The sequence below is a fragment of the Hibiscus syriacus genome, unplaced genomic scaffold (genome assembly GCF_006381635.1).
Source record: "Hibiscus syriacus cultivar Baekdansim isolate YM2019G1 unplaced genomic scaffold, ASM638163v2 tig00110551_pilon, whole genome shotgun sequence".
Taxonomy (NCBI): Eukaryota; Viridiplantae; Streptophyta; class Magnoliopsida; order Malvales; family Malvaceae; genus Hibiscus; species Hibiscus syriacus.
In genome coordinates this window covers 1,617,284-1,689,372 of record NW_024062778.1, presented here as the reverse complement: position 1 = coordinate 1,689,372, position 72,089 = coordinate 1,617,284, and the positions used below count along the sequence as shown (strand labels likewise).

At 34.6% G+C, this 72,089-nt stretch overlaps 1 protein-coding gene and 2 pseudogenes across 1 annotated transcript; 1 reads left to right on the top strand and 2 right to left on the bottom strand.

Moving 5' to 3' along the window:
- Positions 1–15,778: 15,778 nt before the first annotated feature.
- Positions 15,779–44,131, bottom strand: LOC120131264 (annotated as a pseudogene).
- A 1,064-nt stretch (positions 44,132–45,195) lies between these two features.
- LOC120131248 lies at positions 45,196–47,177 on the top strand (annotated as a pseudogene).
- A 165-nt stretch (positions 47,178–47,342) lies between these two features.
- LOC120131285 (F-box/kelch-repeat protein At2g44130-like) lies at positions 47,343–48,537 on the bottom strand. The gene has a single exon (XM_039148301.1). The coding sequence runs from the start codon at positions 48,483–48,485 to the stop codon at positions 47,433–47,435; it is 1,053 nt and encodes a 350-aa protein (XP_039004232.1). The 5' UTR covers positions 48,486–48,537; the 3' UTR covers positions 47,343–47,432.
- Positions 48,538–72,089: the final 23,552 nt, after the last annotated feature.

Below are 72,089 nucleotides of genomic sequence, written 5' to 3'. Positions count from 1 at the left end.
AGAGAAAGAAAGAGCCAAGCTTGCAAAGGTAAGATTCCTTGTTAGCTGATTATTTGTTAATTTTAAGAGTGGGTTTTGATCATTAGGTAATACTTAAGCTTATGGAAAAGCTTAAATTGTCCTAAAATCAAAAGATAAAGAAGTTATGAAAGATTAAAGAAAATGAGTTTCTTAAGGAAATTCTGGAAAAGAGTTAGCAAGTGAATTTTGAGAAGGAATTTAACTTGTCATCAATCTAATTAAGGGATATGGAGTGTTAGAATTAGATTTAAAACATGTTAAAAATCTGGTATGATTCTTGAAGTTAATAAAGAGGAGAGGATATTAAGGTTAAAGACGAGATAATTGATTATAAATGAGTTTAAACATGTATATGAAAGTTAGGAATATGAAAGGGGATGAAATATGAAGCATTTGAGTGAAGAGTTGATGATTTTCGGGTTCAAAAAGAGATTCTGGGCAGAGTGCATCGATGCACATTCATAGTGCATCGATGCATCAAGGTTAAAACCCAGATATTTGTTTGAAGGTGTATCGATGCACAGGTAGTGCATCGATGCACTCTTTTAAAATAGAAACATCGAATGCAATTAGTGCATCGATGCATAAGGCATGCATCGATGCATCCCAGTGATAATACAACATCGAATGCATTTTATGCACCGATGCATCAGTAGTGCATCGATGCATACTTTCATTGAAAGATGAAATTGGCATTTTTCTTAATCTAAAGAGTGAACCATTAGAGTATATTAGTTATAATACTAATATAGATATATGTATGATTATGTAGATATAGAACGTGATCCCGTTCTGAATCAATTGAAGGATTAGAATCGAATCAAAGCAAAGCTAAGGTGAGTGCACATTCTCTACTATATGAGGAAAATAAGACTTGTGATAAGTCTATTTGCAATAGTAAAATGCATGAATTCATAGAGGTATGTGTTTGTTATGATTTATATGTGTGCATGAGTATATGTGTTATTGATATGATTCTATGATCATAGGATGTAAACTATGTGATAAGTGATAAGTGATTATATGAAATTATATGAGAACGAGAGATGACAATGATTTACATGTCATATGAAAACCAGAGAAGTGTTATAAGCAAAGTGGCATATATGTGATAAATGAATGATATGAAAAGTGAGATAAACAAAGTATGGTTGATATAGAGTAATATAAGAATAGTTCATAGGTGATATGATAAAGATGGAACCATATAGGAACATTAATTGAGTACTTGTTAATAAGTCATAAGGTTATATGCATAGGTATACGTTATAAGATGAGATATATATGAATATCAAATTATGAGATAATATATGATTGATATATAGGCTAAATGAAAGTATACACATGAATACATATATAAGTTATATGTTATTATATGCTATGGGATGTACCCATGAACATATGTGATGTGATATATGTTATGAGAAATGATATAAGTCATATGAAATGATTTACGTGAATACATGCACTTGTGATACATGTGTTATGATATGAGATATATGGTTACACATACATGTGGTATGTGACAGAATAGAAATAACAAGTGATATGAAATGTTATAAATGATGCCCATGTTATGTGATATGAGCTAGGGGTATAGTTGGCATGCCAAGAGTCGAGGGTATACCTATGTTCTACGGAACATATGGACAGAATTACCTATGTCTTTTGAGACATATGGACAGTATACCTATGTTCTACGGAACATATGGACATAATTACCTATGTCTTTTGAGACATATGGACAGTATACCTATGTTCTAAGGAACATATGGATAGTTTAACTAGGTTCATCGGAACCTATAGACAGTTACCGAGGATCTTTATGACCTCTGGATAGGTCCTTCGGGACATTTATATGAGTTGTGGTGACAACATATATGTGCACAACCTCAATGTACTCACATACCTTAAGTTCTCACCAGTGTACATGGGCTAATAAAGAGATTAAAAAAACATACTGAATGTGATATGTATACTATGGGTTTATAAATGGTTATCAAAAGTAAGTGGTTTGAAATGTGTTACATGAACCATATGATGTTATATGTGTTTCTTAATGATGATATATGTTCATGTATGCTTTATGTTATATGAAATATTATATGTTTTATATGCCTCACTAAGTCATCGACTTAGCGTGTGATTGTTTCACACGTAGGTTTGGAAAGCGAAAAGAGAAGTAAAGAGGAACAAGACAGGTCAGTTCTCCTTACCGAAGGTCAGATCAGAATAGAGGTGAATAATATATATATTTTTGTATATAAAGTTCTAGTTGGCATGTAATCAAAAGAATATATTGTATAAGCTCTGAATAGTTCTGTAAATGTTTTGAATAAGTTAAATGTTACAAAAGTTTTTTTTAAATTACTCACTATTTTATACAAGTAAATGTTTTGAAAAGTCAATGTGACACCTCGGACTCGAATCCAGGTCGGGTACGGGTTGGGGGTGTTATATTTAATGGTATCAGAGCTACGGTTTAGCCGATTCTAGGCTTAAATCGAAGTCAGAAGTGTTTTAAAAAGTGTACATGCCAACTTAAAGTGAAAAATTCTGATATGATTGTGTAAGGAGTATGATGTCTTGCTAATAAAAAAAATAGATTATTATGTGATAATAGAAGTATGATAATAAGAGCTTCGAAAGAAGTGAAAGGTAATAAACCTGAAGGTAATAGCATTCACCTGCCCTGGCCAGGCAGAGAGAAGAGCGAACACCTCAGGAAACGCCTGTATAAAATTTGGAAAATTATTCTTCATGTTGAAGAATGTTCTGATGTGTTTTCAATTTATACTTCTTTAACTCATAGAATGAATGTATCAAATTAGTTGATAAAGTTGCGAGCACCCAAGTTCAAGGGTGGATTTGAGGAAGGTTCTATTGTTATAGACCTTTGGTTGAATGATATGATAGAAGGTTTTCATTTCTTCAAAGTGGAGATGTTGAATTGAGTAGTTTTGTTACTACTTTGGTAAGTTAGAGTATTGTGGACAATTGTCACCATAAGAACGTTAAAAGATTAAATGATGTGATTAGAATTGTATAAGAGTTCAAAAATAAGTGCATTGATGACCAGTTTATAAGACAGATGAAACTGGAATGCATGAGCTTGAAACAAGGGAATTACACCTTGTAGTATGATTATAAGTTTAATAGCTAAGCAGAATTGCTGCTGAGTTAATTCCGACTGAAAATGATACATGATTTGTTGTTTAGGACTTGCGCCTTTTAAAAGAGTGTTACTGGTTTTGAATTTGTTATCGTTTCAAGAAATGATTAATTGTGTTAAAGCTTTAAAGAGAAAGAGCTCAGAATGAAAAGTTTGGAGAATAAAAATCTCATATGATTAAGAGAATTGGTGCTTCATAGAGTTCATTACCATCAAAGAGAGGTAGATATTCTGGTTTTTAACTTCAGATAAGGTATGAATTAGTTGTATTCTCTGCCAGAGAATCAAATCTGATGAGAGTCGGACAGACTCAATTAGTATGGTCTGGTACTGAAAGATTAAATATGATAAAGGGTTTAAGGAAGTGCAGATTATAAGTTTGATTAGAAGTAAGAAAAATGTAAGGTTATATGAAGAGATTATGTGTATCGTAATACAGACAAGGATGAAAGAATGAGTAAAAGTTTGGATTGTGGTGAATTAATTAGAAATGAGGAAAGAAATCAATTGATTGATTTTTGATTTTGAGTAATAAGAATTGATGTTACTGTCTATAGGATAAGTAACATTATGAATGAAATCAGAGTTATGAAATTTGAAACAAAGGGATAGTATTGTGTATAAAAAGAGTGTGGAGATGATAAGGATTTGTACTTTAGAATGAAAGAGTTAGCGTTGACTAACAAGATTTTGTGATGAATTGTATTGGATATAGTTGTATATTTTGATTATGTAAATGTGATATAGTGAATGAAGTGAGGATTCATATGGAAGTGTAAATGATAAGTTCGATATAGAAACACGAAAAGTGTGCAAGGTGATGTGAAAATATTGTTTGACTCCTTAAAGTATATGTTTAATCACAATTGAAGAAGATTTAAAGTTGTGTTTTGGTCAAATGATGACGAAATACAAGTTTGGTATGGTTATAAGGTAATTAGAGAGTTATGAAGAAATAGATGGATTTATGATATAGAGTGATGAGATGGATTTTATCAACGTGATGAGTGACATTATATGGAATTTTAGAAAGGTCAAAGGAAAAATGCATAATCGAATGAGAGAAAACAACAATGGATTGGTATTACTGGTTATTGTTTATATGATAAGCAACAGAAGATGAATGTATAAACGAAAAAGATAGTTGGAAAACTAAAGGATTGAAAAGTAAGTTCTGATGATGACAAGAAAGAATAAGTCAGGAAGCAACATAAGAACATTAGAAGATATGTTCTTATTAAGATGTGCAGTGAAAATTCGAGGACGAATTTTCTTATAAGGAGGGAGAGTTGTAACATCCCAAACTATGGGTTAGTGACTAAATGGTAAAGTTTCAGAATTTGGTGATTAAAGTAGAAGAATGGATTAGTTCAATGATTTATCTGGAAATAAATCTTAAAAGTTGTTAGTGATTATCAAATGAAGTAGAGGACAAAATGGTCATTTAACTAATAAATGAATTAAAAATAAATATGATAAGTATATATATGTTAGAGGGGATAAGGATGAAGAGATATTCTCTTCATCTTCTTCTTCTTCTTCTTCTTGTACGAGAGAATTAAAGAGCCAAGCTTACAAAGGTAAGATTCCTTGTTAGCTGATTATTTGTTAATTTTAAGAGTGGGTTTTGATCATTAGGTAATACTTAAGCTTATGGAAAGCTTAAGTTGTCCTAAAATCAAAAGATAAAGAAGTTATGAAAGATTAAAGAAAATGAGTTTCTTAAGGAAATTCTGGAAAAGAGTTAGTAAGTGAATTTTGAGGAGTAATTTGACTTGTCATCAATCTAATTAAGGGATATGGAGTGTTAGAATTAGATTTAAAACATGTTAAAAATCTGGTATGATTCTTGAAGTTAATAAGAGGAGGGATTTAAGGTTAAGACGAGATAATTGATATAAATGAGTTTAAACAAGTATATGAAAGTTAGGAATATGAAAGGGGATGAAATATGAAGCATTTGAGTGAAGAGTTGATGATTTTCGGGTTCAAAAAGAGGTTCTGGGCAGAGTACATCGATGCATATTCATAGTGCATCGATGCATCAAGGTTAAAACCCATAAATTTGTTTGAAGGTGTATCGATGCACAGGTAGCGCATCGATGCACTCTTTTAAAATAGAAACATCGAATGCAATTAGTGCATCTATGCATAAGGCATGCATCGATGCATCCCAGTGATAATACAACATCGAATGCATTTTATGCACCGATGCATCAGTAGTGCATCGATGCATACTTTCATTGAAAGATGAAATTGGCATTTTTCTTAATCTAAAGAGTGAACCATTAGAGTATATTAGTTATAATACTAATATAGATCTATGTATGATTATGTAGATATAGAACGTGATCCCGTTCTGAATCAATTGAAGGATTAGAATCGAATCAAAGCAAAGCTAAGGTGAGTGCACATTATCTACTATATGAGGAAAATAAGACTTGTGATAAGTCTATTTCCAATAGCAAAATGCATGAATTCATAGAGGTATGTGTTTGTTATGATTTATAGGTGTGCATGAGTTATGTGTTATTGATAGATTCTATGATCGTAGGATGTAAACTATGTGATAAGTGACTATATGAAATTATGAGAACAAGAGATGACAATTTACATGTCATATGAAAACCAGAAGTGTTATAAGCAAAGTGGCATATATGTGATAAATGAATGATATGAAAAGTGAGATAAACAAAGTATGGTTGATATAGGGTAATATAAGAATAGTTCATAGGTGATATGATAAAGATGGAACCATATAGGAACATTAATTGAGTACTTGTTAATAAGTCATAAGGTTATATGCATAGGTAATATACGTTAAAGATGAAATATATATGAATATCAATAAGTTATGAGATAAGTTATATGATATTGATATATAGGCTAAATGAAAGTATACACATGAATACATATATAAGTTTATATGTTATTTTATATGCTATGGGATGTACCCATGAACATATGTGATGTGATATATGTTATGAGAAATGATATAAGTCATATGAAATGATTTACGTGAATACATGCACTTGTGATACATGTGATATGATATGAGATATATGGTTACACATACATGTGGTATGTGACAGAAGAGAAATAACAAGTGATATGAAATGTTATAAATAATAATGTCCATGTTATGTGATATGAGAGCTAGGGGTATAGTTGGCATGCCATGAGTCGAGGGTATACCTATGTTCTACGGAACATATGGACATAATTATCTATGTCTTTTGAGACATATGGACAGTATACCTATGTTCTAAGGAACATATGGATAGTTTACCTAGGTTCATCGGAACCTATAGACAGTTACCTAGGATCTTTATGACCTCTGGATAGGTCCTTCGGGACATTTATATGAGCTGTGGTGACAGCATATGTGTGCACAACCTCAATGTACTCACATACCTTAAGTTCTCACCAGTGTACATAGGCTAATAAAGAGATTAAACAAACATACTGAATGTGATATGTATACTATGGGTTTATAAAATGGTTATCAAAAGTAAGTGGTTTGAAATGTGTTACATGAACCATATGATGTTATATGTGTTTCTTAATGATGATATATGTTCATGTATGCTTTATGTTATATGAAATATTATATGTTTTATATGCCTCACTAAGTCATCTACTTAGCGTGTGATTGTTTCACACGTAGGATTAGAAAGCGAAAAGAGAAGTAAAGAGGAACAAGACAGGTCAGTTCTCCTTACCGATGGTCAGATCAGAAGAGAGGTGAATAATATATATATTTTTGTATATAAAGTTCTAGTTGGCATGTAATCAAAAGAATATATTGTATAAGCTCTGAATAGTTCTGTAAATGTTTTGAATAAGTTAAATGTTACAAAAGTTTTTTTTAAATTACTCACTATTTTATACAAGTAAATATTTTGAAAAGTCAATGTGACATCTCGGACTCGAATCCAGGTCGGGTATGGGTTGGGGGTGTTATATTTAATGGTATCAGAGCTACGGTTTAGCCGATTCTAGGCTTAAATCGAAGTTAGAAGTGTTTTAAAAAGTGTACATGCCAACTCAAAGTGAAAAATTCTGATATGATTGTGTAAGGTGTATGCTGTCTTGCTAATAAAAAAAATAGATTATTATTTGATAATAAAAGTATGATAATAAGAGCTTCAAAAGAAGTGTGAAAGGTAATAAACCTGAAGGTAATATCATTCACCTGCCCTGGCCAGGCAGGGAGAAGAGCGAACACCTCAGGAAACGCCTGTATAAAATTTGGAAAATTATTCTTCATGTTGAAGAATGTTCTGATGTGTTTTCAATTTATACTTCTTTAACTCATAGAATGAATGTATCAAATTAGTTGATAAAGTTGCGAGCACCCAAGTTCAAGGGTGGATTTGAGGAAGGTTCTATTGTTATAGACCTTTGGTTGAATGATATGATAGAAGGTTTTCATTTCTTCAAAATGGAGATGTTGAATTGAGTAGTTTTGTTACTACTTTGGTAAGTTAGAGTATTGTGGACAATTGTCACCATAAGAACGTTAAAAGATTAAATGATGTGATTAGAATTGTATAAGAGTTCAAAAATAAGTGCATTGATGACCAGTTTATAAGACAGATAAAACTGGAATGCACGAGCTTGAAACAAGGGAATTACACTTGTATGAGTATGATTATAAGTTTAATAAGCTAAGAAGAATTGCTGCTGAGTTAATTCCGACTAAAAATGATACATGTGATTTGTTGTTTAGGACTTGCGCCTTAAATTAAAGAGTGTTACTGGTTTTGAATTTGTTATCGTTTCAAGAAATGGTTAATTGTGTTAAAGCTTTAAAGAGAAAGAGCTCAGAATGAAAGTTTGGAGAATAAAATCTCATATGATTAAGAGAATTGGTGCTTCATATAGAGTTCATTACCATCAAAGAGAGGTAGAGATTCTGGTTTCTAACTTTAGATAAGGTATGAATTAGTTGTATCTCTGCCAGAGAATCAAATCTGATGAAGTCGGAAAGACTCAATTAGTATGGTCTGGTACTGAAAGATTAAATATGATAAAGGGTTATAAGGAAGTGCAGATTATAAGTTTGATTAGAAGTAAGAAAAAATATGTAAGGTTATATGAAGAGATTATGTGTATCGTAATACACAAGGATGAAAGAATGAGTAAAAGTTGGATTTTGGTGAATTAATTAGAAAAGGAAAGAAATCAATTGATTGATTTTTGATTTTGAGTAATAAGAATTGATGTTACTGTCTACAGGATAAGTAACATTATATGAATGAAATCAGAGTTATGAATTTGAAACAAAGGGATAGTATTGTGTATAAGAAAGAGTGTGGAGATGATAAGGATTTGTACTTTAGAATGAAAGAGTTAGCGTTGACTAACAAGATTTGTGATGAAATTGTATTGGATATAGTTGTATATTTGATTATGTAAATGTGATATAGTGAATGAAGTGAGATTCATATGAAGTGTAAATGATAAGTTCGATATAGAAACCGAAAAGTGTGCAAGGTGATGTGAAAATATTGTTTGACTCCTTAAAGTATATGTTTAATCACAATTGAAGAAGATTTAAAGTTGTGTTTTGGTCAAATGATGACGAATACAAGTTTGGTATGGTTATAAGGTAATTAGAGAGTTATGAGAAATAGATGGATTTATGATATAGAGTGATGAGATGGATGTTACTGTCAACGTGATGAGTGACATTATATGGAATTTTAGAAAGGTCAAAGGAAAAATGCATAATCGAATGAGAGAAAAGACAACAATGGATTGGTATTACTGGTCATTGTTTTATATGATAAGCAAAGAATGAATGTATAAACGAAAAGATAGTTGGAAAACTAAAGGATTGAAAAGTAAGTTTCTGATGATGACAAGAAAGAATAAGTCAGGGAAGCAACATAAGAACATTAGAAGATATGTTCTTATTAAGATGTGCAGTGAAAATTCGAGGACGAATTTTCTTATAAGGAGGGGAGAGTTGTAACATCCCAAACTATGGGTTAGTGACTAAATGGTAAAGTTTCAGAATTTGGTGATTAAAGTAGAAGAATGGATTAGTTCAATGATTTATCTGGAAATAAATCTTAAAAGTTGTTAGTAATTATCAAATGAAGTAGAGGACAAAATGGTCAAGAGATGACAATGATTTACATGTCATATGAAAACCAGAGAAGTGTTATAAGCAAAGTGGCATATATGTGATAAATGAATGATATGAAAAGTGAGATAAACAAAGTATGGTTGATATAGGGTAATATAAGAATAGTTCATAGGTGATATGATAAAGATGGAACCATATAGGAACATTAATTGAGTACTTGTTAATAAGTCATTAGGTTATATGCATAGGTAATATACGTTATAAGATGAGAATATATATGAATATCAAATAAGTTATGAGATAAGTTATATGATATTGATATATAGGCTAAATGAAAGTATACACATGAATACATATATAAGTTTATAGTTATTTTATATGCTATGGGATGTACCCATGAACATATGTGTGATATATGTTATGAGAAATGATATAAGTCTATGAAATGATTACGTGAATACATGCACTTGTGATACATGTGATATGATATGAGATATATGGTTACACATACATGTGGTATGTGACAGAAGAGAAAAACAAGTGATATGAAATGTTAAAATAATAATGTCCATGTTATGTGATATGAGAGCTAGGGGTATAGTTTGCATGCCATGAGTCGAGGGTATACCTATGTTCTACGGAACATATGGACAGAATTACCTATGTCTTTTGAGACATATGGACAATATACCTATGTTCTACGGAACATATGGACATAATTATCTATGTCTTTTGAGACATATGGACAGTATACCTATGTTCTAAGGAACATATGGATAGTTTACCTAGGTTCATCGGAACCTATAGACAGTTACCTAGGATCTTTATGACCTCTGGATAGGTCCTTCGGGACATTTATATGAGCTGTGGTGACAGCATATGTGTGCACAACCTCAATGTACTCACATACCTTAAGTTCTCACCAGTGTACATGGGCTAATAAAGAGATTAAACAACATACTGAATGTGATATGTATACTATGGGTTTATAAATGGTTATCAAAAGTAAGTGGTTGAAATGTGTTACATGAACCATATGATGTTATATGTGTTTCTTAATGATGATATATGTTCATGTATGCTTTATGTTATATGAAATATTATATGTTTTATATGCCTCACTAAGTCATCTACTTAGCGTGTGATTGTTTCACACGTAGGTTTAGAAAGCGAAAAGAGAAGTAAAGAGGAACAAGACAGGTCAGTTCTCCTTACCGAAGGTCAGATCAGAAGAGAGGTGAATAATATATATATTTTTGTATATAAAGTTCTAGTTGGCATGTAATCAAAAGAATATATTGTATAAGCTCTGAATAGTTCTGTAAATGTTTTGAATAAGTTAAATGTTACAAAAGTTTTTTTTAAATTACTCACTATTTTATACAAGATTTTGTGATGAAATTGTATTGGATATAGTTGTATATTTTGATTATGTAAATGTGATATAGTGAATGAAGTGAGGATTCATATGGAAGTGTAAATGATAAGTTCGATATAGAAACACGAAAAGTGTGCAAGGTGATGTGAAAATATTGTTTGACTCCTTAAAGTATATGTTTAATCACAATTGAAGAAGATTTAAAGTTGTGTTTTGGTCAAATGATGACAAAATACAAGTTTGGTATGGTTATAAGGTAATTAGAGAGTTATGAAGAAATAGATGGATTTATGATATAGAGTGATGAGATGGATGTTACTGTCAACGTGATGAGTGACATTATATGGAATTTTAGAAAGGTCAAAGGAAAAATGCATAATCGAATGAGAGAAAAGACAACAATGGATTGGTATTACTGGTCATTGTTTATATGATAAGCAACAGAAGATGAATATAAACGAAAAGATAGTTGGAAAACTAAAGGATTGAAAAGTAAGTTTCTGATGATGACAAGAAAGAATAAGTCAGGGAAGCAACATAAGAACTTAGAAGATATGTTCTTATTAAGATGTGCAGTGAAAATTCGAGGACGAATTTTCTTATAAGAGGGGAGAGTTGTAACATCCCAAACTATGGGTTAGTGACTAAGGTAAAGTTTCAGAATTTGGTGATTAAAGTAGAAGAATGGATTAGTTCAATGATTTATCTGAAATAAATCCTAAAAGTTATTAGTAATTATCAATGAAGTAGAGGACAAAATGGTCATTTAACTAACAAATGAATTAAAAATAAATATGATAAGGATATATATGTTAGAGGGGATAAGGATGAAGAGATATTCTTTTCATCTTCTTCTTCTTCTTCTTCTTGTACGAGAGAAAGAAAGAGCCAAGCTTACAAAGGTAAGATTCCTTGTTAGCTGATTATTTGTTAATTTTAAGAGTATGTTTTGATCATTAGGTAATACTTAAGCTATGGAAAGCTTAAGTTGTCCTAAAATCAAAGGATAAAGAAGTTATGAAAGATTAAAGAAAATGAGTTTCTTAAGGAAATTCTGGAAAAGAGTTAGTAAGTGAATTTGAGAAGGAATTTGACTTGTCATCAATCTAATTAAGGATATGGAGTGTTAGAAATCTGGTAAAAATCTGTATGATTCTTGAAGTTAATAAAGAGAGAGGATATAAGGTTAAAGACGAGATAATTGATTATAAATAAGTTTAACATGTATATGAAAGTTAGGAATATGAAAGGGGATGAAATATGAAGTATTTGAGTGAAGAGTTGATGATTTTCGGGTTCAAAAAGAGGTTCTTGGCAGAGTGCATCGATGCATATTCATAGTGCATCGATGCATCAAGGTTAAAACCCAGAAATTTGTTTGAAGGTGTATCGATGCACAGGTAGCGCATCGATGCACTCTTTTAAAATAGAAACATCGAATGCAATTAGTGCATCGATGCATAAGGCATGCATCGATGCATCCCAGTGATAATACACATCGAATGCATTTATGCACCGATGCATCAGTAGTGCATCGATGCATACTTTCATTGAAAGATGAAATTGGCATTTTTCTTAATCTAAAGAGTGAACCATTAGTATATTAGTTATAATATAATATAGATCTATGTATGATTATGTAGATATAGAACGTGATCCCGTTCTGATCAATGAGGATTAGAATCGAATCAAAGCAAAGCTAAGGTGGTGCACATTCTCTACTATATGAGGAAAATAAGACTTGTGATAAGTCTATTCCAATAGTAAATGCATGAATTCATAGAGGTATGTGTTGTTATGATTTAAATGTGTGCTGAGTATATGTGTTATTGATATGATTCTATGATCATAGGATGTAAACTATGTGATAAGTGATAAGTGACTATATGAAATTATGAGAACAAGAGATGACAATGATTTACATGTCATATGAAAACCAGAGAAGTGTTATAAGCAAAGTGGCATATATGTGATAATGAATGATATGAAAGTGAGATAAACAAAGTATGGTTGATATAGGGTAATATAAGAATAGTTCATAGGTGATATGATAAAGATGGAACCATATAGGAACATAATTGAGTACTTGTTAATAAGTCATAAGGTTATATGCATAGGTTATAAGTTATAAGATGAGAATATATATGAATATCAAATAAGTTATGAGATAAGTTATATGATATTGATATATAGGCTAAATGAAAGTATACACATGAATATATATAAGTTTATATGTTATTTTAATGCTATGGATGTACCCATGAACATATGTGATGTGATATATGTTATGAGAAATGATATAAGTCATATGAAATGATTTACGTGAATACATGCACTTGTGATACATGTATGATATGAGATATATGGTTACACATACATGTGGTATGTGACAGAAGAGAATAACAAGTGATATGAAATGTTATAAATGATAATGCCCATGTTATGTGATATGAGAGCTAGGGGTATAGTTGGCATGCCAAGAGTCGAGGGTATACATATGTTACGGAACATATGGACATAATTACCTATGTCTTTTGAGACATATGGACAGTATACCTATGTTCTACGGAACATATGGACAGAATTACCTATGTCATTTGAGACATATGGACAGTATACATATGTTCTAAGGAACATATGGATAGTTTACCTAGGTCATCGGAACCTATAGGCAGTTACCTAGGATCTTTATGACCTCTGGATAGGTCCTTCGGGACATTTATATGAGCTGTGGTGACAACATAGTGCACAACCTCAATGTACTCACATACCTTAAGTTCTCACCAGTGTACATGGGCTAATAAAGAGATTAAACAAACATACTGAATGTGATATGTATACTATGGGTTATAAATGGTTATCAAAGTAAGTGGTTTGAAATGTGTTACATGAACCATATGATGTTATATGTGTTTCTTAATGATGATATATGTTCAGTATGCTTTATGTTATATGAAATATTATATGTTTTATATGCCTCACTAAGTCATCGACTTAGCGTGTGATTGTTTCACACGTAGGTTTGGAAAGCGAAAAGAGAAGTAAAGAGGAACAAGACATGTCAGTTCTCCTTACCGAAGGTCAGATCAGAAGAGAGTGAATAATATATATTTTTGTATATAAAGTTCTAGTTGGCATGTAATCAAAAGATATATGTATAAGCTCTGAATAGTTCGTAAATGTTTTGAATAAGTTAAATGTTACAAAAGTTTTTTTTAAATTACTCACTATTTTATACAAGTAAATGTTTTGAAAAGTCAATGTGACACCTCGGACTCGAATCCAGGTCGGGTACGGGTTGGGGGTGTTACACAATTCTTATATTGTCGGGTTATAAAAACAATTAGTGCCCACGAAAATAATTTAATTTTTTTTATTAATGGTGTGAATATAAATAGTATATGTTCAAACACAACTCATATATACCTCTGTATATACGGGTAGAAGGATTTAATCTCTAATATAGACAATAAATTAAAATAATAATAATTTGCCTGCCTGGAATTCATACAGAAATTCAGAATTAACAATACTAATTAGGTAAATATACAAATAATTTCTCGATTATAGGATGATGCTTTGTTGAGTCACTGACTATTAAAGTTACAAATGATCCTTCGACTATAGGTGTTACTTTATTAAGTCCCCGACTATTAAAAGTAATAAAATGATCATTGGTGTTGCTTTGTTGAGTCACTCGACTATTAAAAGTTACAAAATGTCACCCGACTATTTAGTAGTCCAAACTCATTTTCGTTAAAAATTGACGACGGTCGCGTTGGATGTTAACTTGATGACTGAGATATGATAAAAATTTGATCACAAAATCTATCATATCTCGGCTAACAGGTTAACTCCAGCTTAGACTGTTATCAATTTTTAACGAAAAGGTCGAGTTGGAACATAATAAATAGTCGGTGACAATTTGTAACTTTTAGTAGTCGGGGGACTCAACAAAGCAACATCCTATAGTCGGGTGACCATTTTGTAACTTTTAATATCAAGTGACTCAACAAAGCAACACCCTATAATTGAGAGACTATTTGTGTACTTTAACCTACTAATTAATATATTTATAAAAATAGCAATAATAATAATACTTTATTGACTCCACCCTATCTTATTTTGTTAAAAATTTCACACGCAAAAGATAAAGAGGAAGGGAAAAAAAACTATATAAAGAAGGCAAGAAACTGAAGCAAACACTGTTTTAACCATCTTGTTCTTCTCAGTGGCTCCCCTAGTGAGTTGCCCCCCCGTCTGATTTGCTTCTTCAACCCCTCCACGCATGCACTTGAGTTTGCAATTTTAATCTTTAGTGATTTTAAACATTTTAACCTCCAACGTTACAATTTAAACAAAAGAGTCGCACTCTCTCCGTCCCATTAATTATACCCCTTTTGATTTTTAAAATGGTCTCATTCAAAACATCCTAATAGAAGAGTCAATAACAAGTAACACTTGTATATTATTTTTTACCCTTATCAAAATAAATCTATCAATCACTTTTTAGAAGTAATTTTATCATTTTCCTTTATTAAACATCTCCTAAAACTATAAGGATAATCAATGAATGACAAATTATAAAATCGAAGGAATAATATTTAATCACAGTCACTAACCCTTATTCTATATTTTTTATTCATTTTAGACCATCTACTTTTTAAACTTCAACTGTTTGTTAACTGGTATTTCCACCTCTATCTACGATGGAGTTTCTTACCCAAAATGAAACATCAGAGACAATACTTCAAAAATAAAAGGAATACGACTCAGTAATTATTTAATTAAACATTAAGAGTTTTTTTTTATCAATATGCCATATTAAGAAACATTTGCAATGTAATTAGGCTTGAAAAATCATCTAGTTTCTAATTCGATTATTGGTATTAGTTTCTCATGGTTCTTGAATGATCCGGTGTAGGTACATCAATGAGGAAGGACACGATGGAGGGTTTTACACGACCAGCAATCAAAGCAGTCTACAAAAACATAAATGAAAATTTCAGCGGGTGGGTTCAAAATTTTGCACCAAAAGCTGTGGGAGTGAACAATACAGCCGCCATAGCTGAATTTGAGAAAAGATTGGGGAGGATGAAACCAGTCCTCTATCAGTAGCATTTACGTGAAAACAAGGTTGGGCAAGGCCAGGGACATTTCCCCCATCTAAGAGCATATAATTTACTATCTAGGGTTCTAAATGAAGTTCTAATCAAGAAGTAGAAGAAATGTGGGATTCTGCAATAATTCAATGTACTTGCATTCAACATCAAACACTATTAACGTAATCAATCGCCTTCTGCAAGACGGATTTACTCTTTCCTCATCACCACGGACTCCTCGAATTACGATACTTCGTGAACAGAAACTGCAAATTTAAAAGCTCCATAAGTACCAGCGGGAAAGGATTCAAAAACAAAAGTACCAGCCTATACAGAAAACTTTTAAGGCCGTAATTAATTTTTGAAGGCCTAAAGCAAATAGTAAATGCACCTTCATCTTTTGGGTGGTAAGCTCAAACTAATTGCCCTCAAACAGAGCACGAATTACGTCTTCGTCTCCAAGTCGAATCTCCTGTCAAGATTGATTGAAATGATAACACATGTGCAATAATATTATAACATAACCAAAATCAAAAGGTCCTCACCTGATCAGATAAATGCCACAAATCTGTTCTCTTCGGATACTCCCGTAAAATTCCCTCAAACATAGATCTCCCTCTGTCAGGAACTCAGATTTGAACTCAATGTATAGCTGCCTGTGAAATGAACTTTATGTGCTTATGGCGTGGAAGGCATAGTAAAGCACGGTTTACAAACAGGTTGAACGACATCCTGCTGTTGGGTCAATAGCATCTGCACCGCCTCAACCAAACCTGAAATTTCCTACTATTTTAAAATTACATTTTACCAAATATCTGGAAAGAAAAATTGATACAACTCATAGAAACCTTGCATGAGTGCTTAAACTTCCTGCTCATTTTGTCAAGTAGCATCGGCCAATTTTTGTTGCTCTGTTCCTCTCGTACAAACCAGAAGGCAAAATGTACCTTTTTGGGATCACAATACAGCAATGCTTTGAAATACCTTTTGCACAGCTTCCTGAATAACATCTCAATTGAAGTATGGTGTAATTTGAAACAACGAAATATTCATTAAAAGATGCATGTAGATTCAATGTTACCTCTGGAGGATTCCCATACTGATTCTCCAAAGTAAAGTAAGCCACCCAGATATTTAGCTTCTCGTTCTTCTCGAAGTTTATGGTTCTCAAAGCCCTGAAAGAAAAAAATAACATTGAAGATAAGTTAACAAATATTTGAAAATAACAGTTTTCTACAGTGGGTATAGATCTCTAATTCGGGACTTCCATTTTTATAACCTCAATACATTTACTCTTCAACCGTTTTTTTGAGTATCAGTCCATTTTTATAACCTCAATACATTTACTCTTCAAACCGTTTTTTTGGAGTATCAGTGTGGCAAACTCCAAAAAGAAGATATAACTTCTAAAACGAGCCTCAGAAAATAATGAAATAAATCAATGTCCCATACCCCCCTCACCCGGCCAAAAAGCTAGAAAAGCATTCTAAAATTATGAATGCTTACACATGGGAAAATGAGGGCTTCTGGTACAAAAAATTCTTTAGAAGTATAAATTCCAGTCGAATCACGATGACCCAATATTCTAAACTACAACTTCGACCAACAAAGATGCTAATCATCCCGGCAAAACAAACCTATAACTATAGAGACTAAAGAATTTGGCTCACAAGCTACCAACTACCCAAGTAAACACTAGAGACGATAAGTAAATGAACATGTTAGCATGGACACTCTAATTTAAACATACATATTTATGACTGTTTGATTGTCTTAAAATTCTAAATCATACCAAAAGGGTCTGATATTAGTATACTTTCAGCAATAGCTCGGGCTTTCTCGATATCAGCTGAATTAAGCAGGAAGCCATATATTTAATCCAAACAAAACTGCTTAGGAGAGCTCCTAACAAGTTTTCTCAAATTCATCAGCAGTTCTTGGTACATCCTTCTCCAATTGTCTTTCCTCAGCGGCTCTAATTTCTCGCTCCCTACAAAGGATAGTTTTCAATAATAGAATAGAGTTAAGAGTCGGGACAACCATCCCTAGACTAGAAAAAACAAAGAGAATTAAGGGAAATTAATGACCTCTCTTCCTTGCTTTCTTTTTTTCCCGCTTCTTGCTCTTCTCATCAATGGTGATTGTCTCGTTATTATTTGCTTGATTTTGACTAATATTCATATCAGCTGTTCAATGTCATATAGTGACCTCAAGTGGAGGAAGAAGCTCTTGATTCTGCTTGGGCAAGAACAGAGCTTGCTCCACTTTCATACTCATGTTCATCCCAGGAATGCTATCTGTCAACTGTATCGACCTTGCCTCATCATCCATGACATCAGTCTCTTCAATGTCTTCATCAGAGTCTTCTTTTTCAGTGATGTCGTGATGTCATTATCATCAGTAAAATATGAATTTTTCATACCAAGGGAAATCCGGTGTTTTTCCTCATCCAACTGACAAAAAGGTTCAAAGAAAAGAAAGAAATAAGAACCTAAATTACAGAGACTTGAGAGGGACTATTAAATGATAGAGGAAAAGTTAAGTGAAAAATGTTCATTAACCAGCACTATCCAATTTTATAATTTAATAAACATTATAGAATATAAGTAAAGAATGGATCTGGAGTTAATGGGACACTATTGTTCTAACAGTATAATGAATACTCATATTTGTACTCCAAATGCAAGTAACTTCTTAAAAGAAACATATCCCATATAATTGTTTGCGGTTGAATTAATACGAAATATGTGTTATTATTAATTATGAATGCAATACATGTAAAGATTATAACTTTTCTTTTATTTTAGAAAATTTTCCATAAAAGGGTTTATAAAGCTTGCTCAACCTCAAAATTAATAGACACCGACATAACCTAATACTCTTTCCTAAAGTTTCTCAGAACTGATATTAACCTTTAATATCTTTGCTTTAACCTTCTCCCCTGCAGCATATTTTAGTTTGGATGTTCTCAATGTGATCATCTGAAAGCTCGGAGACATGACAAAGTCCAACCTGGCCAGAAAAACAAGCATAGAGATAAACAGTTAAACAGAGAAACCAGGTATAGAGATAAGAAGGGCAAAGAAGAGATGAATACTAAGAAATTGACAAGTCCATAGCCAGCTAAATATGATGCTTGTCGAAATAGTGGTTGTAAAATATTCTTTTGATTGATATTTAAGAGTTGGCAAAAGCATGGCACAATTCATTCCTTACCATGTTTGTGTTGGTCAAGAGTGATGAACAACCATATGACTCCACACGCCTGATCCTGCCGAAACCATATCTCCAATGTGCAGGCTACTGAAGTCACTAACTGCAGATTTTGAAGCATCGTTAGCATTTGATTTTTTCAAGGTAACTTCTACTCTCGCTTTGACAATGGCTCGACTGTTAATACCCTGCGCATTGTGATAACTTATAAGCACCAATATCTTTGGTCAGTAAGGAACAACCAAAAAATACTAAACCAATTACCTTCCAGATACAAGCTTTCCAATTGGAATTCCTTCATCGGGTCATCAACATAGCCGTCGATAAATTTGACAGGAGAATTTTTGCATCTAACTTCTTTGAGAGCATAATAAAGCATCCTTTGGCATAACATTTTTAACATAACCCTATCAATCAAAGAATTACCATGAGCTGAAGTTATAATTCAAGCAGTTATTGAACTAAGATTAAAAAATAAAAAGCTACATCGATACATTTCAAATACTGGCACCCAATGTTTGAACCAAGGAAATCAGTCTCAAAGCACATTGAAGTAATTGAAATTGCAAGATTTTAAAATGCACGATCTCTGTAGGTTCCATCCTTTAAATGGAAAATGTTCCTCTTTGGAATATAGAAGAATAATGTTGCATATTGCAATGTCAGAGACCATTGAAGGCAATTTTCTAGAATAAATGTGAAAACAAGAATTACATCATTGAAATCACAGCATCTCTAAAAAGAAATTGGAGATGCAAACCCATTTGCATATTTTGGCAAAAAGTAAAAATCATACTTTTACAGACATATTGGGACAAAAATCCTCAATCTTTTCAGGACGCTTGCCTATAGAATCCCTGTTCAGAAGCAATTTAGTTTTTAATCAACCAAAAGATAAATTTCATGTCAGCATTGACGATGGCAGCAGAAATATGAACAAAGCCCTTTATGGCTCATTAATAAATATGTTCCATTCATTCAACAATGCAAATTAAGATGTCATGTATTTCTTGGAGATTCCACAGTTCAACATGATCAATTAAGAGACTAAAAGAAGACTAGCTCTAGTGATAATTGAGATAAAAGGAATATTTTCTGTACATTGTTTAACTATGTTCATTATCAGAGTAATGCTAGAATGAAAACTGAACTAATTCAAACAAAAATATTTATTGACTAAAGAGCTACAAGAGACCGTCAAAAGAAGCATAATAAAATAGCTCTCGACGTGTTGCAGTAATACAAAACAAGAAAAAAAAATTGTCAATTACATATTTTATATTACAAAAAATGGGATAAAAGAAAGTTATGATAGTACAACGTAGTTGAATAACAATTGCCTTATACCTTTCTTTATAGAAAAGTGTTTAAACTGTACAGATATAAATACTGAAACTCTCACTTCGCTCATTCTCTGTGAATAATTACCATTTGGAATTCTCTTTTACTTGGTCAATGTCAATATGCAAATGATATATTTCCTCACAGAATAGTTATCCAAAACACTTGAAAGATATTAAAAATAGTGTACAAACAGATACGGAGAGCTAGATACCAGAATATCCAGATTTTAACAAGTTACCATATATCATACACAGAAGAAAATAACTTACAAATCACTGCCATGTTCTGAAGGACTCTTGGGACATGCCATCCAAGGAAACCGTAAAGATAAATCGATGTGAATAGTTCCCTTGCCTGAGTGGCTGACTTCTAGGACTTTGCACTTAATGAATTGTCCCTCATGATATCCAGATAGTGGATCTGATTCCCATGCATCCTTCAGTTCAGTAAAATGAACCCTACCAAAATATTAGGACCAATTTGCACAAGCAATTCCTATATCAGGAAGTATTTTGGAAATTCTACCACCTATAACATCCCTTCATGTATATGAGTTGTCACACACTCATCTGAAATGTTATTATCTGATTCGCCGTCAACATTTCCAATAGAAAGTGCACCTAGAGGGTGCCGGACTACTCGTAACAACTTTTTGTTCTGTTGACATTTAAAATGTAACCAGAAACACGCTTCCCAACTTTGAAGCGTTCCTGGAATTGCTGGAGCTCATTAGGTTCACATGCACTATCAAGAATAAATAGTTGAGCTTTCACATGACGAGATATGGTAAACCACACCCATTCACGGTCCACTTTGTAAACATAGCCAGTGACAAGTTGTTGAAAACTTAAACTCATCTGATGTAGAATTGGCACCAATTTCCCAGTACCTGGATAAGGATCAAAATTTAGATTTCTGCAATAACTCTAGAACCACTATCAAGAAAACATATTTAGGGTAAGACTTGTGGTATACATATTTTGTAAGAGCCCTATGAACTAGGAACTACAGAAGCAATGTATAGCAATCACAACTGACGTGGAAACTTCTGATAAACAACTAGAGAAAGCAACTAAAGTTCTGAGGTTTTTCCACTAAAATTGGATAGATACTGTTTGATGAAACCTTTAAAACCAATCGGCAAAACTCAATAGCTGTCCCAACATGAATTTAAGACAACATGAAACCCGATGCCTATCAGATGTGAGATAATACCCTTAACACCCCACCACTTAGCTCACAGAGCTTACATATGGACAATGTCACCAGGGTAGTCAACCTCCCTTAGGGTTAGGGCAAGATCAACGACAACGAATCCTAGGTCATTGCACCATGTAAAGTATCCGACCTAAAGTCAATTGACAATATGTGGAGGGGCCCAACTTGAATATAAGACTACATGAAATTGAATACTTGTCAGATGTAGGATACATTACAACAGTTACAAAGACAGTAGGGGAGTAACTAGACCAATAGAAGTTTCCAATAAATTGTCTTACCAGAAGCAAGGTGGGTTTAATTGACAAATCCCAGAGGTGTCCCTTCTGATTAGCCTTTCCCACGATCCTTGCAGTGATGGTCTGCCCAACTTTGAAGTTCCCAAATGGTTTTTCAAGAACATTATCATCGTTAACCTGCCAAAGAGACACGTGACATTAAGCATACCTTGTAATGATATGAAACAATATAGAAATGCATTGAATTTGAAGGTTATCACATAAATAGTTAGCAACAAATTAAACTGAAACTGATAATTCACCTCTGTTATATGAACCCGTCCACGAAACCAATTCCAAATTTCAATCTCAACTCAAGGGGTATTATTTCAGTAACCTGTGAAGCAATCACGCACAGCATATATTCTAAGAAGTATTTCAAACAATCAGGAACGACGATACAGGGAAAAACAAAGTTCGAAAGATCTAACAAATAATTCTGTAAATTTTAACAACAAATGAAAAGGAGATGAAACAATTACCTCTGCTGGAACCAACGATCCCACGTTGTAACTAGACTTCCTTTTGCCCGCTTTGAACTAGAAGTCTCAGTGACCTCACTAATAGAATTAAGGAGCAAGAGCCTTCCTGATGTTGCAGGACTTGGAAGCCCATAACAGTAGCAATAACCCTGTATCAATCATCTTGAGTGAGGCTTGATAGGCACTTGTAACCATACAATTAGCATTCAAGAAAACTACTGGACTGGACTTGCAAAGAAAAGAACAAATAGAAATGGCACCTTATCATAAGACAAAGATACAGATGCTACTGAAGCAATCAAACAATGGAGGACATTAACTCCAAAAAATAAATCTCACCTCTGCCCATTCACAAATTGCTTCTGAGAAGCTTCTGTGTATTGTAATCTGCTATTGATGCATACCCTATGGCATAGTTTACTCAGGAATTGCAATAACCTAATAGAACATTAAAATAATTTCAGAAGTCATGAGGCAATTACAATAAGTTAACAACAAATTTAACATAATTGATTACTTACCAAGTAATGCTCTTTCACAATCTCCACAACGGCATTTACCGTTTGGTGCAGCTCTAAGTCCTTGGGAGCTTCTCTTTCGCGCTTCTAAAGTCGAGATAGCTCAAGTTAGGCTCAAAACAAAATCTACCGGAAAAGGTCAATGTTCAAATATTTTGCAAGAAAAACAATAATTCATTTTTTCATCTGATATATATACTTATCAAGGCTGCACATAAAATGTCTAAACCTTTTTTTGAGTTTGGCCTTTACATCTTGCCTCATGTGATTTCTCAACAAATTCATGCTTTAAGAACTAGGCGTTCTGCCTTGTCAACATCAAGAACTGCAGCATGTACAACAGATCCAGTTTCCAAAGAAAGTCCGCCTACTGAAAATTTAACAATACATCGGATGTCACTTGTTGCAAGAAATAACATATCATAAAGAAAACAAAATTTTACGAGAAATTACATACATTGATAGCGTGTGATAAAGCCCAGAACATCATTATATTTGTCAAAACTGACAACTACTCCAATATCCTTTGCCTCTCCAATTTTTCCCTCAATGACGCTGCCAATATTAAATCCTTCAACCCACTTCAACTCGGATCCATCAGAGTCCGATGATTGCAGCTTAGCAATCTAAATTCAAAAAAGACATGCAAAGTTTATTGTCAAAATATAGCAGAATCCAGTCACAAACATCTACCTCTCAATAACTTAAGGTGAAAATAACAATTAATAACAGAAAGTTAAATGTTATTGCTGCTTTGTCTGTCAATAATAATTAATAAAGACACATCTTAATGAACCTCGAACAACAATAGCAATATTTTAATGTAGAGAAATAAATTGTGGTGAAAATGCAATATGTGCATTTAGTTCAAATGTTCACAACATAATATCGTCAACATCCATCGTACATAAATTTAGCCACCTAAAGAACATTCGATATTTTCTCAAAGCAATAATGCTCATTTTTGTCTTTACACCAGCATCACCCACCAAGACTAGATGGGTATTGCAGATTGGAAAGAACAAGGGTAATCAATCAGAAACATGATACATGATGTAGGAGCAAACATCTGTATACATAAATATAAATGTGCATCATCAGAATATAAAGGAAGCTAGGTATTTTGTACTAATCAAGTATTTTAAATAATGCCATGAAAAAATTTAAAATAGAAATATGAAAGACTCATAAGTAAAACAGATTTCAATTTATTATAAGAAACAGTCTAAACTTTCTTCAACCAGACACAATAAAGCCGACCTTCAAGCCCACAGAGGATTACTACAATGTATTTCATAAAGCATGTTTTGCAATTATTTGGTAGTAATAAATAGAAATAAGTATTCTTGAATATGAATCACAAGTACAAAGTTCCTACAATGCCCAAGAATATACCTTATCCTCTACAGTAAAGTATTCTTGAATAAAGGTTGCATCCATTGAAGAACAACATGATTGCTTCAAAGAAAGTGTTACTCTAGCTGTTTCACTATTTACCTGGAAGAAGGATGGGAGTGTGGAACAACAAAAATAGCTTGCTTAACGCTTCAAATATGAAACAGATTAAAGAATTCAGTTTCAGATAGTTTACTGACATCGAGTATACTACTGCGAACAGATTGGCCAATGTAAAAGGCTCCTGAGAGATCAGATTTATGGTCATCCATTGCCTTCAAAATACATAGAGGGAACAAAGGACATCAGATGACGAGTAGATCAACAAATATTTGCCGAAACAGTTACATAAGAAACTAAAAGATATCAGTTACCTTGCTTCGAGGTGAAAAGCCAGTCAATCGCCCAAGAAAGCGGACAAAGCAACCAGTTTCAATTAAATTACAAACATAACCCTGGTTCACAAAAATGAACAAATAATTTCAAAACAGTTAATCAAACTGCTTTATAATTTAACTGATGATGAATAAAGAGCATCTGCAAACAAAAACACGAGTACTAGTTAAAAAACAAAGCAGGCAACACAGTTGCTTACATGGACCACTGTGTTAGGTTGTATCTGATTTATATCAGAAGGTAGTTCTTCAGCTGACTTGATGAGGGAGAACTTTGCAGAGAGTAAAATATTATTTCCCTCAATATCTACAATAACATGAGAAAGCTCAAGAAACAGATTGGAAAACTAAATGCTGAAGGAAAAGAAAAGCACCATATGGACAAATCCGCATTGCTAGAAGAAAGGAGCAATGAATTAAAGAACATAGAATCTTTCTTTAAGATGAAGGTTGAAACAGAAAGTAAATAAGTTAAGAAGATCCATGAAGCAAACATGCACACAGGAACACATACACGCATAAATGAAACCTGGATACATACTTAAAAGTATGCTAGACAGAACGAACACAGCAAGCTAAAGAAATAAGTGGCTTTTACTTTGCAAAAATAAGGTTTTATGACAGGACTACTGCCTAATGCAGTTCAATGAGAAAAATAGAAGTTCAATCATCTTCAAGTTGATTTGATTCCCTTAGATATAGTAAATATGGAAATTAACCAAGAATAATAACTACTAAGCAAGTACATGTTTATGAGGTTAACTATAACAACTACCTAATCAACAACCCACTGAACAAGAAAGCAGGAAGTATTTTAAAAGGTCAAATTTCTTGTCTTGCTGTGAATATCTTTGATTAAGGTGTTATCCTCTGCATCTAATTAAAAGAATGATACAAGATGACTACAGGGTTAATCATGCATTCATCTCCCTGATCCCTAAGAAACTTAATCCAGAAAGTTTAGAAGACTACAGGCCAATTAGCCTTGTTGGCAGTTTATACAAGATCATTCAAAAGTTCTATCCAAAGAATGGTTTCTTGTATAAAAGACATAGTTAGCCCTTCCCAGTTTGCATTTATTCCTGGTAGACAGCTGCTATATGTGCATTCCTAGCTAATGAAGGTATAGATTATTGGAGTAAGCAAAGTAGGAAGGGGGTAGTCTTCAAAGTTGATTTTCGTAGAGCATATGATACGGTGGAATGGTCGATTCTCCTTAAATTAATGAAAGCTATGGGTTTTGGGGAGAAATGGGTTTCGTGGATTGCTTACTATATCTTCTGCATCAATTTCGATTCTAGTAAAGGTTCTCCTACTAAGGAATTCCCAATGGCAAAAGGGTTAAGACAAGGTTGTAGTCTTTCCCCTATATTGTTTAATTTAATTGGTGAACTTCTACATCTAATGTTGATTAAAGCTTCTGATTTGGGAATTTTTCATGGGTTTGATATCGGTAGGTTAGTTAATCCTTTCCAACTGACTCACTTAGAGTTCGCAGATGACCTTATTTTGTTCTTCCATGACTCTCTTACACATATCCAGAATATCAAGAGTGTACTGAGGATTTTTAGTTTAATGACAGGGTTGCATTTAAACCTTTAAGAGTAATCTGTTCGGTATTAATGTTGAAGTTGCTACCATAAATGAATGGGCTACTGCTATTGGCTGCTCAGTGGGCTGTTTCCTATGGAGTATCTTGGCCTACCTATAGGTGCAAAGAAAAATTCTGAAGTTCTTTGGGAGCCGGTTTTACAGAATTTTAATAAGAAAACTAGCTGGTTGGAAGGCCTCTTCATTGTCAATGGTGGGCAGATTGGTGCTTATAAAATCGGTGCTATCTTCGCTACCGATTTTTTTCATATCTATTTTTAAATGCCGTTCAAAGTTAGGTAGAAGGTTAATACATTGATGGCTAACTTTCTTTGGGGGGAAGGATCAAATAAAGTCGTATTCACTGGGTTAATTGGCAGTCAGTTTGTAACCTTTGGAAGATGGTGGCTTGGGAATTTTGGATTTGATCATCACAAATAGAGCTTTGTTGGTAAATGGGTGTGGAAATTTGCAAATGAAAAAGAATCCCTTTGGAAAAAGATGATGTGCAGCAAACACAACGTTAGTAACTTATCCCTGTCAATTAGCAACGTAGTTTCACCCTCAAGATTCTTGGATTTGGAAAGGAATTGTGAACAATTATTTGAAAAATGATGACATTGGAGGATGTTTGAGGTCTCATACTAGGACTCAATTGGGAAATGGCAAGTCTATTTCGTTCTGGAATGATGTTTGGGTCAATGGCTCACCCTTGAAGACTCAATTTCCCAGGATCTTTGCATTATCAAATAATAAAAGGGGTAAGGTGGCGTATTTTGGTAGCTTTGATGTTAATGGATGGGTGTGGAATGTTCAAATTAGAAGGAACTTATGTGATTGAGAATTGAACCAATGGGTCGAATTAATGTCAACACTTAATTGTTTTGATTTATCTGATTCAATGGAGGACTTTCTTTCTTGGTCTGAGAAGGGGGATTATTTGTTCTCAGTGAAATCCTGCAGGTTGGCATTATCAAATAATCCTGGAGTTTGTTTTTGCTAGAAAAAGTGGGGTTTGGCTCCTCCAAGAGTAGAAACCTTTCTTTGGCAATCTCTCACCAAAATTGACAGTCAAAATGGAGTTGAGAAAAGGAGGTTCCTTTGGAAGACATCCTATGCCCATTTTGTCAAAAGAACGAGCATCTTTTTATCACATGTTCAGTTGCAAGGGATCTTAGGAACATATTTTTCAGGATGCGGGACATATATACAGCTTTGCCTCATGATCAACAGGTTTTGTTAAGTTCATGGTCTGAATTAAAGATTAATTCGCACATATGGAAATTCATCTCAAGAGTAGTTCTTTGGTCTATTTGGAAAGCAAGGAATTCAATTGTTTTTGATAATATGAGCCTTGATATAACCTCTCTCTTCTTCCTAATAAGATTAGGTTAGCTAAATGTTTCTAGCTAAGTTTCCCCAAGTCCAAATACAAGTTGATTTGTTGGTAGGGGACCCCTCTCTTGCAGACAGTTGTTTTTATCAGCATGTTCACAGAAGTTTGATACAAAGCTGGCATCCTCCCCCAGCAGATTTTTACAAATTTAATGTTGATAGGGTTGTTAAGTATGATGGGTTAGCTAGTGGAATTGGAGGTATTTTGAGAGACTGTAACAGTCTCATTTTATCGACTTTCTCTGTTAGTGTTGGTCTAGGGCCTCCTCCTTTGGCTGAGTTGAAAGCTATTAAGAAAGGCATACACATTTTTCTATTATTAGATTGGGCTGTGAAGGGAAGACTGATCTTAGAAAGTGACTGCAAATCTGCAGTAGAGTGGATTTTGTTGCCTAATTCTACTCCTATTTTCTTCAGTTCCCTTGTTTTGGATATTGTGTCCTTAGTTTTAGAGAGGGCGGTTATTATTAGATTGATTCCTAGGGGCTATAATTGGGAGGCCGATAAATTAGCTGAGGGGATCGGTTGATTGTATGGGTATTTTTCTAGAGAGCTTTAAGGATTTTAGTTTTAATCTACTGCCCTAAATGTATTGGTGTATTTTATTGTAATAGTTTCTCTATATAATAAATCGAGGCACTCTTTTCCTCCTACCGCTAGTTACTCTTTTCTAGAGTCAATCAAGAATTGTTGTAAGGGTACTACTTGGATTTTTCTTTCCAAGGTTGTAATTCTTATTTTCTTCAATGAAATTATAAGGCACTCTTTTCCTCCTTCCCATGATTAAGAAGCTTCTTTACAAGCTCCATTAATCAAGAAGGAGGTTTTTAAAGAGACCTTCAAATCTTATCAAAAAAAAAGAGGGAGGTTTTTAATGAGGCCTACTATTCCTATCAAAAAAAAAAGAATGATACAGTATATCAGCAAGTACTGACAGAGTAATTAAAGAGAGACCAACAAGGATGACACCAGAGTCCAGATATACAATTCTGTGCAAATATATTCAAGATAAACACCTTTTCATGTTTTGTTAAATGAATGGAATGTTTTCCAAGAGATTTAAGTCCTTCCCGGCAGAATACAAATCCTATCCAACAACATATAGTTGCAGTCATCCTCCTTGGAAAATCCCTTTTTTCTTTGTGCAAAACATGTCTTCCCTATCTTAATTATATCTGTTTTTCTTATGTTTGATCCATTATTTATAAACTTTCCGACTATTGAAGTACCACTATTTATTAGTCAAGAGGAACCGACTTAAATCTAAAACAGTAATTTAAGATAGAAAATCAGATGATTAAAAACTTGAAAGGGGAAAGAACAAGATGCAGTTACAAACAAGATTACCTAGAACCAGCAGTTGATCAAACTTATATCCAGGCTTCAGGATTGACTTCAACAAGGAAGCATGATCTGCAAAACCAGACAGAACCTAAGAAAAGGCAATACAAGATCATACAAACGGAAAATTTTATAAAAGGTAAAGAAAGCATACCATGATGATCTGCCAAATGTTCATTAGAAATTGTACCCTTCAAGTGAGCTTTGGAGTTAATATTTATAACTACTGCAGAGGTAGTTAATCCCTCAACAACTCCGAAACACTACCCAACTTGACCATCATCCTCAGAAATCCTGCCATTCAAATTTCAAGCAAGAGTAGAGTATCACCATGCAACTTTCAGGGGAAAACAAAACACTGGCACATAGTTATATATCAACAAAAACAATTTTGCGCTGGATGTCACTGGATATGAAGAAATTGCTAAACTGTTAGTCCGCATTAAGATGGTCTCAGCTATTTGTTCACCAATAAGTTAGCTAACTCAAAAGACTATATTCATATAAACTTGATATACAAGATATTCATTTTAACAAACCTCATGGGCTTCATCTGCAAACTAATTGATATGCCTTGAAGCAGTTGTAAACTGGTTACTCTGCATTTGACAACTTGTCCCACATGATACACTGAACTTGGATCATTTCCCGATACTAAGCCAAGTTCAGATCTGATTTTGCAACAATTAATAATAAATAATCAAAGAGAATTTCTGAGAATAAGGATAAGGATAAGAATTTCCCAACATATAAAGAAAATCATGGATAAATAGCAAGGAATTGTCAGGGAGGTGTTAGAAGATGCATTTATTTTAGTAAATTTCTACTAATATTTTATTAATAAGGTCTCAAGATCAACAAGTTTCAAACCTAATAATAAAATCAATAAAAAAAAGCTGATTATTTAAAAGAGAACAAGTTCTTTGAAACTACAAGAAAAGGGCATTCATTCAAAATACATCAACTACAAGAATAAAGTGTGATTTCACATTCCCAGAAGGCACTCCACTCATTCCCCCACCGGAAAAGTTTAAAGCACTTTGGCACCCAGTTTTGAGCAGTTTGCAATCTTTCATATTATATCCATTACAAATTTAATTTTCAGCAGAAAAAAACAAAAAGGAGGCAAAAGCAAAATGACTTCAAGAAGAAATTACTAATATGCCTAACATTACTGCATCTTGCATCTATTAAATACTCCAGACAAGTGAATTTCTTTATTCAATTGCATATAAAATCCCTTAAAGAGATAAGACGACGACTAAAGCATATTTAAATTTCATGAAGGGAGGATGTTCCACTTATCAACACAATCAATTTCCTTCATAATCTGGAGCCATCACTTCAAAGTTTTAACTCATTACATCAAGAAGTTGCTCAATCCCCATTCATCCATCAAAAAATGACAGATTTTTTTGGAGAAAGCTTTAGCTACTTGGGAGGCAAGTAAGTTGTTGGGGGTGTCTTTCAAGGAAGGGAAAGAAGCCTTTTTGGAAAATATCATGATTTTAGAGAAAGGTTCGAATGGGGTCAATAAAGGTGATGTTCAAGTAGTTGTTTAGTTTGCTTTTGAACTTATAATGATGAAGACAAAGTTAATCATCTGCTCATGGAATGTTTGGGGTTTGGGTAAAAAAGAAAAACAGAGGGCTATTCAGAATTTAGCTTCTAAGATCTATCCTACTTTTCTATGGCTGCAAGAAACCAAGACAGAAGATTCAGAGGTTTTTTCTTAGAAGTGGGTTAAATAACCTTAAAGGTGTTATTGAATCTCCTTCGATCGGATCCTCAGGGGGTTTATTGTGTTGTTGGGATGATAATATTTTTGAGTTGAAAAACCAGCATGTTAGCAGGAGATTCATAGCTATTTTGGGTAAATTTCGAGCTAACAATTTTAGCTGTGGCTTTATCAATGTTTATGGTCCATCGGTGGAGGAGGAGAAAGCTAGTTTTTTTTTTGAAGAATTAAGTGTTTACTTAAGTGGACAGAATTGTCCTGTTTGTGTAGGAGGGGATTTCAATGCTTACTTGTATGAAGAAGAAAAGGTTGGCAGAGGGCAAAACAGAAATTCTATGGATATTTTTGGTCAGTTTATTCTTCGTTCTGGTCTAATTGATCTCCCTATGAATGGGGGTAGGTTTACTTGGTGTAATAACCAAGATAATCCCACTTTTGTAAGATTGGATCATTTTTTGGTTGATAGTCAATTTTTGGCTACATTTCCTTATATTGTTCAGTCACTTCTTCCAAGGTCTATGTCAGATCACAACGCTATAACTCTTGAGAATGGGGGTGTTGATTGGGGCAAAAAACCTTTCAGGTTTTTTAATTACTTGATGGAGGAGGATGGTTTTGAGGATTTGGTTAAGTCTTCTATTCAAAACAGCAAGAAAAATCAAAGAAAAGCTGGTGTTTTTAGTCTTTTGAAGAGTACCAAATCTGCAATAAAAAATGGCTGGGAAGAGAGATCGGTATCCTGGAGCCTTGGTTTCCGAATTAGAAAAGAAATCCAGAAGTTAGAGGTCGATATTCAGCAGCAGCAAGGTGTTATTAACAGTGAATTATTAGCAGAGTTGAACACTTATAGAGCAGAATTGTGGAGACTATATAAAATTCAAGAGCAGATCTGGTTTCAGTATTCTAGATCGAGATGGGTAGAAGATGGGGGTCGTAATACCAAATATTTCCGTACTTGTGCTACAGTAAGAAATAAGAGGAATGCACTGCATGCACTAAACATCAGGGGAAAAACAATTCAAGACCCGTATGCAATTAAGGCCATTGTAAGGGATTATTTCTTTAAAATTTTCAATGAACGATCCACATTGGAAATTGATGACATAAGGCTGGATTTTTCCAGAATTTCTTTGGATCAGAGTCGGTTGTTAGAGATAGAGTTTTCTGAGGAGATTTGGGAAACTTTGAAGTCTTGTGAGAGTAATAAAGCCCCGGGGCCAGATGGTTTTAATTTGGGATTTTTTAAGAGGTTTTGGCATGTTTAAGGAATATGAATTTCTTTCATAATTTCTATTTGGGGAAAGAATGGGAACATGGTATAATCATTCATTTATCACTCTCATTCCAAAGATCAATATTGGTGGCCTAGATGATTATAGACCCATTAGCTTAGTAGGTGGGCTATATAAGATCTTGTCTAAGTGTCTATCGAGGAGGTTAAGGAGCTGTATTTCAGACATTATCAATCCTTTTCAATTTGCTTTCATCCCTGGTCGACAAATTCTGGTTTTCTCTAATTGCTGAGGGGATAGACTTTGGAGGAAGAATGGTTTAAAGGGTTGTGTTTTTAAAGTTGATTTTAAGAAGGCATATGACACAATCGACTGGCCTATTTTGTTCAAAGTAATGGGAAAATGGGCTTTGGTTCTAAATGGAGTGGTTGGATCTCAAAATGTGTCACAATAGCTTCTGTTTCAGTCTTGGTTAATGGGGTTCCTTCAGAGGAATTCCCAATGGCAAAGGGTCTTCGCCAAGGTTGTCCCTTGTCTCCTTTACTATTCAATATAGTAGGGGAACTTCTTAATTTACTAATCCTCAAGGTTGTTTCAGAGGGGTTATTCTCTGGTATGGTTATTAACAGGGAGGAGGCAACTTTTAAATTATCTCATCTACAATTTACTGATGACATTATAATCTTTTGAGGTGCATCGAAGAAGCAGATTATGAATGTGAAGAGGGTGCTTCGAGTGTTTGAAGTTATGTCTGGTCTTCAGTTGAATTTAAAGAAATGTAAATTATTTGGGTTAATTCGAATGAAGAGGAAGTAAGAGAATGGGCAAAGGCTATTGGATGTTCAATTGGCAGCTTTCCTTCAGAGTACTTGGGATTTCCTCTTGGAGACAAAGAAATTCCTCACTTTTGTGGGATCCAGTGGTTCACAGTTTTAATAAGAAGTTGGCGGGTTGGAAGGCATCCTCTCTTTCTTTGGCAGGGAGGTTGGTACTAATCAAATCAGTCTTATGCTCGCTTCCTACATATTTTATGTCACTATTTAAGGTTCCGACTATAGGAATTATAGAAATGAGTTGGCAATCCCTTAAGTTAAGAGATTCTGTAATTATTTTCTATTTTTCAATCCCTTATTTCAAGGGATTACATCTCCTAGGATTAGTTTCCTTTCTTAGAATTTCCTAGTTTAGAGGCATAATTTGTATATAAATATGTAATATGTTTTACTGAATGTACACAAAAATAAAAATAACAGACTTGTCTGTTTTCTACAGTCTGTTTTCTACACAGTTTGTTTTCTACATGGTACAAGGTTAGAGCGATCAATCCGATTTCCGCTTCTCTTTAAATCAATTCCTATTCAACTCTATTTTTTTTATGGCTAATCCGGATCCCTCAGCATCCGAAATCACTTCCCAGACCAGCCCCTCTCAATCTGATTTTCAGATTTCAAATTTCAAATTTCAAAGCAACAGAGGAAAAATCGCCTTTGGTGTGAACATTGTAAGAAGCCAGGCCATATGATAGATCAATGTTGGAAGCTACACGGAAAACCAGCCGACTGGCAGCCTACACGGTCCAGGTTTCAAAAGGAGCCTCATATTGCCTCTCAAGATGATTCCTCAAGCAGTTTTAGCAAGAAATAGATAGAGGAACTGCTGCAGATTTTGAGCAGTATGACAGCCAAGCCTACAAATGTGACTTATACTACTACTGATGGAAATAATCCATATGCTTCCTCGGTACAATGGATAATACTCGGGTGCATCAGATCATATGACAGGAAATATGATCTCTTGGAGGAATATAGTGAAAGCAGCTTACCAGCTTCTATCAAAATAGCATGGCTCTCTCACTACAGTCAAAGGGAGTGGTTCTGTTACATTAACAAAAATCTACTACTTCATAATGTCCTCTATGTTCCTAGACTTGCATGCAATCTGTTGTCGGTCAGCAAATTAATTAAGATTTTGGTTGTAATGTTGTGTTTGGTACTGGTGGTTGCATTTTTCAGGCACAGGGCTCGAAGAGGGTGATTGGAAGTGCTAGGCTGGGCAAAGGATTGTACACCCTTGGAGGTAAAGCATCTCATAATCATGTCTTATCCAGTGCTCTTAGGAAACCAATTTTATCTTCTGATCTCAATACCAATAAAATTATGTTATGTCACTCTAGATTAGGTCATCCTAATTTTTTCTATCTTTCCAAAATGTTACCGAACTTATTCATTAATAAAGATCCATCTTTGTTTTCCTGTGAAATTTGTCAAATAGCCAAACACACCAGAAAACCATATATTCCAGCCAAATTTGAACCAACAACACCTTTTTCCATCATCCATAGTGACATTTGGGGCCCTTCTCCTGTCAAAAGTATTTATGGGTATAAGTGGTTTGTGTCTTTTATAGATGATTACTCTAGGACAACATGGGTTTTCTTAATGAGAGAAAAATATGAGGTTGAGTCTCTCTTTAAAAGTTTTTCTCAAAAAGTTGAAACCCAACTTGACACAAAAATCAAAATTCTAAGGAGTGACAATGGGAGTGAGTATTTGAATAAAACCCTTGGGTATTTCTTAAGGAAAAAGGCATTGTTCACCTTACTTCTTGTGTCAACACCTCAACAAACGGGGTACAGAAAGGAAAAAAAACATCTTCTAGAGGTTACTAGTCTCTTATGTTGCTGCTAATGCTCCTAAGTATCTTTGGGGGGAGCTCTTCTTACAGCCACTACCTCATCAATAGAATGCCAAGTAAGACCTTAGATTTCAAAATTCCTACTAAGGTTTTGTTTCAGCTGTATCCCCATTTTAAACATTTAAACTCAAGTCTTTCTCCTCAGGTGTTTGGGTGTTGTTTCATGTTCTGATGTTTATGCTTACACTGTTAAAGATATTATTGAAAAGCTTAGAGTTTGTGAAGGTGTTATTAGATGGGTTAATAGGACAGCTAATCTAGAGGCAGATGCCCTAGCTAGGTTGGAATTGGCTGATTTTTATGTTGTTCTTAAGGGATGTAATTATTCTGGTAGTCTATCTCCTTAAGGGAGCTTTAGGGTGTTGAACTCCTATGTTCTAATTTTAATGTTAATGAAATCCTAAGGCACTTTTTTCCTCCTTCTGCTGATTAAGGAACTGTTTTCGAGTTCCATTAATCATGAAGGGGGTTTTTAATGAGGCCTACTATTCCTATAAAAAAAATGAAAAATAATTAGCAAACAACATATACCATGAAATAAAATCAAGGAATCCAACACTTAACATTTCAAGTCAATAAACTACATTGTAATCAGGCTCGCAAGTTAATGATGATGAAAGGCATAGAAGAAAAGAAAATACTGGAGAGGAAAGAAAACAGATTATAGCAATTTTCCTGTGGTTAACAACTACCGAGGTGCAAATCCTGGACTCCATTGTAAAATCGGACGAAGAATCCATGCTTTTCAATTTTAGTTATCCATCCATGAGTTACAAGTCCCTCAGTTACTTCAGCATAAGAACTAATAATACCAAGTTTTGATTTCACCTGCCATCAGAAAAGTATTATTCAGAATTAATAGAATACTATTGGACACAGATTGCTAAAACTAGAGGGTTCAAGAAGTAAAACTCATGAACATACAATTTGTCTTTTACAAAAAAAGGGCTACCTCACCATTGGCAAAAGCAAGAAAGAAAGAAATCTTATGGTATCCATCAAAGTTCAAGTTAAATTGTAAAGAACATATTAGAGACACAAGTAAAAATAATAACATTGAGAAAGTAAAAATATTCAATATGCTAAAACTTCAAGGGAAGTGAAGGCCGCCTACACACACAATATAACATGGCCTTACAACCAGGAAAAACATAGAAGCAGTCCAAAAAGGTGCAACAGATGTACTCTTGAAGATTAACATCAACATATATCCCCAATATAGGCAGTCTCAATCCCAATAGAACCAATCATTAAGGCAATATAGTTGCAGTTATTATGTTCATAACAGTCACCAAATATTCAAAATTGATACGCCTTAAAATTGGCAGTTGAGAATAAGCAGAAGAGAAATACAGTTACAAGCAGCAGTAAAATGTCAATTATTAGTATAAAAATTCCCCATCCAAAGGAATGGCGCAGAAGATAGAACCATTAGACAACTATTTCACCCAAACAATGAAACGTAGTAGAACAAAATTAACCATATAAATGTCTAATCTAAAATTGGGAAAAGTACAGAACAAAATAGATTTTTTTTTTAAAAAAAATAACAAATTAGATTTAAAAAAAAAACAAATTAGAAATTCAAGAGGCACTTACTAGAGTTTTCTTGTAAGTGACCGTTATTCTCTTAGATTTGCAACCAAGCACCCGGAAGACTAATTCAGCTCCAACCTGTGAACCAAACATGCCAATGAGAACAATGCTTTGAGATGAGCAGCAATAGCTCAACAATAAAAACAAAATAAACAATTTCAGAAAATGACCTTAAATTTCTTTCCAGGTTTTGCAATTTCAAATTCAGACATATGCCGTGTGGGACATAGTGCCTTCACACCACCAGGAAATTGAACAATGGCACCAAAGCTGTCGAGAGCAATGACTTTAGCTTTTACCACCATCCCAGGTTTCACGTCAGAGTGAGTGAACACTGGCCCTTCAAATGCACTGGCCTGCTTGCAGAAACCAGAAGAGGGGAGTAAGTAAAATGCTATTTACTGAAATCAACAAGAGACAGCATCTCAAATGGAGCAGAAAGTTCCCTATTGCCAACAAATGCACACTCAAAAGTTATAATCAAGCAGACAAGCAACCTTTAAAATGCCAGTGGCAAGCCCTTCTAAGTGCCGGAACCCAAGAATTCGAACGCGAACTTGTGTTCCTTCCTTAAATTTCTTTTCCAACTTGTGTACTTCCTCTTCAGCCACATCAGATACCTGAAATACTGCATTAGCAGCTAGGATGTGAATGCAAATATATAAATGGAAACACAACTGAAGAATAAACTAAACACACATTCACATAGGCTGGAGTTGACACTGGTTTAGTCGGGACATCAAGCAGAAGACCGAACCCTCTATCAACCCTGACAACTTTTGACTGATCAAAAATATCTCCGACGTTAACATGCTGCATATACATCCAAAAAACATTAGTTCAGAACGAGCATGACAGGTTATTAGGCCAATTAAGATGAAAATAACCAAAAAGAAATGAGATTTATTCTCAGAAGAAAACTCAATGACCATAACTACACAAAAATGATAAGAAATGCAAGTTATCAATAGTAAGCCTATGTTGTAGGGCAATAAATGATGGAAGACACTTTCAGCTCACTCTCGGTCAACAACACTAAATTTGAATGATAAATGGATTTCACACTTCAAACTGTAATTAAAACCACAATTTCTCATATCGTATATACTGCATTTGATTCAGAAAACAACTTTTACAAGGAAGTTAGAGCCCATACTGTAGTTACTAATAAGATAATCTACGAGTCAAACAGCAAACTTTTAACATTCACAGAATCAGGGATCAATAAACAATATCCGAGCATTAACCTGAACAATACAAAATATATGAGACATATTGTTAAACAAAAGAAGTGGCTAAATATGTAACCATGGTAATATGCTTTGGGCGTATGAGAATGAAGTTTAGCCAAACAATAAAGGAAGAATCATTAAAATAAAGAGAGTCATGCCAACCAGGACTTTAGAAGACTAATGCCTAACATGCAACCCAAGAAGAGGAATTCCAAAACAACAAATTGAAAACAAAGTATATCATGCACTACATGGTTGCAAAATATTTAATATTGTTTCATTTAAGATGAAAAAGTTAAAATACAAGATCTATGTTATGTAAAAGATCACATATCAACTTCAGAGAGATGTTTGGAATTGATTCAATGACACAAAGTGAAAAGAGATCACAGTAATCAGAAAAGAAATGGTGCAATTACCAGTCAAAGATACAAATACCTTCTTATTTTGGTTGTAATCATCTTTCCAATTCTTATTAGGAAATTTATTTTGTAAATGGAACATATCAACCTGTATATATCAAACAAGGTAAGAAAATATTATAGCCTGTACCCCTGTACAAAACAAACCTGCTCTCAATTCAATCAACATATTAGAGACTGTTTTCTAATGGAAATCATAGAATTTACCGTTCCAGTAAAGTATGTAAGGAACGATAACATGATTCCATTCTCAAGGGTCGACCGCACCGAAGCATTAACCAACATGCCAGGAATAAGAAGATCAATTGAAATGCCCTTAAGATCCTTGGTCTGCATAAGTAAACAACCAAGCGTGTTGAGTGTAAACAAGAGAAAAACCATCTAGACCATAAAAACAAGGGCAGGAGAGATCCATACCACACATTTAGACACGGTATCTTGGTCAGAACTCAAATAAACAACTTTGCGAGTTTTATCAATGCGCTTAATAATCCCTTGTAAAAATTGTCCTGTCTTCACTTCAACGTCCTTGCTTTCTGAAAAGAAAGCAAACAGAGTTTACAACAACATTGAAGTGTTCACCAAAACAAATTTTTGTGTATCATATGTAAATGTGGTTATGAGAAGTGCAAGAGAAAATGGGTTATGAGAATCTACTAAAAGAAGTTAACATGAAAATGGATCAGTAAGAAAATATAGCACAGTTCCTAACCATGCCAAAATGTTCAAAAACATGGAAAGAATTTACCAAAAGGAAACATTTAACCAAAACAAATGTATGGATGCAATATTTATGAGTTCAAACAGACATGGTAAAGGGATTATAGCACCCTCCCAAGCAAGCCAGAAAGTTTCAAAAACATGAAAAAAATCAGTGGTCCTGACATATATCCCAGGAAACTCCTAAAACCAATAATAAGCCTCTTATTTTCATTTTTTTTTTATAGGAATAGTAGGTCTCATTAAAAACCTCCTTCTTAGTAGTCCTTTACCATGAGGTTAGAACCGACTAGCGGAAGGAGGAAAGAGTACCTCAATATATTGATTTCAAAAAAAGATTACATACTTAAACCACTCGTTGAAGATACATAAGACTTAAACACACTCATATAACTCCCTCGGAATAAACCTCCGAACCTAGTACAACAAAGTGAACCACTACCCAATCCCCTCCTTAGCTAGCAAATCTGCCTCGCTATTACAACTTCTCGGAATCCACCTCACAATGACTTCATTCTCAGAAACCGCATCCGCAATATCCTTAACAAACTTAAAAATAAAGTGGAACTGACTCCTGAAATTTCAACCAATCGACGGCTAACTTGCAATCACTTTCAATAATAAGCCTACCCTTCAATACCCATTCTGATGCCACAAAGATGTCTAAACCTCTTTTGATAGCTTTCAACTCTGCCAAAATGATAGGACTAGAACCTAATTTTTCTGAGAACGACATAAGCTTGACCCAATTCCAATCTCTTAGAATTCCCCAATTCCAGCTAACATCCCAACACACTCACAGCCCCATCCACGTTAAACTTAAAAAAATCGACTGGAGGAGGACTTCCCCATTCCAGCTAACATCCCAACAACTCACAGCCCCATCCACGTTAAACTTAAAAAATCGACTGGAGGAGGACTCCAGCAAAGCACAGGCCTGTTAAAATCCATAGTGGCTGAAATTTATCAGCCATGAAGGATCCCCAATTAAAGAATCCACTTGGATAGAGTAAGGATACATAGCGAGAACCATTTCGCTAACCTTAACCTAATTGTGAAAAACAATGAGGATGTATCCAACTTACCTCTTTCAAAAATAATTTCATTTCGCATCTTCCAATTGACCATAAAAACAGCCCCCGGGATAAACTTCCACATATTAGAATAAAGCTCAGAACAGACCATGAATTTAGAGCTGAAGACGGATCAGCAGGTAAGGCTAACTTGATACCCCAATAACCTATGATTCTGTTCCATAATACCCACGAAAACTGGCAGGAAATAAACAGTGTTGAACTAATTCTTCAACTTGATTGCAAAGGGGCATTGAATGTCCTCCCCTAAAGGAACCCCCCTTTTCTTCAATTCCACTCTAACCCGCTAATTTATTAAGTGATACTTGCCAAAGGAAAACCTCTACTCGAGGAGGAACCGACCCTGCCAAACACATTTAGTCCACCTAAAGGGATCCTCATCAGCTGAGTAGAATGATTTCGTGCAAGCTTTGACAGAATATAACCCTTCACCCACATCGTCCCAAAGCATACTATCCCCAAAGATCATTTAATTTGATATCCTTGAGCCTATCCAATAATTCAACCAGTTGAACCACTTCCCAGTCACATAATTCCTCCTAGTCTTAATATTCCACTCGCATCCATTCGAATCAAAGTGACCAAAATCAGCAACCTTACCCCCTTGATTAATGAAAGGGCAAAAATCCTAGGAAAAAGAACTTTCAAAGGAAAATCCCCAACCATGTATTCCAAAGGAAATCGAATTTCCATTCCCAACTTGTAGCCTCGCATGTGATCTAATGCATCCTCCAATGAAAATCCTTCATGTAGCTATTCACAATACCTCTCCAATCCAAGAGTCCTTGTGAGATAAGACTTTGTTGACATCCATAGAGTTACAACTAACACTATGTTTAAACATATGAAATTCTTCCACAAGGAATCTTTATCATTTGCAAATTTCCAAACCCACTTTCCCAACAAAGCTCTATAGTAAGTTTCAAATCAACGACTCCTAGACCACCTCCACTCTTTGGTTTACAAATCTTATTCCAACTCACCCAATGCATTTTCTTCTTCTCCTCCTCTCCACCCCATAAAAAATTCGCCATCAAAGAGTTTAATTTTTGACAAATCTTAGATGGAATCTTGAAAATAGAAAGATAAATAGGTAAGGAGGATAATATATTTTCATATTTTTTAACTACTTGCATAACAACATGACCATGATTTGCTTAATGTGTTTGAAGGCGTGATTAGATGGTAAAGGACAGCCACTTAGAGGCTGATGTCTTAGCTAAAGAAGGAATTGGTGATTAAAAAGTTGATGTTAGGGGTCACAAGGTTGCCTTGTGTTTACCTGCCTGTGTCTAGTGCACTTACAGGGATGTATTTTATGTATACTATTGTTATGTTCAATAAAATCCTAAGGCACTCTTTTCCTCATTCCACTGATTAAGGAGCTTACCTACAAGCACCGTTAATCAAGAGGGAGGTTTTTAACGAGGCCTGAAATTCTTATCAAAGCATGACCATGATTTAATTTTTGAAAAGCTTTTCTTGGTAACATAAATCCAGGAAACTTGCATGAAACTATATAGATATTTCAGCATAGCTAGTTTCTTACTGTGGACAAAAAATTGGGTTTTGCAATTACAAACCCACCTCAAACTGAACATTAACTCCTTCATACCCATCATAAGAGAAAGATCATACTCAAAACCAAAATGACCAATATCTTTGCTGATTGCAAACAACTAGCAGTGCATGGCTTTTCTTAAATTTTAATGATTAACAAAGATCTAAAGTGGTCATAATCAGGAACAAATATTTCTCAACTACGACATTGTCCCAAACTCCCACAAATTTCATCATGTGTTCCCTCACATTCTTACAACTACTTCAAGATTTAAATCATGTTTCAAATCTAATTTCAAAGATGGAAATATATAACTTCGAAAAAATCCTTTAATAAAAAGCCAAAAGATTTTACTTTGGTTCAAAAACAGTGGAAGAGACAATTGGCGAAGGAGAAGTAACAAGTATATAATAAGTCAAAATATATACCGGCATGGTGATCCTTTGATAAAAACCCCATGAACGAAGATAGCCCAAAGTGAAGAATGTAACCATGATCTTCAATGCTTTTTACATATCCAGTGAGAATCTGTGATCGTATACGGTAAAAGGAAAAGTCACTACATCTACATCATATACCAAATCAACATCAAGTGTATTGTAAAACAAAACGGTCAAAGAAATGTAGCGTTGGAATTTGGAAAACCTATGTCAAAATCAACAACCTAGACAACTTCAGTTACCAGAAAACACACCTAAGAATCTATATTCCTAAACAAAGCCACCATATGTACTGCACATCAAACGAAAGTATTATACCTTATATCTTTTAATCCATTTTACAATTAAAAGCTCTGCATAGTTGAACATGAGTCGATATAATTAATACTATAAATTATAATAGATCATAATGGAATCTAAATCCATTCAATATTTAGAAAAAAACAAAATTTTCAAGAATTCATAATATTTATATCTAGAAACTTTCAAAAGAGTTTAAAGAAAATAAATTTTTGGTTAACCATTTTTCGCCATTCAAGCTGATGATAAAATAAGACAAACTAACATACACACTTTAGACAAGATAATCTGCTTAAGAAATGGATATCAATATGAGAATATAAACTAATTTTAGTTAGGTTAACTAAAAGCTGCTTCAAAATAGAAAAATTGTGATACCTTACAATATGAATTTAAGAGAATCTGCAAAGACAACAATTAAAAAAAACAAAACAAAACTATCTTTCCTCATAGTTAACTTTGAGAGAATTATTTTTGCAACAACAGATGTAATATGAAAAAGAGATTCAAATAAATTGTCTAATTTCTTAAACTGAAACAGCTTTTCAATTACAATAATTATTTAATGGCTAGGATTATTCAATTCTCCAATGATTAATCAACATACCATTCCCTCTTGAACAGCATCCAAGGTGAAACCATTGTGCAACAAAGAGAGACGCAAGGAAAGCCATATTTTTCTTTTGCCAATCTCCTTCTTATCATCATCCAACTGCAGCACAATGCAGGAAACCAGCTGTCCCGGGTAGAATATATTTTTGAGGAAATCCCCTTCATTACTCTGGTCAAGAAAAAGTTCATCCCCTAAGAAACTCAATGCTACAATTGAATGCATGACTTGCTAAGAAAAAAAATGGGAGTACATCTAAAGTGGGGGGGGGGGGGACAAGACAATAATAACTATATCCCCTGAGAAACACATTTATATGCAGGTGTACCTCAACTTCATTTCTGAGAGCAGAATCGAGTGCATCACCGGCACGAACTAAACCACGCAAGCCACCTGGAAGACTAATTACAAGGTCCTTCTCATTTACTTCAGCAACAACTCCCCAGAGCTTCATTCCAGGAGAAATATTCTACATGCACCAAAAAGAAAAAACAAGTTCATTTATGAAGTTAGAAAAGATCCTAACACATATAAACTAATGAAAGCTCGCTGAATTTTAATGAAAATCAAGGAAAATAAACTAGTAAGACTTAAATCATCATATGCTACCACACAGCCTACTATGGGAACATGAGAGAACATACAAATAAGAACAGAAAACACTGATGTATTTGGGGTGGGGGGGAGGCAATGGGAAGGCTAAGAAAAAAAAAATTAACAGATGAAATTTAACATTTAAAGCAGGTAACATAAGAAAGTAACAACAAACAATTGAAACTTGGTATCTAATTATATTCTAATATATATGACCGCCAATAGGACTACATTCTCCAACACAGAGCTTATGGTTAGATGGAAACAACTTAACACAAAAGATCAAAAAACAAATTAAACTTGATTGCAAAAAAGTTTCTTTAGGGATTTATACCTTCATAGTTATTTTATTTGCATATCTAGGTAGCTTGCCAGTAATGCCATCACCAAACAGTGAACCCAAGTCATCCAACATAACCTGGCTCTTTTTCTGTGGTTTCTTCCTCTTATTCTTCTTCAATGCCAGCTCCTCTTCCTCAAATTCCGCATCGACTTCTGCTCGAATTTCATCACGTTCATGTTTGCTCAAGGAACTCCCTCCACCTGTCAAATCGCCAACCGTTTCATTAAACCAAAATAACGATAACGTTTCAAATTAATAATTGTAATTTCAATTCAAATACAATCTATTTTTCCTAGGGAACCAAACAGAAAATTGAAGGAAAATAAATAATAAAAAGAAACCTCTAGGGAAGTCGGGGACATCGTCTTCAAGCTGCAAAGCTACACCCTCAGACTTAACAGCGCCGTTGGAATCCTTCCTCGTTTTGAACTGTTTCTTGGACGCTTTATTGAACTTCGGTTTCCTTACATCAGGTTTTTGCTTCTGAAATTTCTTCGAAGGTCCCGCCATTTTCCTTCAAATAAAACAGGAGAATCCGAAAGAACGAACTTCGTTTACGAGAAGAAAAGGTATGGGGTTAGGAAAATTTTTGCTGTGGGAGCAAACCTAGGAGTAGAAGAAGGGTTTAGAGATATTTAAGACATATAGAAGTGACATTTTATTAGAACTTGAAGCCGCCGCCGCCGCTGCTAGGGCTGGCAATGTCGGGTCGGATTTTATTGATGGGCCTATTTGGATCCACTTTGTTTTAAAAAGGCTTTTAATTTTGGGCACCATTTTAAACAAGGGTCCTTAGGTTTCAGCTATGTTCTAGTTGGATCAAGGCCCATTTGTGGATCCAACCAAGCCAACGCCGTTGATCCTCTTTATGGAAAACACGTGGACGGTAAGGATGCGTAGAGCAGGAAGCTTCTGGAGTTTGAATCTGGAGGGTAGGTAATTCTATAGAAAGGCGTGATGAAGAATTTTGATCTCTCTGAAAGATAGAACAATTGAAAGATTGGGATTTTCTCTGTCTTGCTCGCGAAGCAGTTAAGTTTCTCGCAGTCACTTCTCTCTTCATTTTCTTTAATTTTTTTATTCGTAAATCTCTTTTATTGTTTCATTAAGATGTCATGGTATAATGTCCTGATTAGATTTTGTTTTCTTCAAAATTCTGTAATTTTAATGTTTTCTTTTCTTTTTCTTTTTCCGATGTAGTATTTCTATTGTTACATGTTCAGTACTTTTGCTTCTTCTCTTTTTTAATCTTTTATGAGTGTAGTCAGTAGTTTATGTTGCGTATTGATTATCTTTTATTTTATAGAAATATTTTTCATGGCTGAAAAATGATTTAGGGATTTAGAAACAGAATTTTACTTAGCTTCCAAGCATATGGGGGAAAAAGTATTATGAATGCTTATATATTTGTAAATTTAGGCTCAGTTCAATTGTTACCTTCTTTCTCGTTTATTTTTTTCGTTTTTTTTTGAATTATCTTCGAAGAAAAGTCTAATAATTCAAAATCAAGTCTGTATTCGCTCAAGAACAATGAAATTCTTTAAATGCAATTTTATTTCTTACGCTTTGCTGAAATTTATACATTCTTCATTGCATTGCAGCTGTAGAATTGTCAGGTTTTTTTTCTTTCCCTTTTCGGTTTGCAATACTAGTTTAGCTTTTTTAATGCTTTCAAATTTCTCAGGTTTGTTGCAAATGAGGGGTAGAAGTTACAGTTACAGTCCACCACCAAGGATTATGGTAGGAGGTATCGCAGCCCTAGCCCTAGGGGTCGATATGGAGGTCGTAGTAGAGATCTTCCCACAAGTCTTCTTGTTCGCAACCTTCCCATGATTGCAGGTTTGAATTGTCTCCCTCTTAACTTGAGTCGGTTCTATGATAGCAGTATTTGGTTTTTGTTTTCATAGTAGTGATTATATGCAAAGCCTAAAGACCTCAATTTTTTGCATTAATCATTTTTTTCACACCCAAACATGACAACGTAGCTTTTGTTTGTGTGTCTTTTGTGAGAACAAAAAAGTCTTTGTCCTAATACAAGTTAAACTTTTGTCTCTTTCAAGTTGTCTTCTTAGAGCTAATAAATTTCTAATTGTGCTTCATGTGCAGGGTAGAAGATCTCCGTGGACCTTTTGGGCAATTTGGTCGCCTCAAGGACATCTACCTGCCTCGAGATTATTATACTGGGTAAGTATAATATTGTATTCCTTAAAATGGTAACTCAGTGTGTATGCATGTGTGGCTTTCTGGTAATAACAACTTGTCTGTCTTTTATCCTGTCCCACTTAAGGCTTTAGATCATGGGATATTTTTCTGGTCATTTACATTGGTTTATTGGAATTTGGTTTTTTTTATTGAAAGTTTTGAAGATTAAGAGTACTGTGTCGAAGACACCTATGAAGTATAAGAGTACATTGTTGAAGACGCTTTCAAGTAATGAGTACCGTTCAAGATGATCTTAATTTTACATCAAGTTGGAAGGAAGTTGATTTTGAACTCATTATGAAGAATTGCAAGTCTTGAAGAAAATCAATTCAATTAAAATTTGGCTACACAAGGTTAGCAGTCACGTACTTGTACTGTATGAAGCATTGGCTTGATATCAAGATTTTCCATGTTACTGGAGTCAAGATCATGTTTGTGATTTTGAAAATCGGTGAGCATTTGTGGCTTATGAAGTCTGATATCCTCCGTTTGTATATTTATGTTATTTTTATGGGAGCTACCTGATGTTGGATGCAGGGAACCACGTGGGTTTGGATTTGTTCAGTATCTTGATCCTACTGATGCTGCTGATGCAAAATATCATATGGATGGTTATGTTCTTCTTGAACGAGAACTAACTGTTGTATTTGCTGAGGAAAACAGGAAGAAACCTTCAGAAATGAGGGCAAGAGAATGGAGAAGGTAAGCATGTGTTCTTTGTAATGCAAGTCCATATTTTACCCACTAATTTTTTAATTCCAAATTAGCTCCTGTTCAGTTGATGTTCTTATTCTGTAATGCCTAGATCCTTTAGGAAGACGAGAAATTTGTATTTGTTATTAAGGATTTCTGGGTATAAAGTTGTACTTGGACAATGTTAATGTTTAACTTAAGTGTTATGTATGTGCATGATATTAATGACAGGAGCCGGTCATATAGGCGCTCCCCACTTTGTCATTCTCGATCAACACGATATGATAAAAGCTACTCCCGCAGTCCAGACTATTATTCTCCTAGGAGAAGGGGGTACTCAAGGTAAGCTGTTCATCAATTTTGTTGTAATCATTTATAGTTTGTGAATGGTTGTATTAATGTGGTCTTTCAATGTGGCGTAGGTCCATTTCACCCAGAGATGGGAGTTATAGAGGACGATCATACTCGAGGTCACCCTATAGTAGGAGTAGGAGCCCAAGTGTGGATTATTCCAGGTGACCGACTTGATGGTGTGAGGATTAATATGTAATGATTGTACTCAAGGTCACCCTTTAGTAGTAGGAGGAGTGGAAGTGTTGACTATTCTAGGTGGGACTGATTTGATGGTGCGAGGATTGGTATTGTGTGTGTGATAATAAATCTTACTATATGATTGAGAACAAAGTTGATTGTTTAGTTCCTGTTCTGGTCGTCGCTAATAATGATGTTAAACATCCTTAAATGAACTATTTTGAACATGTTTCTTACATCCTTGTTTCTTAATTGGTAAGTAGATACATTTTTGTTGTGTTTATTACCGTATTTGTTCATTGTTGATGCCCATTGAACAAAAAGAGAACATACAAGGTATGGGTAATTCGTGCGTTATATTACAAGATATTTTACACCCATGTACATGTATATGCAAATAAAGCATGGTACACTCATCAACATGCCTAGTTCACAATGGATGGCTATAAACTTAAAAGAGTTCAGTTATACGTTTACATCTAGACTTAGAATTAGATGTCCACAGAACAACCAGATTGTACAAACCCAGAAAACTGGACGGGAACATGGATGCTCTTGAATTTTTCTTCGTGTCTGTCGACTAAAAAGAACTCTTGTTGTCCGCCCTGGTAAGCTGATCCAGATACAAATGTACATTCCCCCAACGGGACTGCACATGCTCCCACCCGTATTCTCGAACCACGGTAGCCCCAGAAGAAGAGTGTGTTATCTTTCCCGACTCCTACGCAAGACCTAGGACTCTGGCTCGCCTTCCAAACTTCCTCAACTCGACTCCATTGACCTGTCCTCAAATCCATCAACTCGGCACTCTCCTCAAATCCTCCTTGATTATCCGTTCTATAACCGCTCACCACCCAGAATTCCGACCCGATCACCATCCCGTGACACTCGTCTCGCTCTTGACTCATCATAGTCAACTCGGTCCATTCATCACGCTTAGTGTCGTATTCCCATGTTGTATTTAAAGCGTTCTTGTTCTCATCATGACCTCCTGCCACGACAACACGTCCTTCGAACCCACCAGCCGCGAAGAATGATCGTGTACCTGGCATCTGCTTACCTTGTCTCCACCTCTGAGTTGTGAAATCGTATATGAAGACGTCCCTCACTGGATCATAACTTGAGGGGTCCCATCCACCCATCACCACAAGCTTTCCTTCGGTGCTTGTCATCTGGCAAAACAAAGGAAGCCCGTAAGGGTACTTCGGAACCGGATCAACTCGACCCCAGATCCCACCAACTGGATCAAAAACAGTGATACCGTATCTGGGTTGTCCTACTGGCTTAGACCCATCAGAATCGAAGCCACCGGTACGCAATTGAATTAAGCAAACCGCTTTCTGGGTATGTCCGGTTCGCTTCCTTAGATAGTAGAAGTGTCTGCTTTGGATAATTTGTTGCCATCGTCGGCAAACAAGGGCTGCGATTCGCTGAGTAGAATAATGAAACCGAGTCAAACACTCGAGTCCAAGTTCCTCAGGTAAACCTGGAATCAGCTCGTTTGATAACTCAATAGAGACCATTCTGTTGTTTTGGATATACATGGTGAGATAGCAAGTGAAAGGACGCTATTTATAATGGGAAACAAAAACCTATGTGCAGTGGTGAAGATGCCTGTTCTTGTCGCCTTTTTTTCTGTACTGTTTTTCGTCTTTATTTTTCTTTTTGTGCATGTAACTTTCTGCGGCTCAGCTTTTCCAAGTTGTAATTTATTAAGGTGGTTAACCTTTTTGCTTTATTTATCACTATACTTCATTTGTATATTGAATTTTATTATTCAATTCTAAAAGACAAAATTTAGAGTTAATTATATCAAATTATGATTTCTCATTTTAGAGTGATCATTAAAATTTTGAATATTCTAATTTTATCCTTAAACTATAATTTTTATTCTGATTAGTTTTTAAAAATTTTGAACATTTCAATTTCATCCCTAAATTCTGACTCTCATTTTGAATAGGTCCTCAAAATTTTGAATCTTATAATTTCATGCTCAAATTCATCCAAATAGGTAATTAGTTTTATTCATAATTCAATCTAAATTCTACTTTTTAAAACATATAATAATATGGTTTGGTCTAACGGTTTTACTAACAATGGATGTGATTAGTATATCTGTATAGTTTGCGATGAGATTAAAATGTTCAAAAAGTTGGGGGACTTATTATAATAAATGTTAAAATTTTGGGATATAATTAAAATATTAAAAAAATTGAGAACTAATTTAAAATAATAGTCATAGTTTAAGAATGAAATTAGAATGTTAAAAGTTTAGGGACTAGTTAATAAATTTTAGAGTATTTGATTAAGAGGTCTCAATTGTCACCTTTCGTCTTTCCTATATTGTGAATTTTCAATACCTATTATGAGTAAAATTATCTTTCCTTTTCTCCTTAGGTAGGACTTATTCAAAAAAAAAAGTTAACAGATTAATTTAGAATGAAGATCATAAATTAAGGACATATTATGTAATTAACTCTAATATATAAAGTAAAGTACATTATATATAAATGAAATTTAAATGATTATTGTTGGGATGTGAATACATACTACGGTGTAGTGAAAAAATAATCCAACGATCTTCTCCAAAGATCAAAGTACAAAAAATCAATTAGTGTTAGTAAGATTAGTAAATACCTAATAAAATCTGAAAAATCTCAATCCAAAAATACAGATTTATAATGCAAATCCAATCATGTTCACACGATATTGATTCTAAGTCGATATGATAACGTCTCGATCTCTACGCAATCTAACAAGTTGAAATGAACAATTTAATTCTTTAACTGAGCTTTAAGACATAATCTATTAGTTAAATAATTATAATAGTTATATCTATTTTATATATAAAAAATATATTTCAACATAGATTAGGTTCTATTAGAAAAATATATATTTTAAAAGAGTCATATAATTGCAATATTTATATGAGAAAAATAACCTCAGTGACCAAAAATCCCATATAATATACGATTTTAACCAACTTTTTCCGGATTTGCCAAAATGACCAACAAAATCGCAATGCGATCGCTAATTCGCAACGCGATCTCCATTATCGCAAATACGCGTTGCATTTTCGCAATGCGATAGTTGAAAATCGCGTTGCGATGGTCTACAGTATCGTTGCGATTTTCCCAATTCGCAATGCGAATAAGTAAATCGCAACGCGAATTGGGAAATTCGCAATGCGAATAAGTAAATCGCAACGCGAATTGAGAAAATCGCAATGCGATACTGACTATCGCAATGCGATAATAAAAAATCGCAACGAGATACTTACTTTCGCAACGCGATACTGACTTTCGCAACGCGATAATACATAATCGCAATGCGATTTTCAAAGCGCCATTAGTATCCTGGCCAAGTATTTTATTTTTAAATTCCAAACATGAATATAAAATATATTGGAACACTGAACTGTCCACAGTATATCCCGTAATCGCAACTCATAACCTAAAACCTAAAATCACAACTCAGTCCCATCTCCATCTCTCACTCTCTCACCCATCTCCGACGAAATCCGTCCCCATCTCCGGCGAAATCCGTCTATCTAAATCTCTCAGAGCCACCCTAACAATCAGAAATGGAAAATCAACCAAATCAACCAACGAGGGTTAGTTTTTTTAATTATTTTCTTTTTGAAATTTTTGCATTATTATTAGGTTTTTCATATTGAAATTGATGATAGGTTTACTGGTAATTTCAATAATAGATTAACCATTTCACTTAGATTGCTTATTAAATCAACCAAGAATCGCAACGCGAAATGCAAATCGCAACGCGATTTTAGTTTCGCGTTGCGATCTCTCGTTGCGATAGTCATTTTCGTGTTGCGATTTTCATTTTCAGAAACTATTCTTCTTCTGCAAATTGAAACTTGAATGAATTGCATTACTTCAACCAAAAACAAAGACAAATACGAAATTCACAGTGTTGCATATTTAAGTTTGAAGAATAAACTACTACTATTTATGTTTATTATTGTTTTTGGTATATCTTCACAGTGTAGTTTTTGGTATATCTAATTTAGTATGTTTATTGTTTTTGTAGAACTTTTATTCGGCTCAATTGACCTTGAGAAATAAAGTCAGCCTGGCCAAAACAATTGCGTCGAAGCTTTCACCTGCACAAAGAAAAATGTTTGAGGATACATGCTTCGGGCCATGGCTGAAAGTACAACATCCCGGTGGAGATGCGATGTTGACACACCTGTTTCTTCAAACCATGACTAGAGATCTACCAGAGACTATACAACGTCGTGATGAAGAGATATGGTTTGATTTTCCACCGGCGTATACGTGTTTTGGGCGGGAGGAGTTTTGCTTAATCACCGGTCTACGCTTCGGACACGATGATGTAGGTCGGTACACTAGACACATTACCCGCCCATCATGGCTATCCCGGGTTTTTCCTGAGCTGGAGAGGACGAGTCTACACGTAGAAGACCTGACAAGATTTTTGAATAATAAAGATGGTTTTACTCGGATGGATGACGTCGACGTTGTCCGAGTATGCCTTCTAATTCTTTTGCATGCCGCTTTTTAGGCAGAGAGGCCAGACAACCTATTCCAAATGATCTAATCAAATTGGTAGAAGACCTAAATGTGGAACCTGTTTCCGTGGGGCTCGTATTTATGGAAAGCTACATGGAATAAGTTATCGTCTGCCTTGGATGATCGAAAAAGTTTGCATGGCGATGGTTCCAAATACACTTTGACAGGCTTTATTTGGGCCTTTAAGGTAAGAATTTTATATAATGTTTCCAAAATTATAAGTAATTATTTAACAATTACTAATGTTTGTTATTATTGTTTGTAGATTTGGATATTTGAGGCCTTTCCCGCCATGAAGACATATGCAATAAAAACTTCAAATAATATTCCCAGGGCTATTTCCTGGAAGAGGAAACGAACCTTGCAATGGGAAGATTTACTACGGTATACGACAATAAATAATGTAAGTTAACATAAATACTACCATATGTTTATAAACAAGTTATTACTAGTACACATTTAACTTTGTTTAAGCTTTTATATTGTTAGCAGGCCAACACTCCTCTACAGAGGCTGACACCCACGGAAGCTGAGCTTGCCACTGATTGGTGTCAAGCTAGTAAGCGTTTTTTTGATGGAACGGTTGATGAGCAGCCTCCACTTCGGGAGCCATCACCTCGCCCAGAGCTATCACCTCACCTAGAGCCATCATCTGATCGACCCGGCTATACACCTCCACAACGACAGCCATCACCTATTCTTTCACATCATCGAGCCTCTTCTCCACCATCACCGCAAGATAGGCGACCGGCAAAGATGTCACGACGTTTATCTCCCTGTTCTCCACCTCAACGGGATGAGTTAGGGGAGTTACGTGATGAGGTCAATGCCTTGCGTGAGGAGGTCGGTACTTTACGCAAAGACGATGGTGCATGGCGTGTTGAGGTGTCTACATTACGCGGTGAGGTAGCCGCTCTACGTGAGATGGTAGAATCGTTGCAGAATGAGGTTCATACTCTACGCAACGAGGTAAGTTTAAGATTTTTCATACTCGTAATTCATTCGGTTGCTGCCAATCTGTTTTTGTTAGTATTTGTTTTTGGTTTTGTTTTTGTCTTTTGGTTGAAGTAATGCAATCCATTCAAGTTTCAATTTGCAGAAGAATAATAGTTTACTTTCGCAACACGAAAATGACTATCGCAACGCGGAAATGGCTATCGCAATGCGAAATGAAAATCGCAACGACAAAATCGCAACGCGAAATGAAATCGCAACGACAAAATCGCAACGCGAAATGAAAATCGCAATGCGATTTGTGTTTCGCGTTGCGATTTTATCGTTGCGATTTCATTTTGCGTTGCGATTTTGTCGTTGCGATTTCATTTCGCGTTGCGATTTTGTCGTTGCGATTTTCATTTCGCATTGCGATAGCCATTTCCGCGTTGCGATAGTCATTTCGCGTTGCGATTTTAAGTTTCGTGTTGCGAAAGTAAACTATTCTTCTTCTGGAATGTTTATATATGTTGTCCTTTTAAATGTTTATATAAGTGCTTACTTCTGGAATGTTATCTGAGCATTTTGTGAACTATGATAGAATAATGATTTAGGTGAATACAATGCTAGTTTGAAACATATTGTATACCGTGTATTTCTTTTATTTTCCTTAAGTTTCCTAATTATTAGTAGACGTGACACCCACGCATCGATATGCTGTTTTACAAAAAAATACATATATTAGTGAATTACATTAATTTTTAAACAAATTAATCAAATGAAAATATAAGAAAAATATAAGACTTACCCCTCCATCGAAATAGCCATTGTCTTCGACCCCTAATAATACGCCCCACCAAGACCGATCAAGCAACAAATAGATATCATCATTGAGCTTGCATATGTCAGTGAAACACCCCTGGCTTCGCTCGTGTAGATAAAAATCAACTGCGGTCTTAGCCCAAAGGGTGTTATCCAGAATTGTGTCCGGTAGTTGTTTCCTCTCCTCTTCAGATACCGGTATGGTACTGGCCGGTAACTCATACGAGAGCCAACTTGAATGCATCATGTCCGGCACGTCAGAGGGTTTCTCAAGAATCCTACATATGACGCCATGTGAATCGGGCTCTTGAATGATGGGAGGGACCTCTTCAACGATGACAGTGGCCTCTTGAATGGTGGGAGGGGACTCTCGAGGAATGATAGGGGCCTCTTCAACGATAGGAGTGGACTCTTGATGGATGATAGGCGAGTCGGGCTTCTTCTTGCGGTGTCTTCGCACTATTGGGGTATACGGAGACTTAATAGCACGTGCACGCCGTCTGATGCGTGAACTCTGTCGTGCAAGAAAAACCCGACGTAAAGCATCCACCTTATCGGTCCGCTAAATAAAAATACAAATATCAGTAAATAAACAGACATGATATTTAAACAGTGAAAACAAAGATAAATATATTTCAAACTTTCAACCACAAGACAAAACAAAGACAAATACTAACTTCACAGTGTTAAAGTAAAAAGTTTAGCAGTTTTGGCAGCAACCGAATAAATTTACCAAGCAATCTAAGTGAAATGGTTAATTTAAGTGAAATTACGAGTAAATTTATCATCAAGTTAAATATGGAAAATCTTAAACTTACCTCGTTGCGTAGAGTATGAACCTCATTCTGCAACGATACTACCATCTCACGTAGAGCGGCAACCTCACCACGTAAAGTAGACACCTCCACACGCCATGCACCATCGTTATCGCGTAGAGTACCGATCTCCTCACGCAAGGCATTGACCTCATCACGTAACTCCTTGACTCATCCCGTGGAGGTGGAGAACAGGGAGATAGAAGTCGTGGCATCTTGTCGGTCGCCTATCATGAGGTGATGGTGGAGAAGAGACTCGATGATGTGACGGGATAGGTGATGGCTCTCGTTGTAGAGGTGTATAGTCGGGTCGATCAGGTGATGGCTCTGGGTGAGGTGATGGCTCTCGAAGTGGAGGAAGTGGAGGCTGCTCATCATTCGTGCCATCAAAAAAACGCTGACTAGCTTGCCACCAATCAGTGGCAAGCTCAGCCTCCGTGGGTGTCAGTCTCATTAATGGAGTGTTGGCCTCCTAATAATATAAAAACTAAAACAAAGTTAAACGTCTACTATTAATAACTTGTTTATATATGATAGTATTTGTGTTAACTTACATTATTTATTGTCGCATATGGTATTAAGTCTTCCCAATCCAACATACGTTTCCTCTTCCAGGAAATAGCCCTAGGAATATCATCTGAGGATTTTAATGCATATGTCCGCATGCTGGGGAAATCCTCGAATATCCAAATCTACAAACAATATAATAACAAACATTAGTAATTGTTAAATAATTAATTATAATTTTGAAAACATTATATAGAAATTCTTACCTTAAAGGCCCAAACAAAGCCTGACAAAGTGTATTTCGACCCATCGCCCCGCAAACTTTTGCGGTCATCAAAGGCAGACGACAACTTAGTCCAGGTAGCTTTCCATATATACGAACCCCACGGAAACAGATTCCATGCATTTAGGTCCTCTACCAATAATATTAGCTCCTGAGGAATAGGTTGTCTGGCCTCTCTGCCTAGAAAGCCGGCATACAAAAGTAGTAGAAGGCATACTCGGACAACATCGACGTCATTCATCCGAGTAAAACCATCTTTCTTATTAAACAATTTCTTCATGTCGTCGACGTGTAAGTTCGGCTTCTCTATTGACTCATCAGGAAAAACCCTGGATAACCATGATGGGCGGTGATATGACGAGTGTACCGGCCTACATCATCGTGTCCGAATCGTAGACCAGTGATTAAGCAGAACTCCTTCCGCCCAAAACAAGTATACGCCGGTGGAAAATGAAACCATATCTCTTCCTCACCACGTTGTATACTGTCAGGTAGATCGCTAGTCATGGTCTGAAGCCACAAATGGGTCAAACTAGCATCTCCACCCGGATGCTGTACTCTCAGCCATGGCCCGAAGCAGGTTTCTTCAAACAATTTTCTTTGTGCAGGTGAAAGCTTCGAAGCAATTGTAGTGGCTAGGCTAACTTTATTCCTTAATGTCAATGAAGCCGAAAAAAATTTCTACAAAAAAACAATAAACATACCAAGTTAGATATACCAAAAATTACACTGTCAAGATATACCAAAAACAAAACAATAAACATAGTAGTTTATTCTTGAAACTAAAATTTGCAACACTGTTTTGTCTTTTGGTTGAAATGAAAATCGCAACGAGATAATGAGAATTGCAACGCGGAAATGACTATCGCAATGAGAGAATCGCAACGCGAAATGACTATCGCGACGAGAGAATCGCAACGCGAAATGAAAATCGCAACGCGAAATGAAAATCGCAACGCGAAATGAAAATCGCAACGCGAAATGAAAATCGCAATGCGATTTTGGTTTCGCGTTGCGATTTTTATTTCGCGTTGCGATAGTTATTTCCGCTTTGCGATTTTCATTCTCGAAACTATTCTTCTTCTGCATTACTTCAACCAAAAGACAAAACAAAGACAAATACTAACTTCACAGGCTAAACAGTTTAGCAGTATTGGCAGCAATCGAATGAATTTAATAAGAAATCTAAGTGAAATGGTTAATCTATTATTGAAATTACCAGTAAACTTATCATCAATCTCAATATGAAAAACCTAAAATAATGCAAAAATTTCAAAATAAAAATAAAAAAAACTAACCCTCGGAGGTTGATTTTCCATTTCTGAATGATTGTGAGGGATTTTTGACTGTGAATGGTTGTGAGGGATTTCGCCGGCGATGGGGACGGAAATCTTCGGAGATGGGGACGGATTTCGCCGTAGAGAGTGAAAGATGGAGATGGGACTGAGTGTTGTGTGTTTGGGTTTGAGGTTATGAGTTGCGTGCGATTACTGTGGACGGTTCATTTCCGATTTATTAAGAAAAATACGTGTTTGGAATTTGAAAAAAAAATACGCGTTAATACGAATGGCGCTAAGTAAATCGCGTTGCGAAAGTCAGTATCGCGTTGCGAAAGTAAGTATCTCGTTGCGATTTTTTATTATCGCATTGCGATAGTCAGTATCGCATTGCGATTTTCCCAATTCGCGTTGCGATTTACTTATTCGCATTGCGAATTTCCCAATTCGCGTTGCGATTTACTTATTCGCATTGCGAATTGGGAAAATCGCAACGATACTGTAGACCATCGCAACGCGATTTTCAACTATCACATTGCGAAAATGCAACGCGTATTTGCGATAATGGAGATCGCGTTGCGAATTAGCGATCGCATTGCGATTTTGTTGGTCATTTTGGCAAATCCGGAAAAAGTTGGTTAAAATCGTATATTATATGGGATTTTTGGTCACTGAGGTTATTTTCTCTATTTATATTCCCTTTAAATATATATATAGAGAACAAAAGTTATAATTATAACAATTTTATTTTATTAAAATATTATATGTATCAAATACATATATTAATTTTAATTAAATATCTTATTTGTCCGTAATAATTTGTACGCATGTAATTCAATTTATAATTGTTCGTTTTAACTATAGTGTGACCCTTACAAGTTCATGTAACAGTAACAGTAACATATGATTCTAATATTACAAAAAGTGAGTTGACATCTAGCAATGCATCATTGCTACTTAAGTTACAAAAAGTCAAGGTTCAACATAATATTTTTGTGATTAATATTTAGATGAACACAAGTCATGAATCACCTTTATAGTTCATCTAATATTTTCATCAAAATACTGAGTTTTAAGGTATACGAAAATCCAGAAATCGGGTTCGGGAGTCAGTTACGCATAGGGAAGGATTAGCACCCCACATGCGCCCAAAATTTGGTACCTAGTTGGTTACCCTATATTTAAAATCAAAAATTTTGAGTTCGATCTTTATTTAATTTGAAAATCATCACGAATGCAAAGTTGAAAAGGTTATTCGTTTATTGAGACTGATAGCATTCGCTCCCAAAAATAAATGCTAGAGATAAGCTATTGTGTCTAATAACCGAACATTGCCTTAATTTTAGAAAATCATGATGCGGACTTGTTTCGGGAATCACCAGTAGTCACCCCTTGAGCATGATTGCGGGAGATATACCATTAATTCCTTAATAAGTGAACATTGCCTTAGGGTTAAAAATAAAATGTGATCAAACAAATTTTATTTATCCTAATTGAACTAAAAGTAAATTAAGGCTTTTTTTAACTTAAGGTGTCAAATTATGAAAGTTAAGGAACCTATGGGGCTTAAATCTAAAAACTTAGGTTCTAATATTAATCCTATTTGATTTTAATCAATTATTGAATCAAATAACCGAGATGGTCCCTCAAGCATTTAGGCGAGGGCTGACTCGTAGAAAAGAGTAGTTTGAAATCTAATCTAAAATGAAGACTCTATTTAACCTATTTTATTATGTCAAAATAAAACACTAATCGAAATTCGGGGACTTAAAAGGTCAAAGAACTAAAATGACGGGCTCTAAAAGATTTAAAAGTCTAAGGACCTAAATTGATAATTTCTAAAGTTGAGGAATAATTAAAAATCAAATTTTTATCTAAATTATTAAACCTAAAGTTTTTTAGAAAATATTAAGCATTAATTAATTTTAGAATCGAGCAATCGATTCGAGTAATCGAGCATGTTATGTGAAAACTCGACTCGAATTGCTCCCAAATTAAAATAGGGCGAAATCCTAATTTTTAAGCTTGATTCAAATATTAATCTAGTTTAAAACTAAATTTAAGAAAATAAATCATGAAACAAAACAATTAATAATAAACTTAATTAAAATAATTAAAGCAACAAATAGTAAAAAAATAAAAATAGTAAAAAATAAAAATAAATATAAATATAAAATAATTATAAGGACCTAATTGTAATAAAATCTAATTACATTGACTAAAATGCAAGAAAATAAAAGCTAGTAACTAAATAAGAAATAAATAGTGATCAAAATACAAAAATTAAAATAGCAGTAGCTAAATCAAAAACTAACTAAATTAAAATAAAACAAAACAGAATAATAAAATTGCAATAAATTAGAAACGAAAGGTTCAATGAGCAAAATGTAAAAACACGGCTAAGTTTAGGGACTAAAATAGTGAATTTACCCAAAAAATAAAGCATGCACAGGAAAATGGGAAAATGGCAATTTTGGTCCCCTAAGGGACCAAAAATGCGACAAATGTACTAGGGGTTAAAATGCAATTAAACCCTTATTTGTTTTATAAATACAACTCAAGCCTTTTTTTCCATTTGTAATAGATTTAAAAAAAAAGGAGAGAGAAACTCCTCTATCCGTCGTCTGTTTTCAGCCATTCCTCTGTCGGCCACAGCTCCATCTCCGGCCGCCATTCCAGTCACCGTACATTGTGGCTAAAAACCCTAAACCCCCCAAAATTCAAAAAATATAGATCTAACTCCCTAGACCCTCCTTTAGTGCTAAAACCACCGAAAAACTCCTCTAAACCACTCGAAATCGACTGAAAACCTTTCAGCTTCCCGGACCGGCGATGCTTCTGATGGCCCAGGTAACCCCGATCTACTTCCCTTTTATTTTTTTCGTTTTATTTACTGTAAAACTGCTAGATCGTTGGTTATTAGTTTAAAAAAACTATGAATTTTTTCTATCATTTTCTTTGTTCGAAACATGTTAGGCTTTTTAGAAAAAAACTGTGTTTTTTTGGCTTTAAGAAAAATCGAAACATGGGTATCATTAGTTTTATTCGAACCAAAAAAAATAATACCATATTTGAAACGAACAGAACCGGAAAAATAAATAAATAAATAAATAAAACAAGGATGAAACCTTTTCAATTATTGTTATTGCTTGAACAAAATATTACAGTGCTTTTTATTAAAGAGATTTTCGAGCCCCTGTTACAATTTAATTGCTGGCTTTATCAAGAGATGTATAAGATCATCTAATATTTCTTGATATGTTGAGCATATCATATATAAGATCATCTAATATTTTATTATGTCCTCAATATTTAGATGAACACTAGTCATGAATCACCTTTATAGTTCATCTAATATTTCTTGATATGTTGAGCATATCATATATACGAATAAATGTGATATCTCATATCAATTTATTCATTTATGTTTATGTATTTTATAGTTTAACTCAATCAAGTGGCATAAGATAGTGCTCTCATTATGTAGGAGGGACAAATCATATTTTGATCAATAATATCTCAATACAGATATCGTGACATGTCCAATATCAGTCTTTATAGTGTAATCAGTTACAAAACACATTTAACTATATCAAAATATGACTCATAATGTTAGGAAAATGATGATCTTAAGTCTGAAGATCATGCATATATAATAGGTAATGCCAAAAAAATGAAAATAAAAGTGTTTGAAAGACGAGTTGTAATACCCCAAACATCGGGTCAATGATTAAAGTGTAAGAATTTAAAGTTGATGGTTTAATTTGAATAAATTAAAAAGTTCAAGGACTGATTTTGTGAATTTTGTTCTAGAACTTGTTATCAAAGATCGAAGAATGGAAGGGCATTATGGTCTTTTAGCATGGAATAAATTTAAAATTCATTTTAAAGGATATTAAAGCATGTGGGAAATAGAGATAAAGAAAAGTCTGTAAACTTTGGTTATCTTCTCTTCTTCTTATTCTTCTCTCCCACCATAACTCCATTGCTAAGGTGAGATATGTTTCAAGTTGGTTGTTTCTTGAATTTTTGGGTTGGCTTTTAATCTTTGGTTGGTATAGAAGATTAAGGAAGCTTAAAGATGAAGAGAAACTAAGTGATTAAGGAATTAATGATGAATTAGTAAAATGGGTTTTTAAGTGAAAGGATGAAATTTGGTTAGTAATTAGATTCTAAAGGCATATTTGACTTGTTAAATGTCTAATTAAGGTATTTGAAGTATTAGAAATGATTGAGAAATGTTTGAATATTTGGTATGATTTTTAGTTTTAAGTGTTCCATAGAGAAATTTGGATGTTAAAAGGTAATTAATGGATATAAGTTGGTTGTGATAAATGTTAGTAAGTTTAAGGGTTTGATTGGAGCTAACAGTATGAGATTTTGGTGAATTTTTAGGTAAAATTCGAAAATAGGTAAATTCTGGGCAAGGGTATCGGTACTGAAAGAACAATATTGATACTATAAGGTTAAATTGAGGGAAATATTATGAATCAGATGAACAGTATCGATACTAATTGAAGTAATATCGATACTGATGTGGAGGTATCGATACCAAGGTTGAGGTATCGATACAATAATTGAAGATGAAATACCAAAATGCCAAAATGGTATTAATACTGAAGTGTGTATCGGTACCATAGAAGAGAAGTATCGGTACTGTAGGAAGGGTACCGATATTGTTCAGTCTGAAATTTAAATTGGGAGTTTTCATTCTGTTTATGTAAGTTCTAATTGGTTTCCCGTTAATGAAAATTTGGTATTGATATTGGACGTTGATATGTAGATTTGGATCGAAAGCGTACCGAAAAAATCGACGTAGTAAGAGACTGAACGAAAGTTAAAAATGATTTCGTTTAGGACTTGCGTCAGGAAAAGGTGAGTGCAATTTATTTATGTTATATAAGATAGAAGGACGGCCTGCGATAAGCCAATCTCAAATATTTTCGATCAAAAATAGCTTTATTTATTTTATGCAATATTTTTATAACATTTTATATAAATTGTCTTTTTGAAATACTATTTTTATTGTATTAGTATGTGAATATGTTATATGTGAATGTTTGTACGAGGAAAATGTCTATGCGAATGTTTGCTATGTGGATAAAAGATATTTTGAATAAGGAAATAAAAAATAATTATATGTTTAAAGCCCAAAGTTCATGTATGAGAATTAGAGGTATAGTTGGCATGCCAAGAGTCGAGGGTTCTACGCTGTCATTCGGGAAAAATTTCTACGTGGTCCTTCGGGACAAACCTATGTGGCATTTCGGTGCATATTCTACGTGGCACTTTGGTGCATATTCTAAGTGGCAGTGGTGACTACAATTAAGTGCACAACCTCAATGTACTCACATACCTTGAGTTCTCAATAATATGCGTTGGGCTCTATAAACAAATTGATGTGAATTGAATAGTATATAAGATTATAAGTATTTGTATGAAAGGTATATTGGTTTCAATATATAATGTTTCTTGAAAATGTTAAATAAATGCTTTATTGTTTTTATACTCATTTATGCCTCAATAAGTCAATGACTTAGAGTGTGATTGTTTCACACGTAGTGTCGACACTCGATTTTTTGTCCATTATTAAGTTATTATTATTATTTAAAATTACTAACATAATATCTTTGTTATTATTTACAGATTCAGCCCAACAGCCCACAAGCCCAAATTACAAACCCAATTGGGTCTGGTTACAACTCAAGATGTGGGCTTAATTCAACCGGCCCATACCCTAAGCCCAACAGGAAATCCGACCAAACTCGAATTCTGCCAACTCTGCCAACACCATGGTGTTGCCTCACCTCCACACGCCACCGCCATACCTTGCAACATCCATCACTCCACCACCAAAAGACAAAACCAAGTCAGATTTTATTTTTTAGTTAGTACTATAGTAAATCGGTTATAAAACCTGATTCAAGCAATGTAAAAAGGGGTTCGGTTCCCTTTTCGATTTTCCAAAGAGAAAAACCAAACAATAAAATCAGAAATTTTCAAGGTTTTTTTGGGTGTTTTCTTTCGGTTTCGAAGGATATGTAAAAAAAATCTTTATTTTCGAGTCTTGCATGAGATCTAAACTTAAGCTAAAGGGGTAGATCTTACCTGGTGTCGCGACCGTCTTTCGGGTGGGCCCGAAATTTGGGCTTCGACTTGAATAATTGGGTGAGAGTCACCACCGATCATTTTAAAACAATATTTAGGTAGATCGGACACCATCTTACCTGATTTGTGTTTTACCAGAAATGTGTCGGGTTCGGGAGTCGGTTACAGTCAAGGAAGGATTAGCACCATTGTGCTGCCCTTTCGGTACTAATTCATTTTTCGGTTGTCTTTAATTGCGAAAATAAAAAATTTAAATTTAAATTTAAAACATTCGATCCAAATTATTTACCTTCGATCAATTGGAATTTATCTACAAAATTAAAAATGTTAGAGAAAATAAACAAATAAATAACTAAGAAATAAATTAAAGGAAATGAAGAAAAAAATAAAATAAATAAGTGAAAATAAATCAACGAAAATAAATAAATAAATACAAATAAAAAATGAAATAAAAGAAAAAAAGAATAATAAAAATATTAAATAGACCAAAAATATAAGATAAAAGAAAAGAAAAGAAAAGAAAAAAATATAATAAGGAGTAAATAATAATAATAATGAATATATATCAAAAATAAAAACATAAAATAAGATAGTTGTAATAAATAAATAGAAACTATATACAAAATAAATAAATAAAATAGAAAAAACTAATAGAAAAAAATCCAAAAGAAAAGAAAGGGAAAAAATACATATTATGTATATATATATAAGTATGTATATAAATCCAAAGAAAAAATATTAAGTAAAATAATAATAATAATAACAAAATGATAAAGAAAAAATGAAATAAAAATAATATTAATCATAATCATAAAATGCGTAGAGGTGACTAAATAGGAAGAAACTTGAAATGGAGGGTCTAATTGGAACACAAAACATGAAACATAAGAAAATAGGACTGAAATGTGAATACCGAAAATAACCGATTCAAAATAATAATATAAGATTTCCATTAAGTGGCCCGAATGAAACGTATACAAAGTAAGGATCCCCCTCTACACAGTTTACCCATGCGCTGACCTGAGAGATGCCCTAAATTCACCTAAACAGCGTCGTTTTGGGGGTTTATATATCCTTTATATGTGATTTTGGTGAGCCCTCTCCCTCATTTCTCTAATTCGGTCACTCTTTTCACTCTCATTTTCTTTTATCTCATGAGAACCCTAAATAGAGAAAAAACATACAAACCCTTACTCAAAATGCTATCTTTGGCTGCGTTAAGGGTTTCTTCCACTCCGACGAAGTAAAGTCGATAGGGAACAATAGGTAAACTCTCTTTTCTTTTCGAAACCCTCTACTCGAATCTTCTATTGTTTTTTCTTGATTCGTGTGTGTTGCTTTCGGAAAAAACTCACCCCCATCTTCTTGTCTTGCAAGGTTTTATAAGCAAGTTGGGTTCAGTTCTTCTCGCCTTGATCCCGAGATCACCGGGATCTGATATTTCTTGTTTTTCATTTGGTTTGCATGTCACTGTGGGTATATTGGTTGGTTGTTGCGTGTGGGTTACCGATTATTTCGGTATTGTTTCCTCAAAACTTGACCGGTACGATTTGATCTTGATTTGTTATGTTATCCGAGAATTGCTCGGAGGTTGTTCTCATGTTTGACCAATCTTGGGGGTCTGGTCGTTGGATTGGTCGTAGATCCAACGGCCCAGGCTTGGCTGCGGCACTGACTTGCATGACTAGAGTTTTACAAACCCTAAGCTATACCAAGTTGGGTCAGGCCCAAACCCATTTGAGCACTTACTGGATCGCTTCATTGGGCTCTTGTTGAACCTAAAATTAAAATAACATAAACGTTCGTAATAATAAATCAGAAAAAAGAGGAAAAAACAAATAATAATAATAATATATTATATATTATATATATATAAAATTATTTCCAAAAAACTATATAATATATATTTTTAAAAATATTTTAAAATATATATATTATATATTTTTAAAAAATGTTTTCAAAATTATGTACTGTATAGTTTTCAAAAAGGTTTTAAAACTATATAATAGATAAATGTTTTCAAAACTATATATTATATAAGTTTTTAAAAATGATTTTAAAAACTATATATGATATATATTTTCTAAAATGTTTTAAAAACTTATATATTATATACATATTTTCGAAAATCATTTGTAAACTATATAATATATATAAATAAAAATATATATGTATATATAAAAAAATATATGGACGAAAATTGGTGTCTACAGCTGCCCCTCTTTGTCCTTTTTCATGGAACAAAAAATAGGACAAAGATAAAAAGACATAACTTTCGTTCGGTGGAGTTGAAAATTGATTTCGATTAAAAACAACTCCCTGCCAAATTGGGTTGCGGATGACTCCTCCGTCGCGAAGTCGAGTCCATCTTGAAGTGGAATGAAATTGAAGCCGTAGTTCAAAATTTGAACTGGAACATAGCTTCTCGTTGTTATATCGTAGTCAACCTCGGTCTTAGGACCTTAGTTAAAAATTTGATTGGAAAGTGATTCATTGACTCCACCATGTGGTTAATAGGCTTTCAAGCTGAATGAAATCAAACTCGAAAGATCCTCGTCGGTAGATGGCTTTTCTCGACTTAAGCTATGTTGCCGGAAAGTAATTTTTTATCACTAAGGTACGGTTAACCCAGGTTTTCTTCTCGACTTGAAAACCTCGATTGCAGTCAGACAGTAGTGTGATTGAGGTGTTATCGAGCTAAATAGAATCAAACTCGACAATTTTATTGACACATATAGCTCTTCTTGCCTTGAGCAATGGTGTAAATTTGGTTTGCCTCTGAGCTGAGTGTAATCAGACTTGAAGGTCTTCGGTTGGCAGATAACCCTTCTCGACTTAAGTTATGCTGCAAATGATGTGCCCCCGAAGCTGAGTGTAATCGAACTTGTGGGTCTTCGATAGATAACCCTTCTTGACTTAGGCTATGCTGCAAATGATATGCCTTGGAGCTGAGCGTAGTCGAACTCGAAGGTCATTGTGACAGATAACCCTTCTAGCCTTGAGTTATGCTGTAAATGATGTGCCCTCGAAGCTGAGTGTAATCGAACTTGGGGTCTTTGGCAGATATCCCTTCTCGACTTAAGCTATGCTGCAAATGATGTGCCTTAGAACTGAGCGTAGTCGAACTCGAAGGTCTTTGGTTGGCAGATAACCCTTCTAGACTTGAGTTATGCTACAAATGATGTGCCCTCGAAGCTGAGTGTAATCGAACTCGGGGGTCTTTTGGTGACAGATAACCCTTCTAGCCTTGAGTTATGCTGTAAATGATGTGCCGTCAAAGCTGAGTGTAATCTAACTAGGGGGTCTTTGGCAGATAGCCCTTCTCGACTTAAGCTATGTTGCAAATGACGTGCTTTGGAGCTGAGCATAGTCGAACTCAAAGGTCTTTGGTTGGTAGATAACCCCTTCTCGACTTAAGTTATGCTGCAAATGATGTGCCCTCGAAGCTGAGTGTAATCGAACTCGAGGGTCTTTGGCAGATAGCCCTTCTCGACTTAAGTTATGCTACAAATGATGTGCCTTGGAGCTGATCGTAGTCGAACTCGAAGGTCTTTGGTTAGCAAATAACCCTTATCGACTTAAGTTATACTGCAAATCTTGGTGCCTTTGAGCTGAGTGTAACCGAACTCGAAGGCTTTGGCAGATAGCCATTTTTGATTTAATTTATGCTACAAATGATGTGCCTTGGAGCTGAGCGTAGTCGAACTCGAAGGTCTTTGGTTGGCAGATAACCCTTCTCGACTTAAGTTATGCTGCTAATAATATGCCTTAGAGCTGAACGTATTTGAACTCGAAGGTCTTTGGGTGACAGATAGCCCTTCTTGACTTGAGCTATGTTGTAAATGATGTGCCTTCGAGCTGAGCGTAGTCGAAATTGAAGGTCTTTTGTTGACAAATAACCCTTCTTTCCTTGAGCTATGTTGCAACTGATTTCTTTAAAAAATGGCTTCCCTTCACGGGTCTAAGTCGGTCATAATTCTTCAGGTGGTTCCTTTGAGCGAGTCTGAACCAAATGAGACGATTTTTGAATGACTCCCCTTTTACGGGAAAGGCCACTGATGAATTATGAAAGTCGGATATCTTTCGTAGCGGAATTGAAATCTGGCTTGAAGACATTAACTGGAAACATGCTGCTCATTGTTGAGTTGAGCTGAACTGGATTTGTTCTGAATTGGTTCTCGAACCTATCTGAAATTGATTTTGAGATATGTAGATATGTCAAGTCAGTTGAGGTGTAGCTTCTCACTGCTGAGTTAAAAAACCACCATCGTTCTTTAAAGGCATTACGAATCGAGTATCCTTCATCCTGAAGTCGAAACTTGACTCTAAAAGCTGCAAAAATCATGTATGCTAAAATGATGAATGTGATGCACCTAATTATATCTAAGATGCATGCAACATGAATGGATTATGTGTTATCTCTTGGACGAAGTCTCGTGCTTTGTCTGCCAATCTGGTCATTGGAATCGATCGTGCCCCATTCTCTTTTCGAGATTTGGCTTTACAGACCTTTCAAATCTGAGACTGTTCTGTTTGAAAATGTTTTTCTCTTTTTTCTTGTTTTAGGAGGGAAAAGGTTAAAAAATGTTGTAAAATATTGCTCCTTAATTCATGCTCGCAATTGAATCAAAACATGAGTTCAAAGTATATCAAATGAATCAATAGCTCTTTTAATGCATTCAGAGTTATAGTTCTTTGACAAATGTTCGAATAGATTAGTTGTCTTTAGGTTGACCTAAGGTTTCAACCATAAGAAGGTCATTTTTTCAATTATTGCAACATGCTTTTCTTTGGATTGGCATTTTAATTGGATGCGGACAAAATGACGCAACTAGCCTGATCAATTACTAGACCTTCTATTTTGGTCCTCTGAAATCTTCCATTTGTTCAAGTTTTATAAGCTCTTCTAACAAAGATAGTGCAGAAATATCGGTCTAAAAATGAAATTCTTGAGTGCTCGTGTGTATTTGACTATAACAGGTGTTCCTTAACTCCCTTTGTCCATTTTACCGAAACTCCTTATTTAAATTTGCCATTAAATAGCTAGTTAGATCCATAAAGTCGGGGTGTTTAACCAATTGCTCTAGAGGGACAACTTAATATATAAACACCTTTATCAGGTTAGTTGAATCTTATCCATAAAGCCGGGGCATTTAACCAATTGCCTTAGAGGGAACGCTCAAGCTTTATTGTATAGTATAATTACCTTTATCAGGCTAGCTGAATATTATCCATAAAGCCGGGGCGTTTAACCAATTGCTCTAGAGGGACAACTCAAGATTTATTGTATATATATAATATTATAATCTTGGTATATGGATACAATTTCTTAAGTTTGTCAAGAAGAACCTGTTATAGTCTATGTGTTTTTGAAAGTCAAGGAATCTCATCTTTAGAGTTCAATTTCCAAACAACTGACCTAAACTATATTTTCTTACTTGAGTATTCCATCTGTGAAGATCATGAGCATCACTGAACGTCTTAAATAGAAAGCATAGTAATGTCATATACAAAAGGATGTCTCATGTATTTCGCACCTTATGAAATGAAAAGGTTATATTGGCTAATTGCAAGAGTAGGGTACGGTGTTTGAGGGTATATTCTGGGTAAGGTCAAGGTCCTTGTTTTAAATCATGTTACTTTGTCAAAGATCTGTAACTTTGAGCCATTTACAGAGTTTCTTAATTCAATTGATATTCAAAGAATTGCAAGTTTGGGAATGTGATTCATTGCTCGTCATCATTTAAGTAACATAAATTTATTCAAATGTTCTTACAAAAAAACTTGAAAAAAAGATGAAAAAAAACAAATTCAAACAAAATGCCTCAAAATTGAATAAGGCCTCATCAGAATGCCCCATTTTCCATGACTATTTCTGCTTTGGGAGTGTCATTGCTTTCATCATAAAATTCCAGCTCTTTTCTGTTTATCATTAGCTGGATCAAAGCTCTAAATTTGGCACATTCTTGTACATCATGTCCATCTTCATTGTGATAGCAGTAATGACTGCCACCTATGGAATCTGATGTACTAGGATGTGGTGCAAGAAACCCCGCATTTATCATTTGCCTCCATACCCAAGCAAGAGGTGTCTTCACTTCGGAAACTCTGGTTTTGGCCTTTTTACCCTTTTCCTTGGTCATTGCACTTTTTTTATTCTCTTGATGATTAGGTGGAGGGTTCTGTGCAACGTGAGGTGATTCTGAATTGTTAAAATGAATCCAACCCCTGTTGCGCATCCTTTGGATAACCCTCTTAAAGGGAGGCAATTTTCAATAGCATGCCCCAGAACACCGCCATGATATTCACAGTGTGTATTTTTGTCATACCACCTGGGGTATGGGGGCTTTAGAGGTATCTCGGGATAGAGTGACACCACATGTGCGTCAAACAGTTGTTGGTAGAGCTCCTTGTATGTCATGGGAACGAGATCAAAATGCTCATTTTTTTCCTTGGTTCTTACCTAGAAGAGGGTACGGTTAGAAACGATTTTGAAATGTTGATGATCTCTTTTTCTTTCTTATTCAGATGAGGCTTTCCACTCGTCCTACCTCCTGGTTTAATGGTAATTTCTACCCTCTTTGTTTTGACCTCTTCATCAAATTTTGGAATGCGATAACTATCCAAATTATCTTAAAATCCTGGTAAGATTCTGGGTGAGACAACCACTTGCTGGGTAGGTGGCTTAGCTACCCCTTCCGATGAACCTGCCCCAGGTGCACTCGCTTGATGTAGACCAGACAACTTGGCCATAATTTGATCGACCAAGGACTCTTGATTTTTCATAATTGTATTCAGAGTACTCAGACTACTATGGTTTATCTTATCTTCAAGTTCTTTCTGCAATTTGGCCATGTTCTCCTCGATTTTCTCGATTCTTGCTTCCATCTTCTTCTTTTTCAAGTGGGTGTTATGCGGATGGGGTATGTCCAGTGCTTGAGGTGGTGTATCCAGTATGTGTTCCTTTTGAAGAGACATGCATATATTAGTTAATGCGAATGTAAAGAAAAATAACGAAATGCAAAACATGTCTAGATGCATAATGCATACAATGTTTAGAAATAATCCTTATTGGGGACAAAAGTGTTTTATCTTTTAAGAGACAAAATTATTCTGACAGCTTCTAACATGTTGACTAGTCTTCTGCCTTCGTCTGTCACTGGTTGAATGACCTATCGAATCGCTCCGGCTTCTCTGGATGAACCGTGCAAATGTTAAGTTACTTTTTGTTCTGGCCCAAGAAGTCTCGAATGACTGCATCTCTAGCATTTTATCTTATGTTGAAGCTTTTCCCAACGGATACGTCATTGGAGCCCTATGTGAAGTTCATTCGTCTGTTTCTTGAATTCGTCAGCAATGGTCTCCTATTTTAGATATCGTTTTTCCATTATTGTCTCTGAAGGGACTCCCAAGATTAGTAACCTTCATCTTGCCCCTGCAACCTCTGCCAGTCAGTTCTTTAAAGATAGACTTTCATTGTTCTTGATGTAGACCCAGTTCATTCTGAGTCATTTATAATGCAACAAAGTGATATACTCTTCAACTATGGGCACCACGTCTTCTGGATTGAACATAGTCGCCTGGTAGACTGTCCTCTGTATTTTCATCTCTTGTATTACGATCCCTTTATCCATTAATGCAGATTATTCATGTTTAACAAACACTTTTTTGGTGGATCAACACCTCTTTTAAATGATACGAATGATGAAAACAAATGAAAGAGAAAAAAAATAAAAAAGAGTTAGTGAGGTAAATCAAAACAATAAAAAATAAAAAATCCTACCCCACATGCTTTAATTCCTACCCGGACATGATCTCTATCCCACATGCTTTGAACAGAAAATAAAGCAGGAAACAAAGCAGCCTAGGGTTTGGAATGAGGTTTTGGGGTGGGCTCTAATTCCTTATATTCTCCCAGTTTAGGTTCTAAAAGGGTACTCAAGTTCTCCTTGCTGGTGCCTCCTTGGGCTTGTCAGACCCTTAGTCCTAAGCCCATTACGAGCTTGTGTGGACTAAGTTAAACTCGAGAGGACACATTCCCTTATGTCTGTGCGGTGAATAAATTCACACGAAAGCGTCGCTTTCTCCCCCACTTAAATAGGGTTCGGAGCTCGGGTATAGAGGTAGAGATAAAATTTTTAAAAAAATATGAAATCATTGAAGAAAATGTCAGTACAACTATTTATTTGAAAAATAATCAAAGGTAAATAATTAGAATCGAATAAATAAATTTAAATTAAAATTTACCATTTTCGCATTAAAAGACAACCTAAAATTAATTCTGACCTTACTCACTTACTTGTCCCCAACAGAGTCGCCAAGTTGTCGCGACCGTCTTTCGGGTGGACTAGGAATTTGGGCTTCGACTTGAATAATTGGGTGAGAGTCGCCACCGATCGTTTTAAAATGATATTTAGGTAGATTGGACACCATCTTACCTGATCTGCGTTTTACCAGAAATGTGTCGGGTTCGGGAGTCGGTTATAGTCAATGAAGGATTAGCACCCTTGTACTACCCTTTCGGTACCAATTCATTTTTCGGTTATCTTTATTGTGAAAATTGAAAATTTAAATTGAAAATTAAAACATTCGATTCAAATTATTTACCTTCGACCAGTTGGAATTTATCTACAAAATTAAAAATGTTATAGAAAATAAACAAATAAATAACTAAGAAATAAATTAAAGGAAAGAAAGAAAAAAATAAGTAAAAATAAATCAACGGAAAATAAATAAATAAATACAAATAAAAAATGAAATAAAAGATAAAAAGAATATTAAAAATATTAAATAGACCAAAAATATAAGATAAAAGAAAAGAAAAGTAAAGAAAAAATATAATAAGAAGTAAAAAATAATAATAATAATGAATATATATAAAAAATAAAAACATAAAATAAGATAGTTGTAATAAATAAATAGAAACTATATACAAAATAAATAAATAAAATAATGAAAAACTAAAAGAAAATAATCCAAAAGAAAAGAAAGGAAAAATATATATATTATGTATATATATAAGAATGTATATAAATCCAAAGAAAGAATATTAAGTAAAAAAATAATAATAATAACAAAATGATACAGAAAAAATGAAATAAATAATAATAATAATAATAGTCATAAAATGCGTAGAGGTGACTAAATAGGAAGAAACTTGAAATAGAGGGTCGAATTAGAACACAAAACATGAAACATAAGAAACTAGGACTGAAATGTGAATAACGAAAATAACCGATTCGAAATAGTAACATAAGATTTCCATTAAGTGGCCCGAATGAAACATATACAAAGTAAGGATTCCCCTCTACACAGTTTACCCATACGCTGACCTGAGAGATGCCCTAAACTCACCTAAACGGCGTCATTTTGGGGGGTTTATATATCCTTTATATGTGATTTTGGTGAGCCCTCTCCCTCATTTCTCTAATTCGGCCGCTCTTTTCACTCACATTTTCTTTTATCTCATGAGAACCTTAAACAGAGAAAAAACATACAAACCCTTACTCAAAATGCTACCTTTGGTCGCCTTAAGGGTTCTTTCCACTTCGACGAAGCAAGGTCGACAGGGAACAATAGGTAAACTCTCTTTTCTTTTTGAAACCCTCTACTCGAATATTCTCTTGTTTTTTTCTTGGTTCGTGTGTGTTACTTTCAGAAAAAACTCACCCCCATCTTCTTGTCTTGCAGGGTTTTATAAGCAAGTTGGGTTCAATTCTTCTCGCCTTAATCCCGAGATCATCGGGATCTGATATTTCTTGTTTTTCATTTGGTTTGCATGTCACTATGGGTATATTTTATTGGTTGTTGCGTGTGGGTTGCCGATTATTTCGGTATTGTTTCCTCGAAA

Bases quoted from the DNA above. Each gene is read 5' to 3' on its own strand.
- LOC120131285 (XM_039148301.1), bottom strand. From the start codon at position 48,485: ATGTATATCCAAAACAACAGAATGGTCTCTATTGAGTTATCAAACGAG.